The sequence below is a fragment of the Thermobia domestica genome, chromosome 1 (genome assembly GCF_964235325.1).
Source record: "Thermobia domestica chromosome 1, izTheDome1.hap1.1, whole genome shotgun sequence".
NCBI lineage: Eukaryota > Metazoa > Arthropoda > Insecta > Zygentoma > Lepismatidae > Thermobia > Thermobia domestica.
The window spans coordinates 376,413,715-376,485,803 of record NC_137454.1 but is presented as its reverse complement, the minus strand read 5'-3'; positions in this window follow the sequence as shown (position 1 = coordinate 376,485,803).

Genomic DNA, 72,089 nt, shown 5'->3' with positions numbered 1-72,089 from the left:
AGCCTATGCACATATGACAAGATTTTGTACTCAAAACGGTCCTGTTTGACGGCCGGTTCTGGAAGTTGGTCTTTCTTCTACCATTGTTTTTACACATTGAGATCTAGAAAAAAAAATAGTGCATGTGACAATCTATTTCAGAAAATGCACACCACTTGAATTTTGCGGCAGTTGTCGACACACATCCACTTTCTTCTGCCCTGAGCTGGGCTCAAAGGCGCCCATGTTGTGGTTCCAAAGGGAGCAAGTATAAGCGACGTTTCAAAAATAATTTCAAATTTTGCTGAAACTAATGTAAAAATTCTATTGGATTTTCGATATTCAGAAGTAAAATTTCCTCTAGGGGGCAAGCACCCCACCTTGTCCCCCCTGATGGGCGCCCTTGGCTGGGCTCAACGTAGTGGTACAGTACGGCAATTTCTGATTTTTCCGAGTTCGTGAACATAAAGTACTACAGCTGACTGGGGCGTGCTAACTTCGTTTCACAATCGGAGTATGCTGGTGGATGGATTTTCTTCACTGATGTATCGTATGACCCAGAATCTGCTACCCAGGGGCAGCCTGACATTTGGATATCTTTAAATTTTCACAACTTGCAGGAAATATCTGGAACTAACAAATTCTCGTGCAGTAGTTCACTGCAACTTCTCCTTTTGCATGAAACATTTTTTCCTGGGGTGGGGGTTGCTACCACAACTTTATGCCCGAGTTACAACTCATACAGTAACAATTCATGCTATTGTTGACTCGTAGTCACTACTAACACCTTAGACTGACTGAAAATACTAACAGAATGGCGGCCTCTGTGGTAAATAGTATGCTTGTAACACTTTTCGGCCAATTTGATAGTGTACTTTTGGCGGATCACGGTGTATACTCGTACCTGCTATTTGTGTTCTGGAAAAAATGCAAAATTTATAACTCATCTTCATACATTGCTGTTGACTTTCCTAATCAAATTCCCTGAAAAGTTAAGGAATTTCATGTATTCATCGATGCCCGTGCTGATCAAAATAAGAATCAGACGATGACATGGTTGCTGATCACACTAAGTATGCATGCTCGCTTTATAGAGATAAACCAGTTCTATTTTATAGTTTCTTGTAATGCGGCAGGAGCATTTTAGTAACTCTGGGGAAAGTTCTAACCGAAATTAGTACAACGATATTCCTACATTTAAAAAATTGTCGATCTCCCAGTATAAAGTTATATATATATATATATATATATATATATATATATATATATATATATATATATACAGAGAGAGAGAGGGAGATCTATATCTATAGATTGGATATGATCTGATCAGATTGGTAACCGTCAACCTTAGAACAACGACCACAGACCTAGAGAAAAGAGGTTAGTTCTTTAAACATATAAGAGTGGAAAAAAATGTTATAAGAAGGTTACAGTGGTCATAGACTGCTTGACGTCATTCACTTTCCGGTTGGAAAAACAGAATGTTGCGCTGCGTCCATGCGTACAGTGGCAAGGCGAAGAGCCACATAAATCTGCACGACATTTTCAAAGTAATAAATACATCCTCTGTAACAAACATAGTTGTTTCCATTATAAATTCCCGAAACAGTGAAATCATCTGTGGGAAACTTTGAAAAGGGAAAGAAGATGTGGTGGATTTAAAGTTTAGTGTAGCAAGAAGGATTTGAGACTTGGACATGCAGCTTAACGTAGGATCTGAAACAAATGAACGCCGAACAGGAATTGAACTCGATTTTGCCACATACGCTGATCATATAGCCATGAGGGAACATAATAAACAAAGAAAAAAATGTGCATTGGGCCATAAGATATTATCCATAACCAGAAAAAGGAGAGAAAAGAAAAAAAACCTTTATGATTAAAGATCACGTCAGTTCAAGGATTACAGGAAAAATAATGTATCTATCAGCTGTAAACATAATGTGAGAAAATAATCTGGTTTCGTTGAACATTAAAACGTACTGGTTTACTTTTGACGCACCACTAGAAAGAATTCATAGAAAATTATAACTCTTTCACTGATTTCCTTCTTATTGTCTCCTAAAAGGTTTTCGCCGAGCGATATGAAAATATGTCACTTGATATAGATAAAATTCAAGGCAACCATCAGAAGTAATTGTTGAAAATTTACAATTCTTTTACGATTTGCGTATAAATACGGCTTCCGGATGTGTGGCTAGTAATGGGCAGTTCGAATATTCCCGGTGGGAAGGAATTTAAAAATGGGAATATTCCCAGGTTTTTTTCCCTGGCCTATAAATTCCGGGGAAGGAATTTATTTCCATTTCTTTACTTTATCTTCCAAAATATAAGAACCATATGAGTAGTTACTTTATTTTAATATATTACGATTTACTTCTAGGTTTTAAAGAATTTTGAGGTTAAAAAATTTAAAATTATATGACGGTACTTTATATAACTAATAATATGACTTTTTAAGTTCCATTTCCATTTGCACTAAAAAGTAAGGTAATTGTTTAGAATTGGGGGGCCAAAACTAGCAAAGAGTAGGATGATTTGTGGAAGAAATGAGTTGACAGTGATGTTCAAGTAGTCAAGAAAGTATTGAACACATTTTTTTAGGGCAGTAGGGGATTTATACAAAACGGAAAGGTAAGTGGAAGTGATATATGTGAGAAAAGAAAGTGAATTGTTGGTAACGAAGATAGAAAACAACGTACCATGCGGGGCTCTAACACGCCATCATTCGCTAACGCTCGCTCTGCAACGCTGTCTGAATTTAATGTTGGTAACGTAATTTAATGTATGAAACCATAAAACAACCGCATCGGAATAGAATATCGCAAAATTGTAGGTGCAAAACCTGGTCGGCAATGCTAAAGAACAGCCAAAATTAGCAAAGTACTAATTTACAAATGACGAAAAGGAACCATTTTGTAAAGTGATTTAGAATTATGTAGAAATAGAGATAAAGTACTATTAATAAGCCCTAAACCATCATTAGTAATAGACGTCGGTCTGTCTCCTCTCTCTGACTCGAATTTCTGAAGAGGTACTCGGACTTCTCTTACATGTGAATTAACGTATGGAATTTCGAGAAATAGGTAGAATGAAAGGTCGTATATGGCAATGTTACGTGCTAAAATATAAAGATAACTAAGTATCTTGCAAATTTTGTGAACATAAATATGTATGCGCAAATGTTGATAAATTGGTGAGACATGTATCTTCTAGCATTTACCCAATCTAATTGGTTTATAACATTTACAAATTTAATGTGTTTATAATATCATTAATAGAGTCATGTTGAGCAAATCCACTTACATATAAATTTAAACTGTTACTATATAATTGTTTCACACATGTTTAATTGATAGAACATATTGTAAATAAATATACATTTATGCGTACTCTCTAAATATAATAAAGTGTTAATAAAGTAACATAGTACCGTTCAGAATGTACATTTTAAAGAATCCTCTGTGGACAACAGTAATCATATGCTGTGATATAAAAATTAATTCAACTTTGAAATCATAATATAGAAATAGAATGCAATTTTCTTTCTGATTGAACATAAATTCCCGGATAAATTCCCATTTTGGGAATCTTCCCGAAAAATAACTTCCCGGGAATTTACCCATCACTATGTGTGGCATAAAAGCTAAGTGCAAACAACTGAAACTAAAATATGCTAGATGGCCACTGAAAAGCAAGAATGCATCCTAACCAAGTTAGGGCAGGTTGAAGCTGTTGGCCCCAAGCGAAAGCGCGGTGTGCGTCCGAAGGAAGCAGGCGCGTCAGCGATGATGGGTATGCGCGTAAGTTAGAGTGTTGAAAAGAAGTGGGTTATGTCAATGATACGATTTTGAATAGCATCTTTCATTCTTTCATACTAGTAAAGCTTCACTTGTGAACATAAAATAGAGGTTCTGAACACTGTGCAGAAACTCATCGCATATGGAAAGTAGCATCTAATAGTCATCTTTCATATGCATTCACCTATTTTATCCGTCGTAAAACACTTGTAATGATTTTAGAGTAGTAACCCTACACTTGTGAACCTCAAATACATCTGTATTACCTCGTATTTAATGCTGTCGACTTCAGAAATTTGTTCCTTATGAACATGGCTTTCCATTCAAGGTTGGTAATGAATTTTACCTGTAAATCTTGCAAAATGTGGTGTGCGAAAACTACACCAGCACCTATTAATATATACAGTATATATATATACATATATATATATGTGTGTGTGTGTGTGTGTGTGTGTGTGTGTATGTTGAACTGAATAAAGTCCATTTAGAATTAATGCTCAGAACTAGAAATAAGTAACCATAAATAATGTAAGTTAAACATATTCAGAGATATATTACTTACCTGTATTTGTGAAGTTCCATGCAATATCTAGTAAAGATTTTCGAAGTGATTATAAACCAAAGTTCACCGTAATTATAGTGCAAGTTTTATTTTCAAATATTTGCCATTTGAGAATGCTCCAATAACATTGCCAGAACGAACTTAAAAAGAATGGAGAGATGGAGGAGGAAGGAAAACTGTCATTGTTCTTAGATGTAAAAGTAAATCATTTTATCCGCACCTTCTCTTTCTCGCAGAAATTAGCAAAATATCATCTACCTATGGCTTGCAGTTCTCGAAATATGGCTGCTTAAATATCTAGAAATTCGAACTTTTTTGGCCAATATCTGGGAAACGGTGGCCAGTTGGCCAGTAGACAGTTAATCAGTGGCCACCGGTTACTATTTGCTACCAAAAATTTCACTGTCTTCTTAAGTATTAATTAGCACCTATGTGATCTCTGTGTGACATACTGTTCCAGAGATTTGGCTCCTTAAGTCACCCGAAATCGGAACCATCTTTTGGTCAATATCACGGGAACGGTAAGTCATAGAGAGATGATATTGGTGTTAATCAGTCCCTAATAGAATGTCAAACATTTTCGTAGGGGAAACCAGGGTATTCACGAACACTTAAGCTTTAATTATAAACAACTCATTTGTTTTTAGAAGTAAAATTAAAATTTCTCGTGTATAGAAAGCTTGGAGTTTTTTCTGTTTACTAAAGTGCAGAGGAAAATCAAAAGTAACAGTTTTCAACAAATCAGTGAGATATTTTAAAAATGTATGACTATGTTCGGGATTGCCCCAATGATCGGGGTAATCCCGAACATACTGTTTACTTTAAACTTCCCTTTACGAAAGAAGTGAAATGCATTAAAATGATACCGTATTTTAGCATTTAAATCTTAAATAAGGATTATAATTACAAACTTAACTCAAATTAATGAAAAACCGTGACCAGACCTCATCATTTTTGGAATTATTACACATGAAAGTTAATAAGTAATAGGCTAAGCAAATGCAATCTTATGAAATAAATTCAGAAATAACGGTACATTAAGGAAAATATTTTGAACAGTAGAAATCACAAATATATGTATTTATGTTTTCTCCCAAAGACAGTATTCTTTATTAGCTCAGTGTTTAGATGCGGTTAATAGGCTGAACAAAATTGGCTAACTGCTAATGAATGTTCCTAGGCTAAGTAAATTTGTAAAACACTCTGTGAATCACACACACAGAAAAAAAATTGCAGCCTATGATGAAGGATCAGATATCTAAAATAGGGTTTACTGACAATAAAATAATAAATATAGCAAACTATTCTAATTAATAAAGCTAATAACGTTCATTACCAAAACATGATCTATTTCCTAAACCAATTCCATTAACTTATTACTTACATTTCGATAACGAAAAACTATTTAAATTTTTTTGATAATTTATTTCACACCATTGGCCAATCCCGAACACTCCGGGGTAATGGTGAACGTTCTGTCTGACATTTCCCCGTGAGGCGCCATTTTGTTGTTAAAGTTGAAACTAATTGTTGATTGCATAAAGGCTAGTAACATTACAAAGAACTAATGCTTAAATATAGGGGAAAATATAGCCTTATCCATAACAATATAGATAAGATAAGAGCTAAGTTATCTTTACCAGATTGTTGAATCAATTTTATAAGTGAATCGACAAAAACAACAAAACATCTTCTTCCTGGTAATTAAATCAATTGACTGTCATCAAACTTATGCTACACTTTTCAAGGTCCCTCCGCTAGCATGCAGCAAAATCGTCTCTTTTCTTACAAGTTTCCTTGGGCGTAAACTTGGGTGTTCGGCACTACCTCAATGTTCGCGAATACCCCGGTTTTCCGTACCGATATTAACTGATGGCCACAATCCAACTGACCACTGGTTTGGCCAGTGGCCACCAGTTGCTATTTGGTACCAAAATATTTACCATCACTTTTTATATTGATCAACACCAACATGATCTCTCTACGACTTACGGTTCCCGAGATATGACTCCTTAAATCTCTGGAAATCGGCCATTTAGTGGCCAATATCTCGGGAACGATAAGAACGACGCGAAACATTTAATCACTTTCTCTGATAGCTTTTGATGCTTTATCGAATGGAGGGTTCAAAATTGAAAAAAAATGCAAATAACAGACAGACACACAGACATAGAGAATTCAGTAATGAACTTTGTAAGTTCGTTGAAAATTAGAGTAACGTATATACATATACAGAATTTAATTTCGTTAAGGTTTTCTACATTTCGCCAAACTACACTGCATGTGCTCTCCAGATGTTATTCCACATGTCACCATGAACTTCACCAATTTTCTGTTTGAAATATTCCCGTCATGAGGTACGGGAATGGCGATCCGCTGTGCAGCGCCAAAATATTCCAACATCTTTACAAGGATGATAATGTTACTTAGAAGAAAAAAGGAATCATTACAAGTAACAACAGAAATCGGAGAGACGTCTTTTTCAGAGTTCAGTTAATAATAGGACTAGTAATAAAATATAAAGTTTTTGCAAGCTTTCTTTTAACATAATATAATAATATATGTGTATATAATAATACTGTATATGTGTATTTATTTAATTTGTTTACAACAGGCTTCATTGTACAAGGGCGATAGTGAACTGAAGAAATGGGTTAGGAGATCATTTGCACTTCCCGTTGTTCCTCTTGAAGACATGTCTAATGAATTTCTATATGTATCATACAAGACGATGCACCCAACATCCCAGAGGCACAGGTCTTCGTAGACTACTTGGTGGATACCTATGTTGAGGAACTGAATAAAACCTTAATGTTGAAATTATAATCCAATTAAAGTAAGGTGATATTAAGGGTCCCACCTCTATACTACCTCCATACTACCGAGCACGTTTGTGCAAAGACGGTAGCGCAGTCCCAACTACTTCAAGCACAGTGACTAATCGGAGGTTACTTTCCGAAAGCGCATCGAATAAATATCAATCACAGGAAAAAATGTAAATACAGAAAACATCAGAAAATGTATCAAAGTAACCAAGACATTTCTGTCGCTTTTTGTGGAGGTCTGTACTTATTCAATTGGCCGTCACAATGTGAGTTAAATGCGAATGGAGATAAGACGAAGGTCAGTTTTTGATGTTGATATATCCAACCCACTACCTGCTTGTGTTAGCTCAGTTACACCGTCAACTTGCATAAGGACAAAGTGAACATTGGACCTCCACAAAACGTCATAAGGGCGTGTATGCTCTACGAGTTCAGACTGGAGTCAAACGCCGCTGCAGTGGAGCAGAAGATATCCCAGGCCTTGGTGAGGGTGTTGTGACTACGCGGACAGTGCACCGGTGATTTAACAACTTTAAGGACGGTAACGAAACACTCGAAGTCCAGCACGTGCCGGAAGACCAACATATATACAAAATGAAGATCTTAAGGAAACAATTGAGGCGAACAGTGGCCAGACATGTGAAGAACTGAGAGTATTATTCAGTGTGAGTGGAGAAACCATTCGGCAGCACTTCCCTCAACTTGCATAGCACTACAAGTTAGGTCGATGAGTCCCACATGATTTCATTCTGGGCCATAAAGCAACACGGGCAGATAACTGTGTTTCTTTGCTGTCTCGTCTAAGGAAGAAAAAGACATTTCTGGGCAGGGTGGTGCCATGTAATGAGAAATGGGTAATGTACGAAGCTGCATGGGGCCATCATCTTTGGTTAACATCCCATGAATCGGTTCCAAAACAGCCGAAACCAGAACTGCACCAGAACACGATCCTCCTGTGTGTTTGGTGGATTCTTCACGGCATCATGCATCGGAAACTGCTACCAGCTGGTCAGAGCATTAATGCAACTGTGTACTGTCAGCAGTTGAGCCTATTCAATTAAAACTCAAAACTCTGGAGCCAGCACTTCTGAATTGAGAAGGGGCCTTCGTGTTACAGAACAACACTAAGCTCCCTGAGGCTAGGGTGACCCAGGACACCATTTTACGCCTTGGGTGGGAAATACTATTGCGTCCACCTTACTCTCTGGACATTGCACCTTCCGATTATCACCTGTACTATTCCTTGGACAATCAGCTTAGAGGACGCCAGTTCAAATCCCAAGTAGAGGTGCAAAATGCACTTAATACTTTCTTCGCTTCACGACCGTCTAAGTTCTACCGTGATGGAATCCATTACCTTCAGTAACGTTGGCAGAAGGTCGTTTGTGCTGATGGGGACGGTTTTTGATCTTCCGGGCACGTCTTAGGTGACAAATTGATGTTCGAAGGTGGTGGATGAAAAGGGAAGAACTTTCTTGGTTACCTTTATAACTAAAGCAGGGGTACCAGCCTTGTTTACCTTTGTGTCATATATCCTGCATACATGTACCTCCTCCTTCTTGATGCCTATATTATACGTTTCTGAGTCCTTTCAAGATTTCAGATGCAGCATTGAATTCTCAAATCTTCAATAATAATAATAATAATAATAATAATAATAATAATAATAATAATAATAATAATAATAATAATAATAATAATAATAATAATAATAATGTAGGTAGAAATAACAAAATGACAGAGTCAGACACCGGAGAGAAAATGGAATGAATCACTTGAGTTTAACTTCCGAGGATTATGTCGTTTAGGATAAGGGAGGCGATGATAGGGCAAGTGAATGATGATGGAAGAAATAGTTTAATGAGAATGCGAGAGAAAACGGGAGTGTTCTGAGAAATCCCACTGACACGAAATTGTCCATCACGAACTTACATTGTCAGGTATCGAACCTGGGACCCCACGCACGAAAGATAAGCTCTCTGTCACTGAGCCACCGTGCCCCTCGGAAACCTGTGGAGTTTGCAAAAACAACATTGTAAATGAGTATTACAAGTTAGTAATTTAACATTTTATTTGTCAGTAGCAGTGGCGCACTTAGGGGTGGATATCGAGACCAAGCACCCCCCCCCTTCGGAATGAATTTGTTACATACAAAACCTCATTAAAATTTGTCGGCACTCAAAAGGAAATATATACATGCTTATTCACGTGTTGAGCATAGCCCCCTCCCAGGAAACAAAATCCTAAATACTCCGCTGATAAGTAGATTATGACCTTCTTGCTGGTTCTTTTTGCCTTCCAGAGTCCGTGGTGGCTCAGTGGTAGAGCGTTCAACTCTGGTGCTTGGGGTCCCGGGTTCGATCCCACCCCCATCAAATGAACTTTGTGGTGGACAAACACCGTGTGCGTGGGTTTCCTCGGAGTTCTCCCGTTTCCTCACACTTTTTTCATTCCGCCATTTCATTCATTACTCATCACTGTCTCCTTTAGCCTAAAGAGCATAACCGCGGGTCATAAAACTCAAAGATTTCATTTCTTTTTTGTCTTCCTCCGGGAGTTGAGTTGAGTTGATTTTAGTTTAGCGTCCCTTTCAGCAGCGAGGCTATATGAGACGTGGACCTACTGATTAACGTGAAATCCGAACCACATGAGCTCCCGCCGGGAATCGAACCCGGATCTCCCATGCCAAAGACGCGTACGCTAACCGCTTAGCCACGGAGGAGCTCCCTGTCTTCCTCTGGGAATGCGACCTGCAGGTTGGGAACCACTCATCTAAACTAGAACCGACTATCACAAGCGTGCGTGAGAATTTGTTAGGTGGAGAAAAAGGAACATTTCTATAGTATCACAGTTCTTCCACTCATTGGAAAGTTCAATGTTATTTTGGGAGTAATTATTAACTACTAAGTTCCCTCGCGTCCGCTCATTGTGTACGGATGTAAAGTTACTAAAATATTACTATATTAGTCCCTTTACAGTTTCTCATTCATCTATTCAATTATAATCTTGAGGATCGATAAATTATAAGTGGAACAGGGGGGGAGGTGTAACTTGTTGTAAAATTAACGTTTAATTTTATTCTAGTGCTCGAACACTCTCCGGTTCTTTTGGGGGGGGTGAGAAGTTTAGTACCCACGAAAGAATAGAAAATGCAAATCAGAAATTTAAAAAAGAAGAAACAAGAATAAAATGCAGTCATATGTGTTTATGAGCTAGAAGGGAGATATTAATCGAAACTGGAAATTCTTCCTAATATTTTTCATCAAACACTTTATTTTTGAATTAAATGAGAATTAAAAACTCCACAAAGGCTTTAATTTTTCAACTAAAGACAAGCCCTTCATTTCAATTTGCTTCTATTGTATACATTATCATTTTACAGGGTGATTTAAAAAAAACTCACGGATTTCATTTGCATCTAGAATTTCTAACTAAAGTCCGATTTTCATTCGGTTTGTGGCAAATGGTCAAGGAACGATGGGAGATTTAAGGAACTATGTTTACTCGTTCAATTTCATCCGGGGTAATATCGCCCATGCCTCAAGAGAAAGAGCAAATATTCGCCAGTGTATCTTACAATTGGAATGAAGTGAGGTACGGTGTGGTGAATTGAGTTTTCTTCGTTAGATGGCAACTTTACCAAGGGTAATAAGAAATGGGAAATTGGGCTGTTGTATTGGGAATTGTCCTGTGCAGTTCTGTGCTACTGTGTGAATGTGATGAGGACGCAGTAAGAATAATGTACTATTTGGAGCAACGTGAGTTTATCGTTAAAAGTTCTTCGAGAACAGAATCTGTTGTTGCTAACAAGGCATTTGCAAACAAATTACCTCACTTTCTGCCCTAGACAGGAACATAATATGGTCGCTAGTGAATAAATTGGCATAAACAGAATCGCTTCTGAGTGAGACTATGAAACATCGGACCCCGCAGGCGTGTGTTGTGGAAGATGTCAGTTATGGAATCCTTACACTGAGAAAAATCCGTTCTCTGGACAGCGGTATATACCTATTGTATATACAAAAACATACGGAATCCTCTTGCCTACGACAGAAATCAGGATGGAGCATACGTCAGTGGAGCTACATATGCACTGCCTTTAGATGTTACATCATGACGTTGCAGGATGTCTGACATCTAACAGTTTTCCGTATATCACATGCATATACGTATGTTACCTTCGTCAGCTATATGTTAATACGTCCATTTGTATGTGAGATCCTGACCGCCTACATTGTTTCGTACAGAAAGTACGTATAGTTAGAACCTTTATACCGAAGTATTATAAAACATGCGTTTTCAGTTATACGTTTGCTGTACGTTAAGTGTAAGAACTACAGGAATTACACATGTAACCTACCTTTTCAAATACACCACCTACATTTTTTTTCTCAGTGTAGATAGCCAAAGAAATCTCTCCAAGTTTGTCTTAAGAAACCAGCTATGGCTATTCAACATATGATTTATGGATGCTACTCTAACACTTAACTTGTATTCTCACTAACACTTAATTTGTATTCTGCAATTTCGCTTCAAAAATCCAAAACCTCATTCCAATTGTAAGGTAAACTGGCGAATATTTGCTGTTTATCTTTAGATTTGGTCGATATTATTCCGAAAGAATTTAAATCAGTAAACATAGATCCATAAATCTCCCATCCTTCCTTGATCATTTGCCATGAAACCCCATTAAAATAGGCCTTCAGTTAGAAATTTGTAAGTTAAAAAAAAGCACCCTGTACAACAATGTGAGCTTAAATGTTTGTCCTATTTAATTCCTTTCTCTCGTTTTAAAATCTGTAAATCCAAAGGATAGCGTTTAGAATTGCATGCTGAGTTAGAACCTAGACTCTCTTCTATTGCACCGCCAAACTAACATTCAAAAGTAATTTCAGTTGTAAATGAAAACAAACTTTTAAATACATTCTAAATAAAGTTTTAATTACATTCTGCATTTTTAGAAGGATCAATCGATTTCCAAATTATCCGGGGAAGAATTAGCTTTAAACGTGGGATATTTCACACCCAAGAGTTCCAAGTCTGAACTGTGAATTAGAGCACTCCCATTAATTTTCTAAACCCGGTTTCCTTGTTTCACGTTACGGTTTTACATGTTGCAAGAATTAATGTTCTTAATACATAATCCATGTGTGTATAGGATTTGTGCTTGCACATGTTTGAAACAGGTACACTGAAGATTTATTTATCCTGTAGTATTCAGCAATAATGCAATCATCACAGTATTCCGAAAGGATAACATATCCCAAAAGTCACGTTTTCCTCTACTTTTCTCCGTAGAACATTTTCTCTCTCTTTTTAGGGGGAGGGAGAAAATTAGACTTTTTATTATAATTGTAGGAAAACTTTCATACCTCGTAAGTTTAAACCAGACTTAATCTTGTTTCGAATAGTTAGAGGCGAGACAATATGCCAATCATTGTAATCCCAACTGATACAATAAGAATAACATTTATTGTATATTAATACCCAATATGTGGCACCTCACTCTACCATGCCTATTTATGACTCAATAGATTCTTATGGGGCACGGCAGTTCAATGGTCAGATTGGTCTAAGGCGTTAGGCTGATGAATGTGAATGAATCCTATCGGGGGCTGGAATTCATCTTAAATCCAGCGGGTAGAAATTCAACAGCGAGCTAGAAAGTAGAACAAGATTTTTTTAAAGAAAAAAGGGAGCGATCATCTGTTCTTCTAGGAGGCCCTAGTTCGATTCCAGTAATCTAAGTTTCTAGCGGACATGGCGTACATGACTTTTCTTGAGGTTTTGCGTTTCCTCCCACGTTATTGTTCCACCAATTCTTTCAGAATGAATTACTTTCAATAATCATGTCTCCTTTAATTGATAGAAGATAAAAATGTGACTTTAATTTAAAACATTTAATTTCATGAATCCTTATTCGCATATTTTTGAGGCACGATAGCCAATTTGATGCATTATTTCTTTTTCATTTCGTGTATTAACGAAACATGAGGTGGCGTAGGCTATTAACGAATGGGGTAAGCTCTTCTCGTCAGTTTGAGTTATCCAAATTTTATAGTATAACACAGAATGTCATACATTCATCAACGATTATCATTTCTGTATTTCTCCTAAAGACTGATCAATCTAGTTGAACTATCATTCAAGAATAACGAAAAGTATCCGAGATCATCAGGTTCAATCAAACTCTGAAAGCACTACCGGAAGGTGACTGATGGAAACTCACGAAAATTTCGCCATGAAAATGAATATTTAGAACGTTCTAGTTTAGGGTATATTGGATTAATTGATTTTTGCGGGGGAATTGGTTTCTCGGTGAATTTTTCAGTGATTTAACCGATTTCGTATCTCTTCTATATAAAGCATTGCATTTAATGATTTTAATCATCATAAGAACAGGAAAAAAGAGTGAAAATCCTTCAAGCAGCTTAAAGAACAAGCGAAAGGAATGTATTGCATTTGTCAGACATAATTCATCTTGCTGATATTATTATTATTATTATTATTATTATTATTATTATTATTATTATTACTACTATTATTATTATTATTATTATTATTATTATTATTATTATTATTAGCGTTAATTACCCTATTCTCTGGGTTGAAATAAAACGGCATCGGAAGTGTCAATCTTCATGTCGGTGACCCCGAAAACTATGAATTCAGCACTAATATCGTTCATTTTCGATCACTTTTAAATATTTCTCCCTCCCCCTTCTCTCAGCTCCACTGCCAAAGTGAATAGATAAAAACCATTCTGACCCCAAACCCCAATTATGTTGAACATGGAATCGAGATCCATCCAATGGTTCGAGAGTTATAAAGTAACAAAGATAATCACTTTAATTTTAATATATTAGATTATAAATTGTTTCCTTTACAGCTTGAGGGTTAAGCTCTCTGAGATTTATATAGTTTGTAATTTTCCTTTACAGCTTGTAGGTTAAGCTCTCTGAGATTTATATAGTTTGTAATTTTCCTTTACAGCTTGTAGGTTAAGCTCTCTGAGATTTATGTAGTTTGTAAGTTTCCTTTACAGCTTGTAGTTTAAGCTCTCTGAGATTTATATAGTTTGTAAGTTTCCTTTACAGCTTGTAGTTTAAACTTTCTGAGATTTATATAGTTTGTAAGTTTCCTTTACAGCTTGTAGATTAAGCTCTCTGAGATTTATATAGTTTGTAAGTTTCCTTTACAGCTTGTAGATTAAGCTCTCTGAGATTTATATAGTTTGTAAGTTTCCTTTACAGCTTGTAGATTAAGCTCTCTGAGATGTATATAGTTTGTAAGTTTCCTTTACAGCTTGTAGACTAAGCTTTCTGAGATTTATATAGTTTGTAAGTTTCTTTTACAGCTTGTAGATTAAGCTCTCTGAGATTTATGTAGTTTGTAAATTTCCTTTACAGCTTGTAGTTTAACCTCTGTGACATTTATATAGTTTGTAAGTTTCTTTTACAGCTTGTAGATTAAACTCTCTGAGATGTATATAGTTTGTAAGTTTCTTTTACAGCTTGTAGATTAAGCTCTGTGAGATTTATATAGTTGTAAGTTTCCTTTACAGCTTGTAGATTAACCTCTGTGAGATTTATATAGTTTGTAAGTTTCTTTTACAGCGTGTAGATTAAGCTCTGTAAGATTTATATAGTTTGTAAGTTTCTTTTACAGCTTGTAGATTAAGCTCTGTGAGATTTATATAGTTTGTAAGTTTCTTTTACAGCTTGTAGATTAAGCTCTCTGAGATTTATATAGTTTGTAAGTTTCCTTTACAGCTTGTAGATTAAACTCTCTGAGATGTATATAGTTTGTAAGTTTCTTTTACAGCTTGTAGATTAAGCTCTGTGAGATTTATATAGTTTGTAAGTTTCTTTTACAGTTTGTAGATTAAGCTCTCTGAGATTTATATAGTTTGTAAATTTCCTTTACAGCTTGTAGATTAAGCTCTGTGAGATTTATATAGTTTGTAAGACGTTAGATAAGCACTTTCTTTCCTCCAGAAGATTCGAATAGATAACACGGATCATTCAGGGCAATAGCGTGATTTCTTACACCTATGCGATTCATTATTAAATACTTCATTATTTCTTTTTATCTCTTTTAAAAGTATAGTATATTAAAGTTATTTAGCTTATGATTGAGGGCGATTCGGATTCACGTTTCTAAATTTAACATACATAAATATTACATTTGACATAAATATTGGAACACTACTCGCAACAAATATACCATTTCATCAAATCGATATGTTTAAAAAATCTTGCTTTAAGTGTGTGCTAACAATCTTCCAAAAGTAATTTCAAACGGGTCGGATGTTTTCCGTCAATTAAATTTATGAATTTGATACAAATTTCAGTCACTTTTGACATGTTATTTTTCAACTCCTCGCACACACATCATCGTCTCCAGATGGAGCTGGAATTGGACTTTAACGCTATCGGGAGTGTAATTATTAATCATAGAGACATCGAAAACTATGGACCCTAATATCGGTCGTTTCCGATTACTTTTACATGTCAACCCCTTCTCTTAGACGTGCTATTGGGATTAAGGATTAAATGTAGACTTAAATGGTATAGGGAGTGCCATCAATCGACATAGGGATCCCAAAAAGTATAGGTTTGACATTAATATCAATCATTTTTTATTATTTTTCACATTATTATTTCTAGCCCCAAGGGGTAAGAAAGGGGATTGAACTTGGATTTAAACGACATTTGGAGTATCGCTATACATTATTCATATCAGCAACCTGAAAACTATGGACTCTAGACTAATATCGGTCGTTTTAGATCATTTTATACGTTACCTCCTTCCACACCCCCTAGAAGCTAGGTGGTATTACTTGTACTGGAAACTAGACTTCAACTTAAAGGTCATCAAAACTGCCACCAATCAACTTAGAGACCCCTAAAACTATTAACTCGATACTATTATCGATCGTTTTTAATTATTTTTATATATCACAATTTCACCTAAACGAGGAGCTAACGCGGGCTGAACTTGAACTTAAATAGCATCTAGAGTATCACTCTTTATCTAAACGATCCCGAAAATATCGACAATAATATAGATATAGATTCGACAGTAAATAGTTAATATTTTTTAGAAACATTTTTATGTCTGCCCATTCTACTTCTCCCTAGAAGTGCTAACGGGTCTTACCCTCACTGGGACCTAAACTGGGATTTAAATAACATCAGGACTGCCACCATTTAACGCTGAAAACTAACAGCCCGACACTATCGGTCGTTTCCGAAATTTTTACGTTACCGTTTAACCTTCGAAGGAGTTAATGGAGGCCTAAATCGAACTTTCCACTATTTATCTGAGAGATTCCGAAAACTATAAATTAGACGCTAATATCGGCCGTTTAAGATCACTTTTACATGTCACCTCTCCTACTCCCCCTGAGTGTGCTAAGGGATCTTACACTCTTGGGGGTTGTACTTGGACTTAAAGGGCATTGGAACTGTCGAGCAGTCAGCTCATGGACTCTTAAAACTGTAGGTTCGACACTAATATCGATCATTTTTATCTTCCTCCCTAGGTATGTTAAGAGATCTTACTCTGGCATTACTCGACTAAAAGTAATATGTATACGAAGTTTGGTTAAAATTGCTCCAGACGTTCCAGAGTTATGCTGAATATAGATATACACACATACATCCACTTTACATTATACCAAAGTCTCAAAGTATACTTACCTTCTTCGTACACCTGTTAACTTCTTTATTCCTATCCTCGATTCTACTTCATGTTAGCACTTCATGTCTTAACTAGTAAGATTATGCAAGCACCGAAAACTAGTCACTTGTTCTGCTTTTTCCTTTCCAACCTCTATATTAGATCTCTTTTTTCAAGTCATCGTTGCTTACATCTTTCTAACATTAATTTTCATTATAATTTTCTTCACATTTTCTAACATCTTACTAACCTTCTTATCAGATTTCGCAACAAGCACCATGTGATCTGCAAACCGTATACAAGCGCATCACTAAACTGTTTTGTACACTTTTATTTAAAATTAACTCCTTCCCTTAAAAAAAAATGTTTTGGTTATAAAATGTAACACCGTTATAGTGGTCAGCAATTTGTAGGTGTCTGAAAATTTAATACCATTAGTCAAGGGCGCCCATCAGGGGGGGGCAAGGTGGGGCGCTCGGCCCCCCTAAGAGGAAATTGTACTTGAGAATATTGAAAATCCGAAGTACCTCAAGTGGTAGAGCGTTGGCTTCGCATTCCCGCTGCCGACCATCCTGACTGGGGTTTTCCAGTATTTCCCTCAGTCCTACCAGGCAAATGCCGGGATGGTACCTACTAAACAGGCCCTGGCCGATATCTTCAAAAATCCTTTCCATTGTTATTGTTGTTGTTGTATATCCATTGTAAAATGGCCTCTGAGCTGTATCTGGTGATTGTTAAATAAATAAAAAATCCAATAAAATTTTTACATTAGTTAGAGCAAAATTTGAAACTATATTTGAAACGTCGCTTATACTTGCCCCCACTTTGAAACCACAACATGGGCGCCCTTGCGATTAGTAGCATGAATTGCGATCGTGAAATAAAAGAAAGAATAAAAATATCGAAAGAAGCATATAGGAAAATAAAACTATTTTGTGAATCTTTCAGTAATGAGTTTGAAAAGAAAAGGAAGACTAATGTAACTTTTGCGTGCAATATTATACTCTATGGGGAAAAAACATAAAAATTACGTAAAAGTGAGTAGAAAAAAACTTAAAGGACTTCAAAATGTGAACGTTACCCAGCTTACCCGGGGCACGGTGGCTCAGTGGTAGAGCGTTCACCTCCGGTGCCTGGAGTCTCTGGTTCGATCTCAGCTCGCGGCGTGTGGATTTCGTGGTGGACAAACACCATGTTCGTGGTTATCCTCGGGGTTTTCCCGTTTCCTTCCACTTTCTTCATTCCACCACTTCATTCATTTCTCATCATCACAGTCTCCTTTAGCCTAATCGTGGGACGTAAAACTTGAAGATTTCATTTCATTTTAACTTTTTTTTTTGTTACCTAGCTCCGGAAATGATTTCCTATATGAAATGAAAGAAAAAAGTTATAATAAACATCAGTCGAGAAACGCACCTTTTCAAAGTTACAAGCCGCCGAAAATGCGAAATATCAGATTCTCAAACGCCCTACCTTAAAAAATAAGGACCCTATTCTAAGTAGCCCAATTAATTACACAAGAAATAGGATACACTGTTATCTGAATATCCGAATCCTCCGGTATTGGCGAGTAGAATGCTCAATTAGTATTTGAAAGCGTATTTCTGTACCCTAACTTCCTTGTGAAATTCGCCGGCACCAGATGATTGTAAATCATGAACATCTACATTTTCCAGCGAGTTTCGAAACGTGATATTCTGTGTTTTAGATTGTTTATAATTCAGAAAAAGGGTCATTTTTCAACCTATGTTTATTAGAACTTCCTATTGTCATTTAATGTAAGGGAACACACTCGCTGATCATCGGCCCGAGTTTTATAGCACCCGATATATACAGAGTGTTTCAAAAGAACATCCAGATCGTTTGGGAGGTGATTCGTGACAGCAAAGTAAGACAAAAGTGTACACCAATCTGGGTGCACAAATTCGTCATTTCAGAGTTTTAGGCTGCCGACAACATGATAAAATGAACTTTAAAGGTATATAGTAGTTACAATACTTTGGAACTTACGGTAGTCAGGTCAAACCTTCGCTTAGGAACTAATATGTGCGCTATTAAAAAATGCATGTTTCAGAATCCTGTTGTACTCACGAAACAATTTTTGGGGAGGGAGTTAGTTTATGGGCATATAATTTGAAGTACTTACCAACTACCTCTATAAAAATTGTTACGGAGAAACCACAGGATTCTGAAACATGGATGCTTGGATAGGGCACATACTTGTTCCTAAGTGAAGTCTCGAGCCGACTACGGTAGGTCTCATAGTATCAGAGCTATGGACCTTTAAAGTTCACTTTCTTCATGTTTTCGACAGCCTATAAGTCCGAAATAACAAATTTCTGCACCCAGATTGCCCTATATTTTTTGTCTTGTATTGATGTCAGGAATCATAAACGTTATCGGTGCTGTTTTGAAACACCCTGTATTTTTACATTCGTTATGATATTTACGACAGTTACAACTATAGTGCTAACTTCATCTTCAATGACAATTCAAAATCTGGTGTGAGTGGCGACAAGACGTCTTCAGCACATTAACTGCCATTTCAGTCATGTGCGACTGAGACAAAGCTTTCGCTGCACGCACCACCAATCATATGTGACCGACAACACAATATCTTTTCAAATACCATACCTACTCCAGTGGTCTGTATGCAGTGTTATTTCGCATTTGAAGTGATAGAAGTGGCTTAGAACATCACTAATTCAAGCTTAACTCGAATATAAGATGTCCTGTATTATGTTAAGACTCGTGTCCTGTTCGTCAAATTTACAAATTTTGGTTTGGATGTTAATATTAGACATACTTCTCTGCCTTGAACGAAAAGCCACTCGATTCCTTCTACTTTAATTTGAAATCGTTACGACACGAAGAACGTGGATGATATTCCCTTAACAGTACTGCTTCAGAGACAATTAGAACAGGGGCGTCATTTCGGACTTCGCTTGGGGGGGGCAAGAGCACCATCCACGTAAGAATTTCGCGTTTTGTACTAGTATATTAGTAGACAATCGATTAAAGTATATGTACTCCTCAAACTCTTTGGGGTGGCAATTGCCCCCTCCTGCCCCCCCTAAATGACGCCCCTGAATTAGAAGGGAAGAACCGTAGCACAGTGGTAGAGTGCTTACCTTTGGTGCATGGGGTTCCTGGTATGACCCTCAACCAAGTAAGTTTGTGGTGGACTACATCATGTCCGTGGATTCTCTCGGGCTACTCCAGTTTTCTCCCACTTTCTCATTCCACCAATTTTTCATCATCATTCACTTGCCTTAATGATCGTCTCCCTTAGCATAAAGGATATAATCGTGAGACGTTAAACTGAAAGATTTTTCCGATACAATTTGAATCATCATTAGATCAACAAGTGTTTTTTGTTTTACGTTACCAAAGTACGGTATATTTCCAAACTATAGAGATGCAGTATTGCAGCTGGAGATAATAAGACTAAACAAATGTTTCAGTAAAGAAACAATAGAGGAGTTTGATGCAATAAGGGCGTAAGTCTCAGTGAGACATGCAATTGGAGACAAACGAACTTGAAAATTTAAGTAGTGTTTTTCTCTTACATAAAACAATGTAATATGCAGCATTTTATTCCGATATTGAATTGAAATGTTACCAGGAGGCTAAACAAGCATGGCAAAAGCCACAAATGCGTTTGATGTAAAAAGGTCGTAAACTCACTTACGCCCCTTATTATATCACAACTCCTCAATTGCTTGTTTACTTGCTGAATTTAGCCTTTTGCCTGTCTCGTTTAGGACAGAAATAAGACGCTTGGCTACAAAGGCTTTCGTGACCGCACAAAGAACAAAAGCTGCCTTTAGAGGAAAATAGACAATGCGACGAGTACAATATGAGTAGTCAGTACCGTGCCATGAAGAGGGGCGAGCGGGACGACAGCCCCGGGCGCCGAAGTAAAGGGGAGCAAAATTCGGGAGGAAAAAGAATGAATATATATATATATATATATATATATATATATATATATATATAATGGAAGGAATAATTATAAAAAGTGCTGAAAATCAAGCAGGGTTTATTTTTGAAAATTTTCGTACGTTTAGCACCAACCACAGTGGCCTTTGCGATTGGTCTGTCGACAACACTCATATGTACTAGGGGGGTCGTCATATACTCTCGCTCCGGGCGCGGCACTGTCAGTAGTTTCCTAGCCTAAGTGAAACTGCTTCTTGTTTTGATGACAGTTTGAAATAACATATATTTCAAGAGGATAAAACTAATCATGTTAATGAGTGATTACACACACTAATAATCTGAGGTTATTGCAACTAAGTTAAGTGCTATGGGTTAATTATTAACTCCACCCCTGATTAGACTCACCCAGAGCAATGTCAAAATTAGTAAGGTATAAGAAAATTGGTTTTGAAAAAGAAACAGCATGCCTTAGTTATTCTTTCCTTGGCTTTATAGAGATGAAGAACAAGGATGTACAAAGCTTGATTGAAGTCATTTGAAACAAGTAGAGGCTGAGAAATACAAGTTAGATGTTAACGTTTCCAATGTTATGACAACGCTTCGAGAACTTAAGAAGAAAAATAATCTAGCAGTGTTTGTAAAATGTGACACTTGCTCACCTACCTTGGTGGTTATACATGCTGCAAAATAAGGCGAATTAATGGTGTTTCTTGGAACCAGAAAAACACTCTACATTTTGCTCATTCAGTGCAGCTCTGAAAAACTGGAAATTGTTGTACCTATGACTCTAAAATCGAATTCAGAACTAAGCACAAACTGTGAAGTAGGGTACAAACTGTGAAGTCTATCACTGTATATGTTAGAGAGGTGTTTTCAATTCTTTAGGCCATAATTCATAATACATGACAAAGGAGGGAGTAGTGGAATGACAAAGGAGGGAGTAGTGGAACAAGAACTTATCGGTACAGTTATACGAAAACTTGTTTGATTTCGGATTCCTATGTTTTTTGAGGATTTTACAATACAGTGTCACAACAAGAAAAAGGAAAACTGGTGGGGACATTGGCTAAGAAGGAAAGGACGTGCTAGAGGATACAATGTCAGAAAAGAGAGACAGCGCGAAGAAGACAACTATTAAAGGACTACTATAAAATGTTATTTTCAGATAGGTGAAATACGAAAAGAAACTTGAAATTTGGTAGAATTGTAGCCTTTAGGGGTTCCACGCCGTAGGCCGAGCAAAGGCGGGTGTATGAGGCGGAGCCCTCAGCTAGCTAAAGGCTAGTCTATCCTGTATAACGCAACCTTGTGAACATATTAAATTCCGTAACTGGGAAGGATACTTTGCTGATATATTAAGTGCTTTAACACTGGGATCCAGTTCGACGATGGGTGTCGTGGGTGCAAGGAGGAGCTTACTCCCTTATAATATAGACGTGGCAATGACCAGGGAGATAGTAATATTGAACAAACGCCACTCGCAAACTTTTGACAACTGAACACAAACAAAAGCTGGTCTAATTGCTACACTATGAATAGTTTTTGAGATCTAGCATGAAACGTATCCAAACATTTACATTTTTCCGGGCTACGACCAACCTCACGCATTTACTTTCTTCGCTTTTTTTTTTTTTACCATGTCCTAACTTTTTCTCCGTGTAATATCAGTCCTAATTTTTTTGCAATAGTTTATCCACATACAGAATTACTTTGTGGTCTAAGCAGCATAACATTTAGCACTTTTCCCTCCTTGAGATATTACGCTCCAAAAATGCCATCAAAATCACAAACTTCAACTTAGGAACCAGGGATGCGCACGAGCCGAGTCAAGACAGAAGTTTCCTGAGTAGCTCTTCCAATAGAGAAAAATACATTTTTTGAGTCGAGACATCACTTTTACAGCACATTTTCGAGACGAGACAGCCTCAAATTTTGTCTCGTGCGCATCCCTATTAAGGATCCCCCATAAATGTGCGGCGCCACTAGTATCATAGCAGTGGATATTTCTGCGGACTTTTTACATGCAGTAGTATTCAGTACAAAACTTAGGGACCCCCACTTTATGTCATCCCAAAATATAGCCCCTTTAAAAGTGTAATTTTCTGTAGTTTGCCTGGTGATTTCATGTATTGGTTTGTAACCCTGCATATTTATTTAGAAGCAAAAGTTTATATTCTCCGTGTACCCCAGTTTCTCCTGTAAATATTCGTTTTTGTTTGTTGCTCATCTGATTCGTACGTCCTGAGCAAATGTAGTTTTCGTAAACGCTTGCAAATGCAAAAATTGGCACCCTACCGACAACAAAGATGGCCGCCATTCAGAAACACTTGTACATACGACAACGTGAATGATGTTATTGACCTTCTCATACATAAGGTTCTTCAGACTCGAATTTTTATAATTTTCAGAGATGGTCGAGCAACTTGCTCTGGACCATTTCGTATGGATTGACCCAAGATGAAAGATTTAACTCTATCAAAAATGATATATTCAATTTGAGAGACGTCAAAGAAAAAAGAAAATTATGAGCTTAAGATTTCGAGAAATGAAGAACGGACGGCTAAATAATAAATTTAAAAAGTAATGAAGGATTATCTCAGTCGTGTTCTCATGAAAACTGATGATCAATTTCGGTCCAAGATACCGATTCAAAGTTGGAGTTCTTTCATAACATGAAAATAATTACTTAGAAACACTTATAGAAGCCTAGACAAAAAAATATAGAAGTAATACTATTGAATAGCATTTACAAGAACCAATTTTTGACTTCAGCACGTTACTCTCAACTCGTGCTGTAAATTCAATATTTGAATAGCTTTCTAGAATTTATCGTGGAGCATGAAGATGAGGATGTTCCTCGATCTGCGAATCGCCACCAAAAATAATGCTAACCATTTCTGTTTTCATTATTAGCCATGAAAAAATCATTCAGGAAATTAACACTAATTCTCTTGTACTTACAAGCACTTATGAGAGCGCAAATTTGCTCTACTAAGTGCTAGGATGAAAGAAGTTGTAGAAATGAGCTTTCGAGAAACTTATAAATTATGTTTATTTTAAGGTAAATTATAGATTTCAGTCAAGCAGCTTCAGCATCATCCCTATTTGTTCTAGGATCATGGTTCGTACCCCGTTCTCTTCAGACTAGAACAACCTTTTAATATTCACATTTCCATATCATGTCCCTGAAGAGGGAAAGCTTGAGAAAAATCGAGATTTCTTTTTACTTTTTCACATTTTCAGCCCTATGGACCACAACGTGTTAACATGCAGATCTCCAAATTAAGTGAAAAATACTAATTGACATATTAAATGTGTGTATAAATTGTAAAGCTTCTATCTTGAATAGTAAGGGCGGAAAAATATTTACCAATGAGCCCCACAATTCCCAAGATTACTCCAAATGACCCGAATGTAATATAAAAATATCCTGAAACATCCCGTCCTTATTTATCATATGATCATGGTTCATACATCATTCTCTTTAGAATAGGACAGTTTTTTTCAAACGGTATCACTTACATGTCTCCATTATGTATCTAAGGTGGGAAAATCGCGAAGAAAGGGATTTTTTTTAAAAAAATATCCTTTTTTTTACCTTTTTGTCCTTTTGAACCTCCTGTTTTACGCAGAGAACTGAAAAATCTTAAAAAATACTAAAGAGTGTGTGTGTAAAATTTCAATCTTCTAAGTGCAAATGTAAGCCTTCCAAAAAGATAATAAAAATATTCATAAAAATACTCTTTTAAAAAAAGTTATGACGTCGTCACATCTCATGTCTCGACGCAAGAAGGCGTGAAACCATGCGGAACGTGTTCTACAATGCCTCCAGGTTTGAGAAAGAAACAGAAGTAAAAAGCTTTTTGTTGGTACTTTTAAAACGAACAATGAAGACAGTACCCTAGTACCTAAAAATAGACACCATAATTTAAAAGGGTTTGCAGCAGTTGAGGTAACAAAAATAAGCATAATTTATATATAGAAGAAAAATTGGTAATCCACTGAAGAGATTTCATGTTAAACTCTTGTCAGTTGATTTAAATTTTTGAATCTTATAAATGATTCTGGTAAAATAAGTATTAAGATTTGTTTTTTTCCCTTCGACAGTCAATTTATAGTCATGTTTTAACAAGAAAGTAGAAATGTAAACATAGAGTTGAAACAAGATATTGAAATAAGGAAATTACGAGGGTAAGTCAACTGAAAACCATAAAAGTAGAAATAAAAATCCGCATATGGTGCCAGTGAGCTGTAAGTTGGCATGCCTGTTTACGATAGTATGCCGGATGTGCCCTAGGTGGCAGCAGCCGGCAGATGCACCAACACCGGCGCAACAACAATTCCAAAATGGCAGCCCCACTAGCCACATGCACCAGCGAGGAGCAGCGTTCTGTGATTCGGTTTTTGCGAGGTGAAGGTGTGAAACCGATTGACATTTTTAGGCGAATGAAGGTTCAGTATGGAGATGCGTGTTTGTCACAGCCACAAATCTATGAATGGTGCCGGAAATTTGCAAATGGTGTTACGTCTGTGGCCGATGCTCCACGCCCCGGCCAGGCTCGGCGCATAGTGACTCCAGAGACCATTGCAGCCGTTGAAGCCATCGTTTTGGAAAACCGCCGTGTGACAGTAGACGAAATTGCAGCATGTGTACACATGAGTCATGGATCGGCACATCATATTGTGAATGATGTTCTCCAGTTTCATAAGGTGTCTGCAACATGGGTGCCCTGACAACTGACGCCTGAACTGAAACAGCGACGTGTTGATGCGTGCGAAGACCTTTTGTGGCGTGCTGAACGTGACGGTAATGCCTTCCTGTCACGAATCGTCACTAGTGACGAAACATGGGTGCATTACCATCAGCCTGAAACAAAGGCTCAAAGAAGCAATGGACGGCAGGAAGTTCCACTCCGATGAAGAGGTACGCAACACGGTGCACGAGTGGTTGCACCGTCGCCCAAAATACTTTTTCTCTGCAGGTATTCAGGCTCTTCCGAAGCGCTGGCGGACTTGCATTGAACGAGGAGGGGACTATGTTGAAAAGTGATTTACTTCTGTACCCTGTGTGACCAATAAATAATATTTTAAAAAATAATTATGGTTTTCATTTGACTCCCCCTCGTATGAATATTCGCGGTGAAGAATAGTGGAAAAAGATTAGACACTCTCTGTTAACGTTGCATACGCCACTTCTAGCAAATGATCATAATAATTTGCTCTGTATGTTATTATATAGCTACTCACAAGAGAGTACTTGAAGTGGTACACGGGGATATGCATGTGTTATATATCGTTGGAAAGGCCACACCGAGTACATCTCTCATATGAAATATCTCGCTTAAATGGGTCGTCTGTAGGGGGCATGGCGACCACTTGAAGATGAGAATAAGATACGTTCCGAAACACCAGAAAACGTGGACAAAATAGGAAGCTATGATGTAATTGTTTTGAGATTCATCATATTGCATTTTGCACTTTTAACATTGAATTCGTACTCAGCGACCACGAAAACTCTACCTGAACGCTTTCAATTCCATAACAGTGTTTTGTATTTTGTCCGCCATCTTGGATCCGCCACTTTGAATTGTACACGTTTGGTATCCAATTCATAAATAGCAACCTCAAATTTCTCTATATACCCAATTTCAGATCCGTGGCTTATATTTTGTAATTTGTGTCCGCCATGTTCGATCCGCCCTTTTGATTTGTGAACATTTGATGTCAGATTCGTATTCCGCTAGTTTTTTTTAAATATATATACCACGTCTCAAAACAAGTACAGCATAGCTTCCTATTTTGTCCACGTTTTCTGGTGTTTCGCAGCTTGCCTTGTTCTGATTTTCAAATAGTTGCCACGCCCCCTACCAGCATCATTCAAGCGAGAAATTTCGCATGTTAAGTGTATTCGGTGTGACCTCTCCAACGATATATATATATATAACGTGCAGATCCCCGCGCACTACTTCTAGTACTTCCGTTGTGAGAGTCTGTACCTCGATTATAATGTCTCACTATTTTACAAAATGTCGCATTTCTAACTACATGAAATTTAGAACAAACTACTGATTCATTTCATTGACAATGTGTGACGGAATTTCCTTTCACTTTAAAGCTACAAATATATATATTTTTGGGTGGGCAGAAATTCACTATCAACCAATTAGCATTTATTATTCAAAGTAAGATATCATTAGGTTTAATTTAGTTCAAGCATAAGCATTAACAGAGTGACTTACAAGAAGGGAAAGTTAATTATTTCAAATGTTAAGACAATAATTAGACAATATGTTCTGCTGTTTTAATAAGCACATGTAGTTTCATTTGCATCACATTATGTGTAGTTAAAATAATAATAATAAGAGGTTTGACACGGCAAAGAAACAAATGTAATACTAACGTGGAGATTATGTTAAAGAAGTGCATATAACTAATTAAAATGAAAAAAACAATTCACAAATTATGCCAACATTTAAATTGAAATATTAGTGAAGGCACGTTGTGTTCCTTCCGTGCTTAAACCCTGAATCAGTGCATATTAGTTCTAAACTTGTCAACTCTCAACTTGATAATTCGCTAATATTTCTATTACTGGACTTAAAACGCATAAATGGTTATGGCCGGTCATAAGGTTTCTGTTTGGACCACTTGTGATTCCTTGTGATAACAAAAATTCCTGGAATCGAGAAATTATATTTGCTGCAACCGGAAATTTTAGTATGCAGAAAGATTTATTCTTCTTTTAACCTAATTCCTATTTTGCCTAACACTTTACCAACTGGATGACAATCACAGTTAAAAATCAGATCTAACTAACTAACTAACTCTATGGCCTATGGAACCCGGAGGTTCAGTGCCGCGTTCACAAAAGCTCTCCACTGACTTCTATCCTTAGCTAATTGCATCCAGTTTCTACTTTGTATTCCTATCTCTGCGAGATCCATCTTAATATTGTCCTCCCATCTGCGCCTAGGTCTTCCTAATGGTCGTTTTCCTATGGGTCTACCAGTCAAGACTTTGAAAGCGTTTCTACTTTCTTCCATTCTAGCTACATGACCTGCCCACCTAAGCCTCCTAGACTTGACGACCCTAACAATGTTGGGTAAACCGTATAAACTATGTAGTTCCTCGTTATGAAGCTTCCGCCATTCCCCATTCTCGTTCCTCTTGGGTCCGAATATTCTTCTCAGGATCCTGTTCTCAAACACTTTCAGTCTATGTTCTTCTCTCAGAGTAAGCGACCATGCTTCACAACCATACAGAACAACAGGCATGATTATCGTTTTATATATTTTAAGCTTCAAATTCCTCGACAGAATTCGCGACGACAAGAGATTTTGAACCGAATAGTAACACGAATTCCCTGCTTTTAGTCGACATTTAATTTCTTCGTGAATATGATTTTCGTCTGTTAATATTGATCCTAAATATTTGAAAGTATCCACTTTATCAAAAGCATTATTTAATATTTTAACTCCTCCACAATTTGCCGTATTACGGTCCCGACGCACTTCCATGTATTTAGTTTTCTCTGCATTTACTTCTAAACCCATGTCCCTGCAAGCGTTCGTCCCTGGCAAGCAAGCGATGGCAAGCAAAAATCAGATCTGCCATTTTGAAATATCAATTCCCATTTAGCCTAATTCCCGTTACGCCTAACGATCTTGTTAGGTAGAAAATACCCCCTATATAGAAAATCTGATAGCTTCTCCATACTTGTGCATAAATAAGTGACAGCAACTTACATACAAAAGCCACATTTATTTCAAATAAGATAAAATATTTCAAATATACAAAAAATAACTTACATCAAAGAATTTAGTCCAATCATACCTATTACCTATAATTATTACCTATAAATCACCTGGATTGATGTTGCTCGTTCTTCACGCGCTCTCTGTCATTGTTTCAATAATAATTATTGTTGCTCTTATTCTTAATCTGCCTCGTATATGTGTGTTCCTGACTTACACACTACTTCATTTTCACAGAGAACTATCGTAGTTCTATATCCATTATAATACACTTCCAATATGTATTATATTCCAATATGTATTATATTTGTGTATTATACATAACACAAAAGCTTTCCGCGTGCTCTTGCTCCTCAGAAATGATACAGGCATAATAAATAATAACAATAAATGATGCAATAATAGAACTGTCAGCTTCTTAATGTTGTATATGGTATCTTGTTTGAATACGAAACCAATTTATTTACACCCTAGTAGCAAGAAAACTTTCGGTCAGTTGGCGCGTGCTTGGCTCTTGTCTTTCTACGTTTCCATTTGAAGCGCACACTTTCATATAATTTGCTTTTTGTTGCACTTTCAAGCGATGCTTTAGACCCTTCGCAGAGCGTCATAACATCACTGACCGTTCATTGGCTATTCACTTGCTTTCTCTTGTAAAATGCTTGCATCAAGCTTGAATGGAACACTGAATTTAGAGTTGCTCCCATGTAAATTCATTACTGGAATCCAGTTTGCGGCATGCTTGCACGTTTTCCAATCAATCTGGATGCAAGCTTGGCCAACTTGCACTTCAAGCTTACAGCAAGCGGTTTGCAAGTTGTCTCTGCTGTGAGAGTATGCATAAGTAGTAGTCCCCGACGTATATCTCGCCGAGTCAGCAAAAATTTTTGTGACGTCATAGGTCAAAGGTCAATGACCTTGGCCCGGGGTCAATGACGTAGGGGTACCTAGGACCACCCCCTCTAAATTTTGGCAGGGGTACCTTGGCCCACCCCCTAAATTTTGGCAGGGGTACATAGGACCACCCCCCTTAAATTTTGGAAATTGCCAAATTTAAAAATTTGGTATGGTAGCCTAGGACCATAGTATGTACCTCTATCAGTATTGGGTGTCTATGTCGTTCCCTTTTATGGGTAAAAAATTGCCAAAAATTTAAATTTCGGGGGTTTTTGACCTAATTTATCCCCTTGGATGAGGTGTTATTACCCTATATAGTTATATGGGCGTATACACGGGTCCATTACCTTTCATAAGACATGGGTATATTAATGCACCCCTTGAAAAATTTGGGAGGGGTACCTTGGCCCACCCCTTAAATTTTGGAAATTGCCAAATCTAAAAATTTGGTATGGTAGCCTAGGACCACAGTATGTACCTCTATCAGTATTGTTGGTCAATGTCGTTCCCTTTCATGGGTAAAAAATTGCCAAAAATTCACATTTCGGAGGTTTTTGACCTAATTTATCCCCTTGAATGAGGTGTTATTACCCTATATAGTTATATGGGCGTATACAGGGGTCCATTACCTTTCATAAGACATGGGTATATTAATGCACCCATTGAAAAATTTGGGAGGGGTACCTTGGCCCACCCCTTAAATTTTGGAAATTGCCCAATTTAAACATTTGGTATTATAGTACAGGACCCTAATATGTATTATGATAAATTTGGATGGTCCACCTCGTTCCCTTTTAGGGGTACCAAATTGCCAAAATATAAACGTAAGCAATACGTAGTACCACGTGTTTGGTTTTGACCTAATTTATCCCCTTGGATGAGGTGTTATTACCCTATATGGTTATATGGACGTATACAGGGGTCCATTACCTTTCATAAGACATGGGTATATTAATGCACCCCTTTAAAAATTTGGGAGGGGTACCTTGGCCCACCCCTTCATTTTTAGAAATTGCCCAATTTAAACATTTGGTATTATAGTATAGGACGCTAATATGGATCACTATAAATTTGGGTGGTCCACCTCGTTCCCTTTTAGGGGTACAAAATTGCCAAATTTTAGTACAACCACGTGTTTGGTTTTTAACCTAATTTATCTCCTTGGATGAGGTCCTATTACCTTATATGGTTATATGGTCATGTATAGGTGTTCATTCCCTATCATAAGACATAGGTACATTGGTGCACCCCTTTAAATTTTTAGGAGGGGGTACCCTGGCCCACCCCTTCAATTTCAGAAATTCTCCAATTTAAGCATTTGGTATTATAGTACAGGACCTCATTATGTATCGTGATAAATTTGGATGGTCCATCTCGTTCCCTTTCATGGGTACGAAATTGCCAAATTTAGGTACAACCACGTGTTTGGTTTTTGATTTAATTTATTCCCTTGGATGAGGTCCTATTACCTTATATGGTTATATGGTCATGTATAGGGGTCCATTTCCTATCATAAGACATAGGTACATTTTGCCCCCCCGGGAGGGGTACAATGGCCCACCCCTTTAATTTTGGAAATTGTTCAATTTAAACATTTGGTATTACAGTATAGGACCCTAATATGGATCACTATAAATTTGGATGGTCCACCTCGTTCCCTTTTTAGGGGTACAAAATTGCCAAAATATAAACGTAAGCAATACGTTGTACCACGTGTTTGGTTTTTGACCTAATTTATCTCCTTGGATGAGGTCCTATTACCTTATATGGTTATATTGTAATGTATAGGTGATCATTTCCTATCATAAGACATAGGTACATTGGTGCATCCCTTTCAATTTTAGGAGAGGTACGTACCTTGGCCCGCCCCTTAAATTTTGGAATTTTTTTGATTTAAGCATTCGGTATTATAGTACAGGACCTTAATATGTATCATGATAAATTTGGATGGTCCACATCGTCCACTTTCATGGGTACGAAATTGCCAAAATATAAACGTAAGCAATACGTTGTACCACGTGTTTGACATTTTGACCCAATTTATCTCTTGGATGAGGTCCTATTACCTTATATGTTTATATGGTTATGTATAGGGGTCTATTCCCTATCATAAGACATAGGTACATTTGTGCACCCCTTTAAAATTTGTTAGGGGTACCTTGGCCCATCCCTTAAATTTTAGAAATTGCTCATTTTATATATTTGGTATTATAGTACTGGACCCTAACATGTATTATGATAAATTTGGGTGGTTTACCTCGTTTCTCTTTCATGGGTACATGTTATATGGGTATGTACAGAGGTTTATTACCTTTATATGTTTATGTTCCCTTTTAAATTTGGGGAATTATCAAATAACAAAATTCGGTAAACCTTTTTCTAGGACCCATTGGTGTTCCTCTTATGGCCAAATATTCAAAATTTAAAGGTTATTGACCGGCTTTATTATTGAATAAGTACAGGATTTATTACTTTTTCATAACACACAGGTGTATTTGTGTACCAATCTTAAATTTTGGGAGGGGTACATTTCTTATTGTCATATCAATAATTGGTAATTGGATAGTATCTCATTCATTGGGTAAATCATTGTGATCACGTAATCAGTTATTGACCTATGATGGAATTAGGAGTCCAGGACATTGGAACATTGAAACTTTGTAGGATAATTTGAGAATTGCGTCATTGGTTTTGATTATTCCCGCCAAATATAAACGTAAGCAAGACGTTGTACCACGTGATTGTCCTTGATGAGGTAGTGTACAGGGATTCATTTCCTTTGTTGTGGTACTTCTTAAGTTTGAGTACACACACACTTCTAGAAAACAGTTGGTTCTACTCAGGTAAACAATTGACGGACATTATTGACATTATTGAACATATAATGATATGATTAACTCTAAGACTTAGGTATATCAAGAGAAGTATTCTTTAAATTTGGGAATGGTGATAAACAGAATTTTAACATAAGGTGCGAAATTTGAAACAATACATTGAACTTTAGTCACAGCTCATAGTCTAAGATCATTGGTGGTGATTGATTTGAAATCTGATAGCTAACCTTATTGAATCTTATGACTCATAGACGAAAGGCAATACATGCTACAACACTGGCAAAGTTATTGTTAATGCAATTTGATTGGTTGATCACTATCTTTCCTGCAATCTGATTGGTTGATCACTATCTTTCGTGCAATCTGATTGGTTGATGATTTTAAAATCTTTGCTGTATTCAGTTTAAGTTTTGTTTAATATTTAAAAATCTTGGTTTCGTTCAACATTTTGCACTCACTGATAAATATGATCAAAACCGTTTATTTGTTAATCGAATAGTTAAAAAACCGGATAAAGTTTGACGGTTAACCGTGAAACGTAAATTTTTTTTAGTTTGAAAATTTTTGGTTTGAAAATTTTTCGTTTCCAAATTTTTTTGTTTCAAAATTTTGTTTGAGATTTTTTCGTTTGAAATTTTTTGTTTGAAAATTTTTGTTCGAAAATTTTGTTTAAAATTTTTTTGTTTAAAATTTTTCGTTTCCAAATTTTTTGTTTCAAAATTTTGTTTGAATTTTTTTTTCGCTTCAAAATTTTGTTTGAATTTTTTTCGTTTGAAATTGTTTGTTTGAATTTTTTTTTCGTTTCAAAATTTTGTTTCAAAGATTTTTGTTCTAAATTTTTGTTTCAAAGTTTGAGTTGACATTTTTAAAAGTTTGTGCATTTATTAGTAAAGAACCGGAACTGTTTAGAACAAAAACCTTTGACAACATTGTGGTGCAATAGTACACGTCAGAACATGATAATGCAACGTCATCAGTTTTTCATCATATATAAGTATCGTTCGAGTTAGTATTCATGATAACATCATCATGGCTACTTGTCTGCAGTTTCTAAACACGCGTGATGTGATGAAATCATTTACCAAGATTACTGATTTACAACAGAATGTACCTTATAGAATCTTAGCTAGCCAAATGATCCCTACAAAGTTTGGATTAAGAATCGTAGTGAAGCTTGAAAATGATAAGAATATAATTTTACCAGCAAGATATTTACCCATGGAACCATCAAAACAAGAAGAACTGCTGCGTTTCTTAAATACTGGATCTGTATCTTTATGTTACAAAGGATTCTTGGGTCGAAGTCATCAACTTGAATTTAGTACACAGCCAGATTCGTCAGCAATTGTGATGAAATCATGAATTCAAACGTCAGCACATCAGACATAGTTGTATGAATTTGGTTGGTCGGCATGACGTCAGCAACTGTGATGAAACCATGAATTCAAACGTCAGCACATTCCTTCCTATGACGTCAGCAATAACTATAAACCAGCAAATACAGTGTCATCCCACGAAATCATTTGAGCAAGTGCTTTTCAGGAGGAAAGATGTGTACTTCTAACGATAAAGAGTTCATCTTCGCAAGCTATTATCCAATAAACAAAACATGTGATGATTGGTATCAGTGCTAGAACATTTGAACCAGTAATTCGATTGGGCAAAGCATAACAATTTGGTGTACAACTGACCTGTGAAGAATGGCACGAATCGACCAAATGAATGATGAGCTAAATGTGACCATAGTCAAATCATTAGGCTCAAATCATGAAGTGGTGCTGCGTACAGTCCTCGAAGAGAAGATGGTGCTGTTACGTAAAAAGAGTACATTCCATGTCCCTCGCAATATGGTGTATCTAACACAAACGGAATGGAACAAATTCATCAGCGTATTCCAATGTGTGAAACATGCAGTGGAAGTGTGCAACAAAACAAGTATATTCCTGAAAAAGTACTATTTTGAAAAATGTGTTATGCATATTGTACAACATGTATCTAGATATTGTGATGGTTGTCAACATCGTTCGTGGGTGCATACCTGTATTGATAAACAGTTTATTTGTGATCAAATGGACTGAGTTTCCACCAATTGATATTGCATTAGACCTTAAAAGACTTCAATTGGAATTAAAATTATATGCTAAAGACAAACTAGTGCAAGAAGTTCAAAATACATTGTATCGACAATATCCAGATCATATATCTGGTATGGATGTATGTGGAGTGTAATAAAATGATCCATTTCAATGAATTGTGTTTTTTCATTTCAAGTACAACCCCAGGTTCTGACGTGTACTATTGCACCACAATGTTGCCAGAGGTTTTTGCTCTAAACAGTTCCGGTTCTTTACTAATGAGTGCACAAACTTTTAAAAAATGTCAAACCAAACTTTGAAACAAAAATTTAGAACAAAAATCTTTGAAACAAAATTTTGAAACGAAAAAAAAATTCAAACAAACAATTTCAAACGAAAAAAATTCAAACAAAATTTTGAAGCGAAAAAAAATTTCAAACAAAATTTTGAAACAAAAAATTTGGAAACGAAAAATTTTAAACAAAAAAATTTTAAACAAAATTTTCGAACAAAAATTTTCAAACAAAAAATTTCAAACGAAAAAATCTCAAACAAAATTTTGAAACAAAAAAATTTGGAAACGAAAAATTTTCAAACCAAAAATTTTCAAACTAAAAAAAAATTTACGTTTCACGGTTAACCGTCAAACTTTATCCGGTTTTTTAACTATTCGGTTAACAAATAAACGGTTTTGATCATATTTATCAGTGAGTGCAAAATGTTGAACGAAACCAAGATTTTTAAATATTAAACAAAACTTAAACTGAATACAGCAAAGATTTTAAAATCATCAACCAATCAGATTGCACGAAAGATAGTGATCAACCAATCAGATTGCAGGAAAGATAGTGATCAACCAATCAAATTGCATTAACAATAACTTTGCCAGTGTTGTAGCATGTATTGCCTTTCGTCTATGAGTCATAAGATTCAATAAGGTTAGCTATCAGATTTCAAATCAATCACCACCAATGATCTTAGACTATGAGCTGTGACTAAAGTTCAATGTATTGTTTCAAATTTCGCACCTTATGTTAAAATTCTGTTTATCACCATTCCCAAATTTAAAGAATACTTCTCTTGATATACCTAAGTCTTAGAGTTAATCATATCATTATATGTTCAATAATGTCAATAATGTCCGTCAATTGTTTACCTGAGTAGAACCAACTGTTTTCTAGAAGTGTGTGTGTACTCAAACTTAAGAAGTACCACAACAAAGGAAATGAATCCCTGTACACTACCTCATCAAGGACAATCACGTGGTACAACGTCTTGCTTACGTTTATATTTGGCGGGAATAATCAAAACCAATGACGCAATTCTCAAATTATCCTACAAAGTTTCAATGTTCCAATGTCCTGGACTCCTAATTCCATCATAGGTCAATAACTGATTACGTGATCACAATGATTTACCCAATGAATGAGATACTATCCAATTACCAATTATTGATATGACAATAAGAAATGTACCCCTCCCAAAATTTAAGATTGGTACACAAATACACCTGTGTGTTATGAAAAAGTAATAAATCCTGTACTTATTCAATAATAAAGCCGGTCAATAACCTTTAAATTTTGAATATTTGGCCATAAGAGGAACACCAATGGGTCCTAGAAAAAGGTTTACCGAATTTTGTTATTTGATAATTCCCCAAATTTAAAAGGGAACATAAACATATAAAGGTAATAAACCTCTGTACATACCCATATAACATGTACCCATGAAAGAGAAACGAGGTAAACCACCCAAATTTATCATAATACATGTTAGGGTCCAGTACTATAATACCAAATATATAAAATGAGCAATTTCTAAAATTTAAGGGATGGGCCAAGGTACCCCTAACAAATTTTAAAGGGGTGCACAAATGTACCTATGTCTTATGATAGGGAATAGACCCCTATACATAACCATATAAACATATAAGGTAATAGGACCTCATCCAAGAGATAAATTGGGTCAAAATGTCAAACACGTGGTACAACGTATTGCTTACGTTTATATTTTGGCAATTTCGTACCCATGAAAGTGGACGATGTGGACCATCCAAATTTATCATGATACATATTAAGGTCCTGTACTATAATACCGAATGCTTAAATCAAAAAAATTCCAAAATTTAAGGGGCGGGCCAAGGTACGTACCTCTCCTAAAATTGAAAGGGATGCACCAATGTACCTATGTCTTATGATAGGAAATGATCACCTATACATTACAATATAACCATATAAGGTAATAGGACCTCATCCAAGGAGATAAATTAGGTCAAAAACCAAACACGTGGTACAACGTATTGCTTACGTTTATATTTTGGCAATTTTGTACCCCTAAAAAGGGAACGAGGTGGACCATCCAAATTTATAGTGATCCATATTAGGGTCCTATACTGTAATACCAAATGTTTAAATTGAACAATTTCCAAAATTAAAGGGGTGGGCCATTGTACCCCTCCCGGGGGGGCAAAATGTACCTATGTCTTATGATAGGAAATGGACCCCTATACATGACCATATAACCATATAAGGTAATAGGACCTCATCCAAGGGAATAAATTAAATCAAAAACCAAACACGTGGTTGTACCTAAATTTGGCAATTTTGTACCCCTAAAAGGGAACGAGGTGGACCACCCAAATTTATAGTGATCCATATTAGCGTCCTATACTATAATACCAAATGTTTAAATTGGGCAATTTCTAAAAATGAAGGGGTGGGCCAAGGTACCCCCTCCTAAAAATTTAAAGGGGTGCACCAATGTACCTATGTCTTATGATAGGGAATGAACACCTATACATGACCATATAACCATATAAGGTAATAGGACCTCATCCAAGGAGATAAATTAGGTTAAAAACCAAACACGTGGTTGTACTAAAATTTGGCAATTTTGTACCCCTAAAAGGGAACGAGGTGGACCACCCAAATTTATAGTGATCCATATTAGCGTCCTATACTATAATACCAAATGTTTAAATTGGGCAATTTCTAAAAATGAAGGGGTGGGCCAAGGTACCCCTCCCAAATTTTTAAAGGGGTGCATTAATATACCCATGTCTTATGAAAGGTAATGGACCCCTGTATACGTCCATATAACCATATAGGGTAATAACACCTCATCCAAGGGGATAAATTAGGTCAAAACCAAACACGTGGTACTACGTATTGCTTACGTTTATATTTTGGCAATTTGGTACCCCTAAAAGGGAACGAGGTGGACCATCCAAATTTATCATAATACATATTAGGGTCCTATACTATAATACCAAATGTTTAAATTGGGCAATTTCCAAAATTTAAGGGGTGGGCCAAGGTACCCCTCCCAAATTTTTCAATGGGTGCATTAATATACCCATGTCTTATGAAAGGTAATGGACCCCTGTATACGCCCATATAACTATATAGGGTAATAACACCTCATTCAAGGGGATAAATTAGGTCAAAAACCTCCGAAATGTGAATTTTTGGCAATTTTTTACCCATGAAAGGGAACGACATTGACCAACAATACTGATAGAGGTACATACTGTGGTCCTAGGCTACCATACCAAATTTTTAGATTTGGCAATTTCCAAAATTTAAGGGGTGGGCCAAGGTACCCCTCCCAAATTTTTCAAGAGGTGCATTAATATACCCATGTCTTATGAAAGGTAATGGACCCGTGTATACGCCCATATAACTATATAGGGTAATAACACCTCATCCAAGGGGATAAATTAGGTCAAAAACCCCCGAAATTTAAATTTTTGGCAATTTTTTACCCATAAAAGGGAACGACATAGACACCCAATACTGATAGAGGTACATACTATGGTCCTAGGCTACCATACCAAATTTTTAAATTTGGCAATTTCCAAAATTTAAGGGGGTGGTCCTATGTACCCCTGCCAAAATTTAGGGGGTGGGCCAAGGTACCCCTGCCAAAATTTAGAGGGGGTGGTCCTAGGTACCCCTAGGTCATTGACCCCGGGCCAAGGTCATTGACCTTTGACCTATGACGTCACAAAAATTTTTGCTGACTCGGCGAGATATACGTCGGGGACTACTACTGCATAGGTATCAGAATAGAAAATGCACGTAATTGTTAATACTCATTGATATTTACCAATCACGGACTACCTTTTGTTCAAATTTCAGACGTTAAACAAATTGCGGCTAGTGATTGACTAGAGGTCATGACTGATCAGTTTTTATTACTGATAACCAATTGCCATCAGAACAATATTTCAATTCTGAATGTATTTATTTCAACAAAATACACTTTTCTAGTTAGACTCCATGTTTTTATTTAGTTGTCTTCTTATTCTTTATTCACTGGTGTTGATTTCAATATTTGTTCATTGGCTGCAATCCAAACAGATAACCCACGTGTTTTAGTAATTAGTAATTTCTTCTAGTGATTGTAGTGGTTTCTTTGATGTAAGTTACTTTTTGTATGAAATAGGCATGTACGTGTAGAAGTATGGAAACACTGAAAAATCTATATAGGGGGTGCTTCCTTCCTAATAAAATCGTTAGGCGTAGTAGGAATTAAGCCAAGTGGGGATTGCCATTTGACCTAATCTTTTTAACCCTGACTGACAGCTGATAAAGTGTTAGGCAAAGTGGGAAGACTCCATCCCCCCCAAAAAAAGAGAAGTTCAGATTCCGGAAAAATTCTGAACTTTGGAAAAATTCAATTTTTAAAAAATCTGCATTTACCAACACTTCAGATATAAAGTACTGAACTTACTCTTCTAAATTCTGGATTTTTAAAATTCAGATTCTTTCCGAAATCCAGAAAATTTCCAAGTTCCGAACTTCTCCAAAAAACGAGATTTCTTTACGAATTCTGGAGTTTTAAAAAATGAGTGTATTTTAATAATTTCAGATATTTTTTTCCTAAATCTAGATTATTCTTACAAATTTTATTTCCTGGAATTTGTAAAATAAAAATTCTGAATTTTGCCATGTCTAGTTCTTCAATTATCTGTTCACATCTGTGTTCTATCAGGTTTCCCAATTGAGAGACATTAATTTTATTAATTCTTCAGTTCAGCAATTAAAACTAACCTATGACTCCCACTGTAGAACTAGCCCAAAACAATATACACTAAAGGGGTGCTCAGAACATGTTCGGCTATGCACTTGAAACTAATAACATATGCCAACTTATTGGATCGAAAGCCGGGCGTTGACATACACAATTTTATCCACACATAGCTCAATGTATTAGTAACCATATTAGCATGGGGGCAATTTAAAGAGCATTCTCATAGCAAACTTAACCATTTAATTCTAGGTAGAGCGATTAATTTGTTAAGATGGTTGGTTTTGATTGTAGAAATAAAAATAGAGATATCAGATCAGATAATTACCCAAGACTGCTGCTGTGGCCCTACGTCAAAATCTATAACAACTGTCATATTGAATTTTGAAGTTAGGATATGAATTGAATGAAATTGGTAACAAAGCCGAGTAATAAAAGTGTGTTATCAAATTGTATCTAGCATGTACTCACCCAGAATTTAATCAGCAAAGATTTGAGAGGTTGGTCCTTCTTGTCTGGTGGTGATTTCAAAACTCTCTCGAGTTCACTACTCTTTTTGTCCACCTACCTTTTCTTCCTAGTGTTTTTTGGTAGCATCATTTCTTCCGCTTACAATTACATTTTCAGAATTACCTCATAACTTGAAGTAGGAAGTGTTTGTTACTGCCTTGACACATTGCTACATAACATAAGTTATATTTCCCATTAAAAGAATGTTTTATCTAGACATACTTTTGAATTGTTACGAGACTTCCTTAATTCCTTTACACGTCTGAACGACCTAACAGCACCAGACTGGGAATTGAGTTTTATTTGCATTTAAAATATGAAAGTTTACAAAATATTAATGTCAAAATTAATAAAATATTATTTGCCCTTTACCAAAATGCTTTAGTCATATTACACTAAAATCGGTTATGATATAATCATTAAACAAAACATTTTATTGCACTATTAGTAAACTTCCTTATAGCCCCCCCAAAAAATCGCCTTTCATTGCAGATTACTTCCCGTAACAGATTTCCTAAGTTTAACCCCAGAAACTAAGGGTCTCTACTTGAGTAAATTTGAGATATTCGTAGACCTTAAGAAACTTAATATAAGTATGAATGTCCGCGGTGTGTAGACTTTTGGTTCTTTAGTTATTTGCTACCAAATTTCGAGTCATTGTCAATAAGTTAAGAATCAAATCCTACACACCACAATATCACATCTGTGAAGTTCTATCATCGTACCAAATTTGAACAAAATCGTATGAGTTTTTTTAAATCGTGTCCAATCAATTGAAAAGTGATTAAATGAAATATGAGCCGACTGGTAATGTAATGGTAAAGTGAAATTGTATTCTTTTTAATTAATAACTCATAGTCAGGTGATACCTGCAACGTTCATCTTCCTATACACTTAGTTTCAATCGTGCAGAATACCTCGATTTAGAACTTAGAATTCAAAAGGACTCTTATTAATATTCTGGGATTTATCTTCAATCATACGTAACAACTCAAACTTCAATAACATTTTATTAATTAGCTGAAGTAAAAGAAGTTACAATAAGTAACACAAAGTCTTATTATATGTTGCAACAACTAACATGTTCAAAATTACCCTCGCACTGACTAGGTATTTTGTGTGATGAGGACTACCAAAGGGGGCCATTTTGTACCCACCTGTTAAGATTAAATTTATCTCGTAAAAGAAACCAATTAGAAACATTCACAAACATATACAGTGACTGAAGTGAACAGTACACGGGGTAAGAGAAACGGCTGTTTATTATATTGTCATCTAAGAGTGATACTTCTAAATGTCAGTCACTTCTCCTACCAACGAGGGGTATTTTATACCCACCATCTTAAAATAGCAAATTTATGAGACATACTAACGATCTATTTCCACCACCGTATAGTATAGCTAAACATGTTGAGCAATAACATTGTTTTTTTTTAAATTTTGTTTTTACAATTTTAAAGAAGCGATTGGAAGAGTACAAAAAACGTGCTGTGGTGGGCACAAACTAAGCCCCCTCGTTGGTGGTGGTTGGTGGTGCGAGGATTAAGACTAATAGTATACAAAGCACACTGAGAAAAATCCGTTCTCCGGACAGATATACGAAATACAAATATACGAAATCCTTTTGCTTACTACAGAAATCGGTATGGAAGATGCGTTATCCATATGGTACATACACACTGCCTTTAGATGTTACATCATGCCGTTGCAGGATGTCTGACATCTAACAGTTTTTCATATACCACATGCATATACAAAATATCGTATATGAGAATAATTTCTGCCTTGAATGAGACACTGGAATTCTCTAAGTGTCATTCAAGGTAAAAATCTGACAAGATTCGATTAATTTCACAAAAACTAGAAGATAATCACAAATTGTATCTGAAATCGAGTGTGAGAAAATCGACTAATTCTTGAATAAATTCGAAACCCAACTAATATTTTCAGAACAAGAAGAAAAATAGTTAACGCTAAGAGTCAACTGACCTAAATCGAAGAGAAACTGCTCTGACCGGGAAGACTAATTCGAAAGATCCCGGTGCCTCGCGAAAAAAAAAAATCAATTACTTACTTCCATTGAAAGTGGCTAGCAAAATTTGTAAGTCAGAATCTTCCTTGGTCACTCGGGAAATCAAGACCAACCTCAGGTATTCAAGTCCCTGATTCGATCCCTGACCAAATAAATTTCTAATGGACAACATCATGTTCATGAGTTTTCTTGGGGTATTCCCATTTTCTCCCACGTTCTGATTCCGCAAAAATTTCCTTCATCATTCACTTGCTATCCGTCTCCCTCAGCTTAACAGGCATAATCATGGGAGGTTAAACTAATTTATTTCAAAACTAATTTATACGTGCAACAAAATACTAGAAATTAAGTTAACATTGATACTTTAAGTATTCTATATGAAGATGGCCTTAATATTTTAATTGCCATTATCAGGACCTAGCTCGAGCTGTTTCTATTTGTTATTAGCTGATTGGTTGATTAGAGTTTATACTTCCTTTTCTGCACCTACATGACTTAGTATTTGAATCGAAATCGGGCCCATTAATTATATTTGTATTCGAGACAAGTACTCATACCGGTAACTGAATTCAGGACAAGAAACAAAAAAAATGCACACGTTGTCTACTCAGCCACAAATATGTGCTTCCTACTTATTTTCAATGCTTGTTAATAATTACGACAATAATTATTGCTGTCGGTAATTATAGTGACCAACACGTGTTGCCCCATTATACACATGTACTTCGTCGAGAACTACACTTTAAATTATGTAAATTACATGTTAGGAAATACTGTAAATGTGCTTTCAAAACGCAACGAAAACATGGTTAAGCTTTATTTGATTTCATCACGAATAGCAAGAAGGTTAAGAACATGCGAATTCCTTGTCATTATGTGTATATTTACAAAACAGCAATGAATTCTTAACTGCAATTTTATGGAATCGTAGCGCAACAATTTATTGGCTGTTTTTTGTAGCTACGAGAAATGGCCTTCTTGAACGTAATCAGGGCAGGAGCCACCATTTCCATCAGCCAATGAAGAATCAGCATTTTCCCTCAGTCAATCACAAGCCCCCATTCATATTCCTGACCCTAAATAGTCACCATTTATACACATGCCAACATCTCCGATCTCTTCATCACAATCCCTGAAGATGAGTGCGATGTCTGTATTCGAAGAGTCAGATATCAATATCTTCAATTGGCTGAAAGCACGAGAATTCTTGCTAAAATCACATCACAAGGAACAATTCAATTCTTTCATCATTTAGGAATTTGTGTATGCATGTGTATCTTAATATGGTAAATGTTTATTTTCTTTTTCATGATATTTTGTTCAACCTGCGGAGATTAAAATCCGGAAATCCCTCTTTGTGTACGTCACTTCTGGGGAGAAAGAAGCAGGGATTTATTGTAAAATTCAAGTGACCAACTTGAGATAAAGTCCGCAATGTTAAAATGTCAGTTCATAGAAAACGTCATAACATTCTGTGGACTTCTCTCTGTTTACAAAAGAAAATTGAGAACGCTGGTTCGGGTATATAATACCCAATACGGTATTCACGCATCAGCACAATCATAATCAAAAACTTTCCAAAGGTCTGAGCTACACTCTCCATATTGACAATACGTACTTATACATTTTAATACCACTCTCAATAGAAGTCTGTTTTTCCTTCTTTACCCTTCCTTCGTACTTGTTATCTTACCTTCTAAATAAAACTCATTATCACGCGAAAATGCATAAAAGTTGGAGAAAGATGAGAACTAAACCCTGTTATCATCACCGAAGCAAGTGAATTTCTTTAAACAGTTTTGAAGCTACGCCAGAGGTACAACATTAAAAAATGTGATTCATTAACATATGACTTTCGGTTTCAATATAAGGGAGAAGGGTGGAGTTGGAACATATTCTTGGGCGTTCAAGTCATACCCCCTAAAATCTACATTTCTTATCGACCTTGCGCTATCGAAACCTAATATTGAAAGAAGATTCAAACTCATCAATTTCTGCTTTACTATGGAGATGAAGGTGGAGATGGCACTTATCTTGGGCATCTTAATTTATATTCAGAAACAATTCATTATTTTTGTTTAAATTTTCTGGTTTGATGCACGTGAGGAGGAAGATGGAGCCGGAAGCCTATTCACTAAACCCCACACCTACTAGGCACTAGATAGGCGGGAGGAATATACGTTTCATTTTATATTATGAACTAGCTGAAATACCCATTCTTCGCAAGGATCAGGTGAAATATCTATGTAAACAAACTGAACAACGAAAGGAAAAAAATATCGGTCATTTTCTACTACTTTTATATATCCCGATAAGCGCCCCTTGAGACCTCCTGGTTCGAATTTTGAAAAAAGAAAAGAAAAAGAAATTCCTCTGGGTCCTAGCCGATGGGGGCTGTATTTGGAAGTCTACGCCTATCTAGTAGGAAAACTATGAATGTGACACTAATATCAGTCATTTTGGATTATTTTTACATATCTCGGTGACTCTCCCCCCCCCGCAGATGACCCCCTGCCCGCATACATTGGTAGCTGAATTTGAAAGTTGTCGCTAATAGAAGTGTCACCATTGACCTCAGCGACCAAGAAAACTATGGATTTGACACTAATATTGGTCATGTTGGATTATTTTTACCTGTCTCAGTATCCCCACTCGGTGACCCTCGGCCCGCAGCCGAATGGAGTTAATTTGGAAGGGTGATCGGAGTTTCATCATTGATCTCAGCGACCACGAAATCTACGAATTTGACACTAATATCGGACAATTTCTACTACTTTTACATGTCCCGGTAAACTCCCGCCCTGAGAATCTCCTGTTTCGAATTGTAAAAAAAAAAAAAACGCTTCTTCTCGGTCTGGGGCCTGGACCAAGATACCTGTGACCAAAATTTGGTAACTCTTGGTCCACTCGTCTAGTCCGCAGATCGCACACAGACAGACACACAAACAAATTTTTATTTTATTTATATTAGATTAGATTAGATTAGATTATATCCTAGCGTTTTGAAATCAAACATAATCTGATTTTCTTCAAATGTAATCCGTCAACAAAAAAGACATATTTTAGATAAGTGCTGGTATTATGACCGAATATGTAAGTCGTGTTTTTTTCTCTGAGAGTGATGATGGGTTTAATTCCGGATGGCATTATTTGTCTGTCCCGAATACAAATTCCAGTAATTGTTCTCATTTTACTTTAAACACCATATTGCGTTTGACATTCTGTATTGAAGAGGGACGATAAACTGCATCCAACTATCTCTACTAATATTCATTTCAATTATCTTATTTTAGTTAAGGAAAGGAATAGCTTATTTTAACCCCTTCAACATAATTTTAAGGAGCAATTTCCTTTATTCTCAATCTCGAAGTGAGTAGAAACTTATGACGAGTTGAGAGATAAGCTTATAATAATTAGAAGTGATTATAACTTGTGCTGGCACTTTATCACTTTTTCCAAAATATTACAATAATCAAAAGAGCCATATTAATGCTTTCACTTCCAAACTCTCAGTGAAATTTTAAATATTTTAGAAATCTTCTCTGTAGATCCATTGTAACCATACCGCGCTGGAGACATGAGTTCGATTCCCGGTTATAGTACATGTTCTTCGGATCCCACCTTTACTGTCGGGTCATCCTTCCATAGCATGCCGACACCATAAACTATTTCCAGTACTGCATCGTAGCCGAGTGGAAAATGCATGCTGTATTTGTTTCGATCCTTAGTTAAGATATTTTATAGGGATTCTAACCTGAACAAAAGTTCTGATCCTACTTCAAAAAGTATTGATACATGTATGTAGAATAGACGTCATTTTGACGTACAAAGGGCCCCTTTCAATAGCTTAGGGCTCTATCAAACCTAAATCCGGCACTGGTTTTGACTATATGGAACTGCTAGCTTCAAACCCATTCACTATGAATCCAATTCTCCTTCTCCAATTAGAATTAAAACATAACTTTATAAGAAGTATTAACATATCGAACTTCGAAAGCTAGTTTCTTCTCGAACCACCATAGCATATGGTGTAGAGTTGTTTATTAAACTTTAAACGTTGGTTGTCATATAAATTGAGTTTTAGTTTAACCTAACGTCGCACGATATGCCTTTTAGGATAAGGGAGAGGGATAATTACGGCAAATGAATGATAATAGAAGAATTGGTGGAATGAGAATGTGGAATGAAACGGAGAATCCTGAGAAAGCCCACGGACAGGGGCGGATCCAGGACCGACTTCTGGGGGGGCGGTGGGTTGTCATACTTCTACTTTTAAGGGCTCTAAACTTTGGGATAGGTCCCTATAAAATAAGAAAGTGTCCTCTTCTGGGGGGGAAATCGCCCCGATCGCCCCCCCCTGGATCCGCCCCTGCCCACGGACAATGTTGTGCACCACAAACTTACTTCGCGTAGGATCGAACCAGGGATTCCAAGCACCACAGGTAAGGACTCTACTGGGGATACTATAAAAATTTTCTAATTGAGAAAAGACCACAATATTTCTGGACGCCTAGCACAAAACCTTTCAAAGAAGCCACGTCGATCCCTTCTAATAGAAAAGTCTAACCAATATCAGACCAACAACGTCAATGTCTTAAGGAAGTACGGTAACGAAACAGAGTAGATGTATGTCCCAAGGGAACTACGCGGTGCTCAACAGTCGTTCTTTCAGAAAAAGTGTTCCGGGGGGGGGGGACTGCTGGTACTATTTTATTTATTATTTTATTAGAGACGTATTAGTTTGGTCTCGTCTGGGGGAAGGGCACTCTCAGAGCTCCAGAGGGGGGGCACTGCCCCCCAAAAACATGTCTGAAAGAAACACTGGTGCTCAACGTGCGCGGAGCAACATCAACAATGCTTTCCATGAATTTGGATTGTCACCAAAGAAATGAAATGAAACCTTCTATTTTCAAGTCCCACAAATTATGCTCATTACGCTAGAAGCGACAGGTCATTAATAAAAGAAAGTGGTTATGAAATAAATTGATAACATGAGAATCTGCTCGACCACTGACACTATAATCCCGGTCGTCAACAATGAATTATCCCGGATGGTGAGGAGCGTTAATTTGCATAAAGATAACGGCTAGCAAAGTGACTTGTACTACCAGTAAAACAAACAAACAAACAAACAAACAAAAGTGAAGAAGCTATCATGAAATGGTAAATATATCCAATGATCACAATAAATAGCACTTTTATTCACTATTTTTTGTAAAAAGATGTGAAATGTGGAATTTTCCCATAACTCACGATCTTTACTAAAATTATAAATGTGACCATTTGTTAACTCTACAGAGAAATCCCAAGCTACTGATTGACTAACTAATCAACGCCCAGACTAAAGAGCTTAAGCTAGAAACTTCAAATTTAATTAGAATTACGATTAGGAATTAGATTTCTGGTCTTTCGGCGTCTATGGCCATGTTAGCTCGTAACATATGAGGAATGACGTCTCTCGGCGAGCACACTATCCGGAGAAAGGGAAGGAAACGACCTGGGACCTATATGTCAGGTACCATCTCGGCATTCTCTTTGTAGGAATGAGCGAAACCCAGGGAAAACCGTCACTCAGGATTGCTGGCCTAAAAATTAAAGCTTTCACACTTTTTCAACCATGTCTTCTCTGGTAATCGAACCCGGGACCACTCGCACGAAAAGGATTTAGATTTCTGGGCTTTCGGCATCTAAGGCCATTTATTCCGTCACGCTTAGAGGGATGACGTTCCTCGGCGAGCACACAATCCGGGGAAAGGGAAGAAAGGAAGCGGCGTGGGACCTATAAGTTAGGTACCACCCTGGCATTTGCCTGGTGTGAATGAGGAAAACCTAGGAAATCCTCATTCAGGGTGCCTAGCCTGTAAAAGCGTTTTACAATTTTTCGACCGAGTGTCCTCACCGGGAATCGAACCCGGAACCTCTCGCACGATGGACAAGAGCGTTAGCGACTACGCTACGCGGGGCTACATTTGAACGGTAAATACCTTGACATAAGGGAAAAAATAACATTTTTTTTTTTTTTTTTTTTTTTTTGTGAAATGCAATAAGGAAAAATGGAAATAGAAGTTAAAATTATTACATCAAAATGTCCGTTTCTCACAACACCTGAAGCTTAGAGACTTGGAATTTGATACGTGGACTTTCCACTTAAAACAATAAGATACGTATTTTCAGCGTTTTTTTTAAATTTTTATTTTACCTAGAAGGGAAGAGAAGGAGTAAGAAGGAAAACGGGTGAAGATTACAATTATTATCATAAGATGCCAATATCAAAATATTTTAAGATTAGGGACACGAAGTTGTGTATTTGGACTTCTCACTTAAAATAATTTAACACATGTTCAAATATTTTAATATGTTTCATCTAGAAGGGAAGAAAGCAGGATGGGAAGAAAAAAATGTTAATAAATTTAGAATCTAATTTGGTTTCGTGAATAGTTCCAAATACTGTATAACAGTGTATTTGAAAATATTCTCGTTCGTCGTTGTTATATGCATTCATAAGTATATTTAAATTTTACACTACATTAAGTTTTGCATAAGCATGTAGTAATTATCATTTGTTAGTTATTGAACACTACATTATTTTTAAATGCTTATTTAATTAGCTGGGAGAAAATATTTTGCAAACATCCATGCATATTGAAACAATAATAAAAATTTTTTTTTTTGCCTCTATCAACGAGAACACATGTTACAGGCTATATATAAATTTGCATTTTCCTTTGTTTAGTGCACATTTTCCACACCTCGGTGGAATGTGATAAAGCTGCTTCGCTGGACACGCTAAGTGAGCATTTTATTCTGCAAGATGGCGACAAGAGATAAAGCTGTTCGCTCGTAAAAAAACATTTTTAACACTGGATTTCAAATTATAATTTTCACATTTTAAACAAGCACATGTTTTGTTTTTCTTATACCAATAGTGACGGTGCGTTTTTGGAAGTGGTCACGGGGATACCTAAACAAGTATTTTGGTGGTTATTACGGTATTGAATTCCGTCTAAAACACGAATAATTCCAGTAGAAGTGGGTTAAAATGTCAGAGTGAAATGTGTTTTCAAATACAGTGGCGGAGACAAGGTTCGTTTCACTCTCAAATTGAGGAATTTGATGCTATAAAGGCGTAAGTCTGAAACATGCAGTTGGAGACAAACGAAGTTGAAAATTTAAGTAGTGTTTTTCTCTTACATAAAATAATGTAATATGCAGAATTTTATTCCGATATTGAATTGAAGTGTTCCCAGAAGGCTAAGCAAGCATGGCAACAGCCACAAATGCGTTTGATGCAAAAAAGGGCGTAAACTCGCTTACGCCCTTCTCATATCAAACACCTCAATTATATGTATAAGGTAACCCATATAATAAAAAAAGATATAACCAATACAATCTCTTTTACGTGGTTTGGGTACAAAACCTCGCGGCCAGAATCTCGCGGCGACAACCTCACGGACCAAAACATCGCCTCCCAAAACCTCGCGGCCCAAAATCTCGCCGGGCAGAAACCTCGCCTGGCCAAAACCTCGCCGCCCAAAACCTCGCGGGACAAAATCTCGCCAGGCCAAAACCTCGCCTATCCAAAACCTCGCCGCCCAAAACGTCGCGGGCCAAAATCTCGCGGGGCCAAAACCTCGCCTGGCCAAAACCTCGCAACCCAAAACCTCGCGGGCCAAAATCTCGCCGGGCCAAAATCTCGTTGTAATGATCTCGCGACACAGAACCTCGCCTGGTCTAAATTAAGCGAGACGTAGTGTCGCCTGGGAAGAAATGTCAGGATAAAACCTCTTCACGACGATTTCTTCAATGTAGAATATTCTATCGCCAGATTTACAAAACTTATTAGGTTTTGGAACTTGACATTTTGTATAAATCTTCTTGCTCCACAAGGGCACAAGCTCCAGATAAGACAATATTTTGCGAAATGCATGCCCTAAGCAGGAATGGAATGGAAAGCCTTGAATGAATTTTGCCGTTCTCCAGATCTAAAAAACTACTAAGCATAGAACTTTTACGTTTTGGTACAAATCTTCTCCTTGTACCATAAGTAGGTATGTTGCAAAATGCTCCTCGTAAGGGAATGTTGAAGTTTGGATAATTCTTGAGCGTTTGCTTGATCTCAGGACCAACGAGGTTTTGGCCACGCGATGTTTTGGATGGCGAGGTTTTGGCCCAGCGAGATTTTGGGCGGCGAGGTTTTGGCAACGCGAGGTTTTGGCCCGGTGAGATTTTGTCCCGCGAGGTTTTGGGCGGCGAGGTTTTGGCCACGCGAGGTTTTGTCCCGCGAGGTTTTGGGCGGCGAGGTTTTGGCCACGCGAGGTTTTGGCCGGCGAGATTTTGGGCGGCGATGTTTCGGCCGCAAGATTTTATCCGTATCCCTTTTTACGTAGAACAAATTACTAGCCTTCATTCTATGCTTTACAAAAAGAGTCTTAAATGCAGGACCCATGCCCTTTTCTAAGTCTTCATCATGACTTAAGAACAGTTATAGATACTGCAGCTTATGTTAGTGGCCTGTGAGTGTCACAGAAATTGTTAATCGTTCTTGCATTGTCTAACTGGTTGAAGACTCCAGTTCTAAAATATAATATTAGGCACTAATCAAATATGCTTAATTTATACAATTTTAGTTTGTTATACTTAAGAAAAGTATCGCAAATAAATCTTTTCCATGAAGATTTTTTCGTGCTTGGTGTCCTCAAGCCTTGGCTTCCCTGTAATGCAGGTCGCTGGGCCCGTTCTTCTCTTCTGTGGAACCATTTTTTGCAAATTATTTTTGTAAATTTTCTTCTAATCTCACATTTTTCAGCAAAATGTATTAATGCAGCGTAAGGAGTTTTGAAAAAAAAAATGAAATGAAAATTTTGAGTTTTACGTCCCACCATTATGTCGGTTAGGCTAAAGGAGACGGTGATGATGAGTAATGAATGAAATGGTGGAATGAGGAAAGTGGAAGGAAACGGGAGAATCCTGAGGAAACCCACGTACACGGTGTTTATCTACCACAAAGTTCACTTGGCGGAGGCTGGGATCGAACCAGAGACCCCAAGCACCAGAGGTGAACGCTCTATCACTGAGCCACCGCGGCCCCAATTAAGAAGTTTTGAAAATATGTGGAAATGTGAAGACAATAAGTTGTAAACAAATGTTAAAAATACGAAATAAATGAAGCATGTAACAAGAAAATTCTTTCGGAGTTGCTGCTAAGAATTTAAAATCATTCTGAAGTTTCCGAGACTTTGCTAATATTGCTTGTTCATTAAAGCATGAGGAACGAAAGTAAGAATGCGTAGAGCAATTAGTCATGTATTCCACGATTTCGAAAAAAAAAAATCTTAAAGCAAAACTTATAAATACATATTGACTTTATGACAACAAGATTCAACTTCAAATTAGTGTTGAATACCTATACTTTATGTATTTGAGCTTAATTCTTGTTCTAGGTAGCAATTATTGTTTATTATTATCAGCGACGTATTTAGGATTTTGTTTCGGGAGGCTATGCACAATCCACAATAGGCAATTGCCCACCTGAATTTGAGAATTAAATATATTTTAATTTATGCATAAACTGAAGATTTAATTGCAAGAATTGCCGACTGGTGAATCTTATGTGATTTGATATACACAAAAAATTAGCAGTGAATCTAACCTTTTATTCTATTCATAGAAGACGAAACATCCTCTTGGACTACTTATTCTCCTCTTTTGATTTACTTTAATTCAAACATTTACTTTTCTCTATTATTAAACGATGTAAAAATTCTTTTCCTATAATAACTTAAGTTCCGTTATGTTGATATCCGTGCAAGTTGCTGTGGAACACAAGTTTTGCTTACCAGCTCCTCTTATAGGGGCCATACATGGTCTAAGGTTTGTGCAAACAGTTTGACTGTGTAGGGTGCTGTATGAACTGTTTGCACAAACATTTCTGCAAACATTTTTCACATTGAACTCGTTCGAAAATTGTTTACACGAACATGATATTTGCACAATCACGTGGACCGTGCACATAGAACCACAGATGCGTTAGTTGACACAAAAAAAAATGCATAACTTTTGTGAATCCAGCAAAACGTTTAGGTGCATAATTTTTAAGGATGCAACTAAATGCATAATGAAAACTGTGTTAATTTATGCACTTGTGTGCATAAAATTCATTATGCAGGTAAACGTTTTGCTGAAATCACAAAATGTTATGCATTTTTTTGTCTCCTACTGAAGCATTTACATGCATTAATTGAAACAGTGGTTTGTGTCGCTGGTTGCATATTCCCTAAATATACAGGATTTCCAAGGGTGTGGAAACGATTAAATAACTTTAGAAAACTACTAAAAATATGTAATCGAGGCTTTTGGGGTGATGCAGGACAGAGTGCAAATATTCCATATTACATGAGAGCCTCTACGGCCATTTTGGAAGTTGTCATACTGGATTTAAGTTAATTAAGTGAAATACAGACTTTACGATACACTACTATTTTTGAAATAAAGTGTGATTTTCAAAGACATTAACAAGATTGTTTTCTATATTCTTGTTAACGAAATTTTGATCACATAGGTCTAGAACATACAAAAACTTGTCATTCTAAATTTATGATCATAATTTTGTTCAGGATGCAAACAAGCAGAGAGGAAACTACCACACTATCGTTACGAAATCACACCTTATTTCAACAATAGTATCGGATCGTGAAGTTCCCATTTCACTGAATTAATTAAAATCCAGTATGATACCTTCCAAAATGGTCGCAGAGGCTCTGATGTAAAGTGGAATATTTTCACTCTGTCATGCATCACACCAATAAACCTCGATTTCATAGTTTTGGTAGTGTTGTAAATTTATTCCATCGTTTTCATACCCTTGACAACCCTGTATATCAAATGTGCAATATACAATTTAGGCCACTCAATTTATGAGATCCATCTAAACTATGTCACAACCATTATGAGAAAATAGTTACAAGCATAAGGCCATCAAATAGTACATCTTACAAGTCAAAGAAGGAAAAGAACTCAATTTATTATACCTAGGTACATAGCTTTTTTTTTTTTTTTTTTTTTTTACTACAGGTTGCTCTACAAGAGCAGTTTTGCCATTTTCACTAAAGCTAAAACCCCAAATTATCTTTGGTAAAATAAAAGAACATGGGTCAATGTTAGAAAAATCGTACCGATAGCAAATCTAGCAATGGGAAACACAAAACTTTACAGAGTATAAAAAAAAAGAAAAAAAGTGGAAACTACCAACTCAGATTATAAATCAAACTTTGTATGCCTATGTTCTCTGAATCTTTCTATCGCTTTTTATAATATATTTTAGTATACTAATTTATGGTCGTTTGGCCTTTTTCCGTTTCGCTTTATGCCCTCAAAACAGTTTGCCATACAACCGATAAGGATGTTATCTTAAGGCGGAAAGGGAATTCCCGTTTGGCCTTTTTTTGCTTGACCTTATAACATACAAGGAAATTTTCATTCTGTTTCTGTAACAAAGAGGGATTTATCTTATTCTCAACTGCAAAGTCTCTTCTATTCCAGACAAATTAAACTCAAATATCTTAGAAGAACATAAATTTTATTATCACACCCGAAATAGCATATCAAGTTTCTATGTGGATATAATATGAAACAGCATCAGTATATGAAATTACATCAATTTCACTGTTCTTAAGTCTATCTTTTAGGCGGTGAATCCTGTCGTCAAACCGTCTCTACTTTAGCTTTCTAAGTGTTTCCTGATAACCCACTTAAAGAAGTACTCGCAAGTTTTCATTTTCACGTTGCTTGTCTTTCATTAATTCAATGAAAGAATGTATGTCTAAGTGATCCCTTGATGCTTTCTTCGTAATTTGACGTGCCACTGTCCTGCATTGTTAGTCGTTCGTTCTTGATCGTTTTCCAAGTGATTCCACAAGTCACTACAAATAGGCAAAAATACATCATTAGCACATTAAAAATTGAAAGGATTGCAGGAAAATCTACGTTAGAAAGTCGAAGCAAAATTTTGGGCTAATTTATTTCTTTTGTAAATCAAAAGAATGTGTTCTTTTGATAATTTACAAATCAGTGTATGTAGAATCTTCAATACATGAACGTCGCAAGAAAATCTATATTACACTTTACATGAGGTGTTAATGGGGAAAATGCTATACTGTAGAGTGCTCGGAATAGCTTAATTAATGGTTTAATACTTAAAAAAAAAAACGCACTAAAACGCACTAAAAACATACTTACAGAGAAAATAACGTATCACCATTATCCAGCCAATTGTCTACAAGATAATCATGGAACTCCTCCTTTCATAGAACGTCAGGCGCATCTTCTTGCAAACGTAAAAACACTACATCTAAATGGGAAGTTGGTACCAGAGGTAGTGCTGCTGCATGTCGAATCCATCTTTCCACTTCAGTGCTTTCTTTGTACAATTGAGAAAGTCCTAACTGCTGAACCTTCCTCCAACAGACTGAGAGAAGTGGAAGGAACATCCTCTGATTTTAACCAGGAAATACTTTACAGCATTGATTGCTATTCTCTCAGGATCAATAGAAATTTCTTTCAATTTGAAACGCAGTCCAAATTTCTCAGCTTCTTCCCTGGTTACCTCCTGTAATCTTACATATGTGTTTTGCTTTTTACTGGGAAATATGCAGAAGAGGAGAACAAATACCTGGCCGAAATATTTTCCGTGCAGGGTGTACATTTGGGAGAAAAGGAGAGGTACAGTCTTAAGTGTCCCATCCATTACAATCCTGTCGCACTGACAAAGAATCTCCAAAGTTCCAACAGTGCCGAAATCCTATTGAAGATAGAAATAACACAGACATTCTAAAGAAAATGCTTTAATATTAATATTCTTACTTCTATTACTATTGTCATATCAGATTTTCACGATTAAAAAAAAAAAAAACGCAAGAAGAAAGTAGGAAACGATAAATTATTTTCTTGATTACTAAAATATAACTCACAAAAATTCTACTGGTGTCAACGCCTTCATCCCTCAATAAAAGTTTTTGTCGTCGTGCGTTTCGCTCCACGATCCTTTCACCTTCAATTTACTCAATCTTTGCGATAGTGGTGCCCGGTTCATGCTCATACGTTATATAGAGAGTGTTTGACGGCGCGAAAAAGAGGGACAACAGATGCAGTTTCACTAAAGTAATTTCCCTTAGCAATCTTCTTTCTGGAGAGAAGAAAATAAATTCATTTTAAACATCAACAGAAAAAAATATGTTATTCTTTCTCTCGAGAAAGTAAAGACAGTCGGAATATTGCTTAAGTACGACCGGTTAATTGTGTTACACTATAAATAAAAAATGAACTATGTATTTGTGTGCTAGCTAGGATGCCATTTAAGAAAAGTTCCACATCTAAAGTTCTAAAATAAGTTTTGGAGAAGTTGCAAGAATAAATATTAGAAACATGCAGAGAAGATTCAGTGTCAAAATAACTTATACCTTATTACAACTATTATATATACTTACCTATATGTCTTGGTAATTGTTGATGTTCGTTCTTCCGCCGCTCTCTTCTTCATACGTGAGGCACAGATACAAGGCTACATGAGCAATTTTCTAAACAGTGACGCAAATAACACAGTATTCTGAATACTTGCTTTGATTATACGCTGTTCTGTTCGTTCAAACGTAAATACTACTAGCCTTAAAAATGTTTCTCAAATTAACACTAAATTTCCCTATCATGATTTAAAAATTCCCTTCGCTGGTGTAAGGCGAAATGGAACGGGCAAACGGGAATTCCTGTTTCGCCTTACAATCAAATTAGCATATACTATCTTAGCATCATAGCCTGAAGTAATGAAAACAGGCACAAGGTGAAAAGGGAAAAGGCCAAACGGGAAGACACCCAAAGTTTCATTTTAACATCACCTGAAAGAATTGTTTACTTACATTTCCCTGTTTTTAATTATTAAAGATATATTTTGCAAACGGAAAAATACATGGACGTTTCGAATTAGGTGCAAAAATATGAAAACTGTTTTTGTGATGTGTAATTACAATGTTCTAAAAAATTATATTTCTGGGATAAAAGTCTATAGGTCTATAGTAATTTACCATGTTAAATTCAAATCTGAAAGCAGAATTTCGCTATCAGGGTTACTTTCTCAGTAATATATGATGTTACGTAAGTACACGACGCGTGTTCTGAGAAAAAAAAATGAGAATGGAACAGTAACTAAGACGTTATTGGTTTAGCCTGTAGGAGGTTTTGTAGTGGGTGTTTCTCTTGTCTCTACTGACACATCATCAGAAGCCTTCTGACATGCTGAGTTATGTTTCTTTCATTTTCCATTCATGAAACTCTAAATGTTAATTAAAAAGAAGTAACAATCAGTTTAAATCTCATAATCAAATTGAATTCATTGGAAGAACATAACACTAGTGGAAAATCCTGTTAACCTCTAAAAAGTTAACCTGATAGTGTTGCCAGAAATTACATTTGAAATTTCTTTTCTTATTATACGCTGTGTTCAAACGGTACTATTCACATTTCCCTATCGTGGGGAAGTTGAGGGAAAAAATGAGGCTTTTGGTAGAAAAAATCCCTTTTTTCTATTTTGGGTCCCTCCGGAACACCCTGTGTTAACACACAGATCTCAAAATCTACTGAAAAATACTAAATGGAGTACGAAACGTGTGTACAAATTTTCAAGCTTCTATCTTGAATAGTAGGTATGGAAAAAAATTACCAATCAGCTAAGAACATCCCCACAGTGGCCCAGATGACTCAAAAAGATTCGGATGTAATAAAAAGTTTTCTGAGACATCCTAGGGTCATGTTTTACACTTCATTCTCATTCTCACTTCATTCTCATTTGTTAAAAATATCCCTTTTTTCTTAGCACCTCAGGACCCCTCCTCTCTTTGTTAACACACAAATCTCAAATTCAACTGAAAAATGTTAAGGGCATAGTGAATATGTCTACAAAATTTCAAGCTTCTATTTAGAAAAGTAAGGTAAAAAAAATATTAACATATGTGCTAAGAATATCCCCACAATACCCCAAATTCCCGCAAAAAACAGAAAGTTTTCTAAGACATCCCTATTTACCTGGTTCGTACCTCATTCTCTTCAGAATGGAAAGTTCTTTCTAACGCTACCAATCACATGTCTTCATCATGTATCTGAGGCGGGAAAATCTCGAAAAAGGGATTTATTAAAATATCCCTTTTTAAACCTTTTTACCCGTTTGAACACAACTTGTGGCAACGCAGAGATCTGAAATATATCTGCAAAATACTAAAGAGTACACTGAATGTATGTGCAAAATATCAATCTTCTAGGTGCAAAAGTAAATCTGTCAAAAAATAATATGCCCACAGTACTATAAATTCCCGTTTAAAACAAGATTTCAAGTAAAAATTTCCCGAGACATCCTTATTTATACTAGGACTATAGTTCGTACCTCATTCTCTTCAGAATAAAACAGCCTTCTAAAACGGTACAATTCGCATGTCTCCGTCGAGTATCTGAGCGGGAAAATCGAGAAAAAGAGAATTTTTGTTCTTCTTCTTATATTATTATTATTATTATTATTATTATTATTATTATTATTATTATATTCTTGCACCTCTGAACTGCCCCTGTGTTAATGTAGAGATCTGAAAAATATTAAGGGGTGCACTGAATGTTTGTGCAAATTTTCAATCTTAATAGGTGTAAAAGTAAGTCACCCAAAAAATAGTAAAAATAGGCCTAACAAAAAATTCTTTTAAGTTATGACGCCATCACACCCTATGTTTCGACCCAGAAAGGTGTGAAACCATACGTAACGTGTTCTACAATGTTTCCACGCTAGGGAAAAAAAGCTTTATTAGTACTTTTTAAATCGAATAATGAAAATATTACCCTAACGTATAAACATATACGATATACTGTATATAAGGGTTAATGCCGTGCTACTGTTTTTAATCTTCAATTTATTTCCTGCTCAATAGTAGGCATACCCGTGTTTTGTCAATATTTACTTCAATGTCACGAAATCGGGGCTTTTGGCCCGATACTGTAACCAAAACATCACAATTACGTGACCATGTGTGACCTATTCTCTACTCTATTATTCTCTATTAGTACTCTATTATTGGTAACGTTATATGCAGGACAAGGGCGCCGTTTTCTGTGTAACTTTGGGGGGTCCTATGAAAGATATGCATTAGTAAAAGGGATAAACGAATGACCATGTACTGTAGATATTGAAGAACCTGCTTCAACTTAGCAATTGGGCCCCCTCATTAGAGGGCCATTTCAACTTTGGGGGTCCCAGGCCACTAAACCCCCCCGGATCGGCGCACTTAGTGCAGGACTACCAACTTATGCGAGCTAAATCAATTTTTTCTAAGTAATCAACCTTCACCTAATAAGAATATTAAGTATTAATAATAATAATAATAATAATAATAATAATAATAATAATAGCGCTTCGGAGTTCACGCATGCATCGGATATTTTTAATGAGAACCTAGCAGCCAACACCATTTTTGTTTTAAATCTGAAATTATTTTCGAAATCATAGGTACTTTTATGTAAATGGTAGCACGAGTCACTTGCATGCACTCGTCACGTATTACTGGTGTGTTGATACGATGAATTTGTCATTTTTTTTTTTCACTTCTTGGAAATGAATCAAAAGCAAGTAAGATTCCTTATTTGTTCACTCCTTTGTGAATTTGTGCAGGAAACGAGTTCCTTCTGAGAATCCCTTATGGCTTTGTCTCTTTTCTTGTTGCTATTTTTGTTTTGCTAACGGTACTTTTCTTAATAACTACATACTTCTACTACCTAACACACTAATATAGTATTTTAATATACACTTACCTCCGTTTTTCTTAGCAGTTAGCGCCCAAACAAACGAACACACACAATAACAAATCAGAATTCGCTCCATAACAACACGAAAACCAGTCGAGCATGCGCAGCAAGTGCTGGAGACTAGCTTCAAACAAAACACGACAGGTGACGCGCTTATCAAGAAGAAATGCATCTGCAAACAGATGCATCAATCGAGATGCATCAGTCTTAAACCACAATGCATTTAAATGTCTCATGAGCCGTTTCTTATTTTCGAACGTTCTCTCGGGTTGAAAATGCTGCGCATCAGTGAGAAAAACTAAATTTATACATATTAACGCGCCATTTGATGCACGTAAATGTTTCAAATTTCGTATGATGCACTTGTAGTTCTGTGAGTGCATGGGCATGTTTGTGCAAACACGAGGTTTATTTCGAGTAGGAGGTCTAGTGTACAGGCGCTTATTTCTTGCGCTATAGCGTCAATGAATAGGAATCAAGAATTCTGGCGAGAATTTATTGAACTTTTTCGAAATTTACTTGAACTGAGGAAGGTAAAGAGTGAAGATTATAAAAACAGGAAATTGGTGAATAAAACGAAGGAAATAGATCAGAAGGAGGATAGAGAGTCAATGAGGAATAAAATCAATTTTCCAATATTTCACCAAATGTAGTTGAATCCATTCGTCAATAATTTTTATAGTCCACAATCGAACTTATCTCAAGCTTGGCTATTAAATTTTAATGGCTAAACTTAGACCGTTTCTTGAATCACTCTTTCATCCACACCTTTTTCCTTTTTGGTTTCGCGTGTCTTTCTGCTTCCAAAGCTCAAACAATTACTATCGCTAAACAAGCAGGCTCGTATCCAGGGCGGTTTGGGGTGGCCAGCCCCCCTAAAGTTTTACTGGCCCCTAAATGTTTCACAGTAGATTTGCAAACGAACTATATAATACGATGATGAACTATAAGATGGTTGTATCGGGCCCCCCTAAATTCTACCAGCCTCCCGACATTTTTGGGATGGCTATCGGCGTGTAAACAAGCTGCTTCAGTGGGCATGTTTACGCGAGCAAACTCAAAATTGAACTGAAGTTTGTGCAAACAGTTGAACCGTGTATGGCCAAGTGTTTGTTCAAACATAGTATTTGCACAACCATGATGTTTCCCCAAACCGTGGATCGTCTATGGGCGTCTTTAGTTTTGGTGTTACTGGCGACAGTCGGCTTAAATCATAACTAACAACGGTGGAAAGTAGATAGGAGAAACGAAAGAAAATAACAACTAAGAAAAAGAAACAGAAGAGTAGAATGGACGAAAGATAGAATAAAGAACGCATTTCTTACGTGGAATCAAATTTGACAAAGTATTATTTCTGAACAAAGAGCATAAGAAAATGGAAAGTCAATTAAATTCTTAGAAAAGGTAAGAAGGATTGTTGTTGTACGTGGAATGTGAGAAACTAACAAATTTATTTCGAGGGGGGGGGAGTTGTGGAACAAAAATCTATAATTTCGTTCCTTTCCCGTGGTTCCTAATAAGTATTACTTGAGCCACAATATATGTAAAAGAACATTAGAACGTAAATATTATTTATTTTTACCTTCGATTAGTATTCAGGATACAAACTTTTAATTCCTTTAACATCAATTCGCACCCCCACTAGAAGAGTGTTACATCTCCGAAAATGGCGATTTTGAGATAAACCTATAATCTAGTAAAGAAAAGGGTGCTCTTTCACCTGTATAAAATTTATAATGTTATTTCGTCTGTTTTCCGCTTGGGAGCCTTAATAACGGTCATCGGTTTTAGGAAAATGACAGGCTACGACTGTCTAGTAGTGTTACATCATTCTATACGTCAGTAGTGAGAGACGTTCCGAAGGGTGAACGTCGCTGATGACAGTTACATCTTAGTTGCAACTGTATTCGGCTGAAATTAAGTTAATTTTTGAATTCTCTTTAACAGATGACTGTTACATATTCAAATGAAACTATCTTCGTCCTATATTTTTAATTGTTTAATGGATTGCATTTTGTAGAACAATGCTATTTATATAGATACACCCATATTCAACTTCTTGGAAACAGTATTTATTTCCCATCTCACTCTTCTTATAATCTAACATGATGTAATATCCATCTTTTATAAGGATATTGACGTTTCTAATAATGTACCTACTTTATAGTTACATCAGTTAGCATTATAACACGAAGAAATATTATTAGATCTTGAAAAGTGTCACTTTACATTTATCGTACACACTATTTCCGATTTACCAAAATATGTTGCTTCCGACAACATATTTTTTCATAAATATCACTTCAAAAAATTAATTAAATATCAGAATGGTATAAGAGTATCAAAACTTACGCTGCAACTCACAAATAATTATTTCTTTGATTTTTTTACAGGAATAGCGTTGTTTGTGTTTTCATTCTCTAACTCACAGAAGTGGTATTGTTCCTATAAAGGTAACCAAGAAAGTTCTGTCGCTTTTTCACCCACCATCTTCGAACATCAATATGTCACCTAACACATACCTGTAAAATCAAAAATAGTCCCCATCAACATCAATGGCCTTCTGCCAATGTTTTGGACAGCATGAATTTCATCGCGATAGAACTTGGTGGGCCGTGAACGGAGAAGGTATCAAGTGCATTTTGCACCTCTACTAGGGATTTGAACTGACGTCCTCTAACGTGATTGTCCAAGGAATGGAATAGGTGATAATCGGACGGTGCAATGTCCGGGGAGTATGGCGGTTGCAATAGTGTTTCCTATCCAAGGCATAGAATGATGTCCTGTGTCATCCTAGCCATTTGTGGCTTAGTGTTGTCCTGTAACAGGAGAACACCTTTGCAATTCAGAAATGCTAGCTCCAGAGTGTTGAGTTTTTCTTGAACACGCTCAACTACTGACTACACAGTTGCATTGATACTCTGACCAGCTGGTAGCAGTTTCCGATGCACGATGATGCCAGCTGTCCACCAAACACACAGGAGGAACTGGTGCAGTGATGGTTTCGGCTGTTTTGGAACCGGTTCGTTGGATACTAACCACTGATGACGGCACCGTGGAGCTTCGTACCGGACCCATTTCTCATCACATGTCAACACCCTATCCAGAAATGGCTCCTTCCTAAGAAGAAACAGCAATCAAAAACAGGTGTCTGCTCGCATTGCCTTCTGGCCCGGAGTCAAATCATGTAGGAGTGCTTCCCCAATTGATAGAGGTGCTGCCGAATGGTTTCTCCACTTACACTAATTTGTAGTCCCAGTTCTTCACATGTCTGGTCACTGTTCGCCTCAATTGCTTCCTGAAGATTTTCACTTTGTACATGTGTTGGTCTTTCGGCAGGTGGTGCGTCTTCGAGTGTTTTTCACAGTCTTTAAACTTGTTAAACCACCGCTGCACTGTCCGCGTAGTCAAGACACTCCCACTAAAGTCCTGACATATCTTGTGCTCCGCTGCAGCGGCGTTTACTCCAGTTTAAATTCGTACAGTATATACGCCCTTATGGCGCTCTGTGGAGGTCTCATGTTCACTCTGTCCTTAGGCAAGTTCACGGTGTAATTGAACTGCCACAACCACGTAGTGTGTTGGATATACCAACATCAATAACTGACCTTCCCCTTATCTTTATTAGCATTCAACTCACAGTGTGAGGGCCAATTGAACACAAACCTCCGCAGTGGTGTGATTATATTTTGGACATCGTTGTCTAGTGGTCTACCACCACACTATTTATTGCATGCGTGTAAGGCATGAGCACGGCTGTTCGAACTATTTGATGGACAGATTCCGTCCAACGAGGCACCCTACCCGTAGTTCCCCTCTTATGTAAATTTTTCCTCGTGCACGAGGTGCACTCTCAAGATCTATCCCTCAATCTTGACGCCTTAGCGTGTAACCCCTATTTACTAAGGGAGTGGGACGCGCCCACTGCGCGGCTGAATCGAAGTTCTTCCTACCAGTTACCTACTGGTGGAGGCGGACTGCTAGCGAGCCATTCTTCTCATGCGCTTCAGGCATGGTGCCCGAGCGATAGCCCTGCCTGCCTCTATCGTTCAACTGGCAACAGTCTTCACGTGTAGAGATACCACGCACACGTCGAGATAATCTCTTATCTCATCTCTGATTCAATGGTGCGTGTTAAGTCATCATTTGCCTTTGATGCCAGACCATATCCCACAGAGGTTTTTCCCTTTCACTGGGATCAGAAACCGTTGCCCAGTTACGTGGGATTGGCATTTTCCCTAGTCGCCGTTCATTCCTCCTGCAGGCAGGAATCTGACATTCCCCTCCCGGTAGGATCGTCCAGGCAATACGGGACTTCCTCTAATTACGATAGAGGTACACCGTACATTACCAGAGCCAATTAGTCATGTAGACCGTCTACCGAACAGACATATTTACTTGGAATAAGTTATAACCCTCCTAGTAGGCTCGCTCAAGCAATACGGGGCTACCTCTTTTTAACGTGTTGAGGTACCACGAACACGTTGAAATACTTGGTATCTCTCCCAGATCCAATGGTATTTGTAAGCCACCATTTGGGAGAAAGGCCGTGGTTTCTGTTCTCCCCTCGTAGGGCCGCCCAGTACCTACCTCTCTTTTAGCCGTGTTGAGGTACCATGTACACTACCAGACCCAATAGTGGGTGTTTGTCGCCTATTTGGGTATCGGTTTCTCTCATCCCGTGTTAGGGTTAGAAAAGGTTATTGCTATCCCGTCGAAAGTACTTTATTGTGTCTGTAATAAAACCTGTGTGATTCGTGCTAGATTTTTGTAATTCGCCAACTCTATTTTTAATATCTTATTTTACACATCACCATCTTTCACCCAATTATATCTTAGACGTTGAGAGAGAGAGAGAATAGAAGCGAAAGTGGATGAGGGAACCATCAATAATGTGCAAATTTAATGAAAATTTCATTATAATTTGTATGTTATATCGGCAGTTGTATGAACAGCTCCTTATTTGCATACTGTTGCATCTAAGGTTATTATTATTTTTAAAGTAATAAAGTTATTATACTGAGGTATTTCCTGTCAGCGAATGATCTTTGATGTTTAGGAAGTCTCCTTGCAGCTATTCAATCACCGGCAACTTGTACTTCTAGCCAGAAGAAATATCTTAAGCTTTTTGAAATTTCAAACGCCGTTTTCCAAAAACAATGAATTCCGAGATGTAACTCTCTTCTATTGGGGGTGCGAATTGTTCTGATGACTTCCTAATCTTCTATCCATCAACTTTCTATTTATTTAATTCAATACCGTAACTAAGGAAAGAGAATAATAATTAATAAATTACAATTTCCTTTTCTTCCTTCACAAAATCTGCTCCGTTATTGCACCTCTGGTCTTATTCCTAAGACCAGTACAAATAGATAATAGTACAACATAATAATGAAATATACAACAACATGCAACATACCGTTGTAGTTGAGCCCGATAGCCACTCCCACTAAGCGCGCCACTGATTATTTATTATTATTATCATTATATATGTGTAGTGTTGAAACAAGCGTTGCTCCCTTTCCCCTTTCTCACTAATTTCAACCTCGAACTACACAAGTAAGTCTCTATATCAAGCAAAACACAAATTTGCACTACGGCACTAAATTTATCATTTGCTTAAGAGTTTGCAAGCAAAATACGAATCTGTGATTAGTTTCTTTGTATCACGTACAGTTTCCCCCCCCCCCCCAAAAAAAACACCATCTGTATACATTATCTACAGTACGTAAGAAATTATTATGAATTCATTTAAAAGTTTATCTCCAGTGCTTGATTAGAGTGATATCGTTATCGATTTACCATTGTTATAAAAAGAAATGATATGCTTAATCATGTAGTGATAAATTCGTTACATAGCAATACGTGCTCGTTCCACTGACAAACAAGTGCTGCCATCTGTTATGTGCTATACAACATAAAGATTTGCTTTGGAATTGCAGGTGTTTGTAAAGCTTTAACGTTTGAGTTGGGTTTCTACCAGCTAGGTGTGCATGGAAAAGAGACTGTTCAGTGCATCACAATGTCACAGTGCATCAGTGTAAGAATAATCTTGATGTTATTTGTTGAGGTGTACTGATGTTGTAGAATCAAAGAAGTAGGCTTACCTCTATTGTCAAAAGAAGCATATGAACTCTATTTTGAATGTCTAGTAGGAATCAAAATGAAAATGAAATTTAATCTTTCAGTTTTACGTTCCACATTTATCTGGACGGTGATGATGAGAAATGAATGAAATAGTGGAATTAAGAAGTGAGAGGAAACGGAAGAACCTCAAGAAAACGCATACACACGGTGTTTGTCTACCACAAAGCTTACTTGGCGTGAACTGAGAACGAACGAATGACTCCATGCGCCAGAGGTGAGCGCTTACCACTGCGGCCCCTCTAGTAGGGATCAATAAGAGCAAAAGAGACCATATATCTGCTGCAATTCTCGTTCCAGAAATTTGCAAAACTGGATGTAAGGAAAGTGAAGTGTGACAAAAATTTCCCTACCAATGGTTTTGAGGGAGATCAGAGATCACGCAAGTGACTGCTAGCTTTGTTTGATATATGTATTTTTTTTTTCAAATCAAAACATCACATTCACTATCTTAATTTGGAGACGGCAAGTAGGGTTGCCAAATTTGTAAAATCAAATAGGAGGACACTTTGACTTTTAAAAAAATCATTTAAAAAAATGCGTTTACCGAAGCCGAAGCTTGCTTCCAGATTATATCAAACCACACATTTTAAGTAAAGAGAAAAAATAATATAGAAAATAACACATTATTAAAGTAAACTAATACAAAAAGTACAACTAAAAAATGATGACTGACTAGCAGGCAGCAATACTTATAATACTTTAAGTTGTTGTATTTAATAAAATCATGGTACTAACAACTTATTTATAATATTTCCATTCTGGCAATATTTTAAGCATCTTGAAAACTTGTTAAGCATCTCCTGAATCATCTCTGTTTCATTAATTAATTGGCCTGTTTCATTAATTAGTCTCCAAACTTGAAAAGGAGAACAAAAGCGAGTCCGGCTTGAGTACAAAGCCGGACATCAATTTTTATGTCGAAAAGCCAGACGTCTGGCATACCTTGAACAAGGCGCCTAGTGCCCCATAGTGAAGAGTTATCTGTGCCGAAATCTCCCGAAAATCATGCATTTGATGTTGAAGAATGGAGTTCAGGCAACGAGGACGTCGACTTCGAGCCAATTATTCTTGTTATGTGTACCACATCTCATCACAGAAGAAGAGTTTAACAATCTGGTACGGGACCATAGAGCTACTAAAATAACCCTAAATTCGTATTTGGCGACACTATCTATGTGATTCCAGAGTGCGTTGTCAATTAAACAGTCATTTGTTTTCTACTTGTATGGTAAAAAGAAAATACCAGCTATTTGTTCCAATGTATAATCGATGCTATCAGTGAAGATCCAAACAAGATTTCTGAGTAAAGCTCGCTTAAAACATAATGGATTAAAAGAGCATCATATATTCGGAGCGTGAAATAATGCAGTATTTTATTGTTTTTACAAATTCATTCGGATATCTGTATGAAAAAGGAATAAGAAAAACGATGCACGTAAACACAGATTACAAATGATTTAAAGACATAATAAATATTTCAGTTTTCTGTACAGTTCATACGATGCATGTTGCTACCTGCGTATTTAAAATTATTCAGATTTAATTGCAGTTACACGGTTAATCTTGATAAAACAAAGAATGTGTCTAAGCGAAATGTGTTAATATGTTGTATTTACGCGCAATATAATAATCTACAAATTAATTAAATAAAATACAAACTTCTACTAAGTAAAAGAAACTTCCATTAAAAGAGCATCATTTAACATCTTTAACTGACACGAAATTGTAAACTTAATGTGCAACTTACGTAGAGGATGAGGGACAATCTTCTTTTGTAATTAATAATAATGATTTATGTTATACAGTATAGTTCCCAACAGAGTTCTGCGAATTATTAATGTTTCCGCGCCTAAATAGTAATTACATTTTATTTTGAAAATGACTTACATCGTTGAAATAAGTGCAAGTAACACATAAACATTTTAATGTGCTTACTCGTAACTAAATTATTACGAATACCGGGGGAAAAAATACCTTAATGCATGTTAACCAAACCAAATCAGTATTTTATCCTCCATGCATGCAGTCATCAGAAAATAAAGTTGAGAAGGGAGTTTATGAAGAAAGGACTCTTACCTGTTTAATTGTGTTAAAATAATGCGGTAGTTAGTGATCTCTTGCCTGTCAGATGACAAATGATAGATTAATAATTTCCTTTTTCAACAAGCAAGACTTTATTTTACATGAATCAGAGGTTACAATTACAAATTTAGATTATGTTCTCTCGCAGGAGACCATTCGTCCAGCTTAGAGCCTTATATGAATGACAGCAAGTTATGAAAATGAAAAATACAACTCACATTAAGTATGCTGGTATACCACCCATGTTATTGCAGATCTTGGTTGGTTGCTGATAGATCCGTTGGTTGTTCCGAGATGATCCTTGGACCTCTCCCTTACCTTTTTATATGCTATTAATTTCGTCAGCCAAACCCTGAGGTTCTCCGTAACAGCCTTGTTTGTTCACTTAATTACTTCTTACGCTACGTGACTGCCGGAGAACCTCATTAGTCCACAATAAGTGTGACTGTTTATTCCAAATTTCTTTTGTTATCTAACTTAAGTACACATATTTTTTATCACTACAAAATAATGTCAAAAAATCTTTTTTGATATATTCTTTTTTTAAAACCGTTGAGCTAACTTCTTTCTTTTCTTTTTTTCACTCATATGATAGTTTCATTGCAGTCCCCCACTTATGAGGAACTGTTCTTGAACATCACCGTAGTGTGTGTCACTTTTTTTTTTCACTCATAGTTCTGTCCACACTGTGTTTATAAACACTGACACTAACTAGGAGTCTATTGGCCTGCACACACTTATACATAAAAAAACAGTTCACATCTTCTAGTGTTCATGGATCCGGAACACATTGAGACGTAGAGTCCTTTTTGGGGACCTTTGCGCTTTGATGAGCCGCAGGGCAATTGGGTGTCATCCATGGCTGCTGCTCATGGCTTCTGTTCTTTAAGTCTTTTTGGCAAGTCGAAGATACACACAAAATTAGGGTTGTAGGTGTGGCGGTGAAGGACAAGTAATGTTGCGACGTAGAGTTCACACTGTCACAATCTTGATGACTCAGGCATGGGAGAGTTCCCGTGGCTTCAAACAGACAGGGAGCGCAGGCAGCGTCGATAACTCTGGTTCCTCCAAGATTGAACACGGGCATGGCTTGCTGCTGGTGGCTCCAGTTGGGCTGACGAATCCAGGCAAGGGAGATTTCCTGGTGGCTCCAGTTGGGCTGACGAACCCAGGCAAGGGAGATTTCCTGGTGGCTCCAGTTGGGCTGAAGAACCCAGGCAAGGGAGTTTTCCTGGTGGCTCCAGTTGGGCTGACGAACCCAGGCAAGGGAGATTTCCTGGTGGCTCCAGTTGGGCTGACGAACCCAGGCAAGGGAGATTTCCTGGTGGCTCCAGTTGGGCTGACGAACCCAGGCAAGGGAGATTTCCTTCTGGCTCCAATTGGACTGGAAAACACAGGCATGGTTTCATGGTGTACTTCTGGGGGCTCCAGGAGGGTTGACTCATCCAGACGAGGGTGATTACCTTGTGGCTCCAAGTGGACTGGAACTTCGGCGGTGCAGGTTCCTGGTTCCTTGCTGTGCCTTGCTTGTTGAAGGGTGGTAAAGGGATGTTGGGATATGATTGAGGTGAAAAGGGATTGTTGTATTTTTCATATTATTCTTTATACCAGATTTTATCTATTTGAAATAATTATCATTTTTGAGATTCAGTAGTGTTATAGTGAGTCAGTGCAAAAGAGAGAATATGTAGTTTGTCTCTTGATTTGTTTTAAATATTATTTTCTTTGTTTATTGTTTATATATTTTTGAATAGGTAAAAGGGCAGTCTAAGACGGGTCCTCCTCTAAGGAAAATTGTAAAATGGAATACTCGAGATGCGCGTTGTAATTTTGTTGGAGATAAGCTTACGAGCTAATATTAAATTGAGATTTTTTAAAATTGCGACTGGGGGTATAGGAAGGATGTGCGATTGGAACGCGAGACTCTGTTTGTGGGTAGTGGGATACTGTGGAATTTTGGATTGTAGGTGGGAGGTGTCGTAAAGCTATGGGGTATGTGTTTGTATACGAAGGTAGGTTCTGTACGCTAAGTACCGTTTGCAACAGAATATTCCTAGAAGGAGAAGCAATAACATTGTTAGAGGTGTCACTGTTAGTAGCGTGATATCAAAGAATGAAAGGGCTAATGTGGGTGTAGGGAACATAAGTAAGAAGGTAAATTGCAGTCTGAAAAAAAGAGAAAAAAAATTAATGTAATTGTGTCAAGGGAATGGCTTCTGGATTCGAACTGGGTACCGAAAGTTGTAGGGCTTTAAAACGTCTGTAGAGGATAACAAGAAATACGGAGTTGGTAATCGTTATGAGAAATTGTAATGACGTCATTGAAGTACTAATAGGTATTGAGTATTCAAGCGGTATCCAACTGCTCCAAGGTAAGGTTGTATTGTTAATAGTAATGGGTGAAATTTCGGATATTCTAGAACTGTAATTCAAGGGGATATTGGAGAAATTGGATTTAAAAGCAAATAATCGATCGTGAGGCAATTGAAAAAGAGAATCATTTATATGTAAAGCATGTGTTAATACTAAATGACGTGGTAAAATTTGATCATTGTGGCATAAGTCCGGCTGAAAAATAAGTGTTTGTTCTTCCGTGACTAACTTGTGTTCACATGGTAAAGTCACTTTAATGGTGCGCGTGTGTGGAACATGGAGTTCCGTCTTATGTCCCTCTGGGGATACGGTAAATAAAGAAAGGGGAGCATTAGTGAGAACAAATTCGGTATTGCTTAGTGGTGTAATGGTTAACGAGTGATTTGTGGTGCAAGAAAAAGGGCACACCGTTTTATACAGGCCTGTGACTTTCGGGAAACGTAAATGCTGTAAACAGAGGGAGAAGGGGGAGGCATTGTGATTAATGGCTGGTATTTTACACAGAAATGGCTTTTGAGAGATCGTCCAGTGTTGGATTGCATTATTGGGTAGGATAATAGTCTGTGTGTTATTAAAAAGTACGTATTGAATGTTGGTCTGTAAACTGCATGTTTCATCGTTGAGACGAATAGGATATTTGAGTAATTTATGTAACGAGTATTTGGTATTGACCGGAATAATCGGTATTGTAACCTTCATGTATACAGTAGAAGCAGTAACCTTACAGTTAACAATGGGCATCTTATAAGCCGTATGCGCTGAAAGTAAGGGGTGAATTTGCATGCCTTTTTTGAATAATTGTAAGTTTAAGCGTGTTAGGTCCTTTTCTAACATACTATGAGTAACCAGGGTACTAGGTATTCTGTTTTCGTTACATGCTAAATAGACGTCGTTAAAAATTGACATTTCTAAAAGTTGGTGTATCTTGTTCAACAATAGAGAATGAAGCTTGAAGTTAAGTTGTATAAAGGATGTTAATTGCCGTTTATCTGAAAGCAATGTTTCTTGTATCTGTCGCTCATCTTGAATAATCCTCTTGAAAGCAGTTTGAACATCCGCAAAACTGTCTTTTGTTTCTTTAGCTAGTCGGAAAACGAGTACCGACATATTGTGTAACTCCGAATGAACCGTTAATTCTTTTTGTTCTAGTATTTGAATATGTTGTTTTAATTCATTTTCATGTGATTGAAAATGTGTTATCTCATCTTCCGTTGCAACTCCGATCGCCCAGTTGAGAAAGGATCCCAGGAATGGTAGCAGTGCCCGCTTATTTTTTATATTCTTAGGCAAAAAACCGAATTTAGAGTTATATGTTGCCTGCATAAGGTCCTGAGGAAAGTTATTTGCAGATTGGATAAGGGTTAGCAATGGCAAACAATATCGGGACTCATTTGCTGGTGTACACTCTAACGTTATAGAGTTACTCTCCAGGAGAGGAATTTGGAAGGAATATATTAAAGGTACCATTGTACTATACATAATGGCCTGTGGAATCACGAAATCCCCCCCCAATTGTAATTTCTACCCCTTCTGGTTTGAGGGATTGTGTTTGGGATGGGGATATAAGGCCAGAAATTACTATAAATCTGTAAAAAGAAAAAAATCCGTAGTGAGCATTTATTTACAAAATAAGGCATTATTAACTAAAAGAAGTGTGTTAAATTCTATTGGTACTCGCGCTTGTGAAAAGATCAGACATTGAAAGCTAACAGTATATTGAACCAAAAATAAAAGGAATGTGTCTGTGTGAGTAATTGAACACGTGTGCGAGATGTTAATGGACCTTGAGGGTGCTGATTTCAAAAAACTGAAACTTTCTTCGCGCTGTGATTGGCTGTTTCAGATTCAAAGGAATTTGTTTATGCTATTAACAGATTTGTACAATTAGTATGAGTTTGGGTAGGGAAGGGTTGTTACAGTGATCGATATTGTAAGTGAGTGATCGGTGTATGTTATGCGATGTGGTTGAAATGTTGTACTGCGATGTGAAGTTATCTGTGTAGTGAGTGTGGGTATCGGGAAGTGGGATTATATTTTTTTTAATACCGTACTGTTGTTAAAGTAGTGATATTCAATTTTTTTTCCTTTGGATAACCTGGTAGGTAAGTACAAAAAAAATATTGTAAATTTTCATTCATATATCCGTCTTATTTGCGCAGGGTAGGAACTAGTATATTCACGGAAATAATGAATTTGTTGTATAATGATGTTTCTATTATTTAAGTGAGAGACGAAGGCGGTAACTTAAACGAAGTGCCAGTATTACTCAATTTCCATCTTGGTAGTTTATGTTATCACGGATGCGAATTAAGGAATTTTTTGCATTTGGTAATAAATGTAGGATTGCTCGCTGTATCCGGAACGAATAACTTTAATCTATTTTTCGTTATATTTACTATTTTACCGTCCATGTCAAGTTGATACGTGTTTGAGTCAAGCTTGTTTAATAATCTATATGGCCCGTTGTAAAGTGACCGAAGAGGACCACATTCTTCTCTACGCGTTGCTAATCTTTTGACGAGGACTTGAGATCCAGGAAGAAACTCCGTGGGAGCCTGATTTGTTTCATTTTTGTCTTTCAAACGTTGAAAGGCTTGTTCCTTTCTATATTCCAATAGATCACGAAACTCATTCAGCATGGCTAATCTATCCGCAACATCCGTGGGTGGTTCAATGGTAGGAAGAATATTTTGCAAAGGAAAGCGTGGTTCACGTCCAAATAAGATGTAAAA